Source organism: Phyllobates terribilis, unplaced genomic scaffold (genome assembly GCF_046119375.1).
Source record: "Phyllobates terribilis strain yellow unplaced genomic scaffold, ASM4611937v1 Scaffold_120__1_contigs__length_5212024, whole genome shotgun sequence".
Lineage (NCBI taxonomy): Eukaryota > Metazoa > Chordata > Amphibia > Anura > Dendrobatidae > Phyllobates > Phyllobates terribilis.
Genome location: NW_027362880.1, coordinates 656,823 through 728,911, shown reverse-complemented (window position 1 = coordinate 728,911; position 72,089 = coordinate 656,823). Strand labels below are relative to the sequence as shown.

The 72,089-nt window shown below is 45.8% G+C and overlaps 1 protein-coding gene across 1 annotated transcript; it reads left to right on the top strand.

The window, feature by feature from the left end:
- Nucleotides 1-18,308: 18,308 nt before the first annotated feature.
- On the top strand, nucleotides 18,309-48,715 carry LOC141201634 (uncharacterized). The gene is made up of 7 exons (XM_073663649.1): nucleotides 18,309-18,361; nucleotides 38,511-38,660; nucleotides 38,790-38,969; nucleotides 39,053-39,176; nucleotides 39,260-39,357; nucleotides 39,556-39,646; nucleotides 46,282-48,715. Exons 2-7 carry the CDS (start codon nucleotides 38,568-38,570, stop codon nucleotides 47,469-47,471), a joined length of 1,776 nt encoding a protein of 591 aa, XP_073519750.1. The 5' UTR covers nucleotides 18,309-18,361; nucleotides 38,511-38,567; the 3' UTR covers nucleotides 47,472-48,715.
- Nucleotides 48,716-72,089: the final 23,374 nt, after the last annotated feature.

Sequence of the window (72,089 nt, the reverse complement as noted above, 5' to 3'; positions counted from 1 at the left end):
GTGGTCAAATTCAGGTTGTACGCACAGTCAAACCTATATATATTTTTGGTTGGCAGGCAGAGTCCACCAAAGCTTTTTTACTGTGGCAAAGTTGATCCAGTCTGCTAAAAGGCAGATCCTATTTTAGTGGCATTGAACTTGTCCTGGTTTCACAGTAAAAAAAAAAAAAAAAACTCTCTTACCTGGCTCAGTCCAAAAAATATTTTTTCCTGTGACATAAGTCATACAGTGCTATAAGCCAGCTACTATGTCAGTGGCGGTCAAAGTAAGCTGGACGCAGAGCTTATGCAGAGTAACCCAAAAATATTTTTCCTGTGCCTAAAGTCATACAGTGCTATAAGCCAGCTACTACGTCAGTGGGGGTCAAAGTCAGCTGGACGCAGAGCTTATGCAGCGTAACCCAAAAATATTTTTTTGCTCTGAGTAAGGTGATGCAGCTGGCTAGATCTGAGTTTGAAATATTTTGCAGCATATATTCTATGTCATACTGGCCTCATCCACATTAAAAAAAAAATCTTCTGTTCCTAAAGTAATACAGTAGGGGACATCTCAGTTTGAAATTGTTTGGGGACTATCTCGTAGGTTTTATCAGCCTCATGCACACTAACAAATTTATTTTGTCTGTTAGTAATATTATATGGCAGGCCATATCTTACCTTGTCATTTAGTGTCGCTGAAATTTAGGTGTGTGCTGAGCTATTGCACAGGAAAAAAAACATACTCCTACTACTGTATCTGACCAACATGAGTGGGAAAAAGAAAGGGCGTGGTAGAAGGGGGAATAGGCTTGGTGTTCAAGGTGTACGTGGGGTACGTGGTAATGTTAGTGAAAGCACTAGTGAACCAACACAAACAGGTCCTATCCAAAGACAACTGACAACTGTTAGTGGACTGCCTACTGCACTCCCTTTCATTGGCAGCTGCACAGTGATACGCCTTGTTGATAAGGCCCAGAAAGATCAGGTGCTCCAGTGGATGGCAAGCTCTGCTTCCAGTGCCCTCTCCTGTTCTTCCTCCATCTCAACATCACACGCACTACAGTCCACAGAGGTGGGACCCCAATTACCCATGCTTCCCCCCCGTGTCACAACTGACCAACTTACTGTAGCGAACCACAGATGGGCGAGTCTGTAGAACTATTCACCCATTCTACACCATGGGAATCAGGAGTGTACTCCAAACAGTCACAGAGTCAAGGGGAGGAAAGCATCTGCACCGATGCCCAAACTTTTTTTAGCTTCGATTCGGGGCAGGAAGAAGTAGGGTCCGAGCAGGTTCCTGAACCTAGTCACCAGACGTTAACCACAGGGGAGGGAGTTGATCCCGATGGGACTCCGATACCTGAATCTCATGCGGACTGTACTGTGCTGTCAGGGCAGCAAGAGGAGAGGGGTCACTCTGAGGGCGAGGAATGGGATAACACATTGGATGATGACGAGGTTGAAGATCCTACTTGGTGTGAACCCAGAGTCGCTCATCAGAAGAGGTGGAGGAGGAAGACGAGGAGGTTACATTTCACCCTACGGCGCAGACATGGAGTGATGCAAGCACGAGGAGCACTGCATCCTCAGCCACAACTGTGGCTTTGGCCAGCAGCGGTCACGGTCTGCAGCTCGCAGGGGCAGCAAGGGTTGCCTTGCATGGGCCTTTTTTGTCACTGCAAAGGATGAGCCAACTCACGTTATCTGCAAACATTGCGATAAAAAACCCAGTAGAGGGAAAAACTGCAATAATTTGACTATTACATGCATGAACGTTCACATGCTCAAACAACATTCTTTACGCTGGGAATCTTACTGCGCTGAAATGCGGAATAGCGCACCTCAACAACCATCAGCTGCCCCATCAAACACATCCACTGCTTCTTCCTCCTCCCTCTGTTACTGTGCCAAGTACTGTCACGCAGATCTCCCATCGCAGAAACTCCGGTTCTTTACCCGCTCCAGTCAGGCTGAGTGACAGCTTGTCAGCTGTAACGGAAGCTGACACGCCTGCTGTGTTTGTTTCACCGAGCACACTGCATGTTTCTCAATCCACCGTAACATCTGCATCTCACTCACGCTCCACCAATTTTTCCGGTTCACCATACTCCACCCTCTCTCAGCACCTTATCCAGCCCTCAGTCCCGCAGTTGTGGTCACGTAAAAGATTGTTTCATCCTACTCATGACAAAGCTAAGAGGTTGAACTCCACCATCTCTAATCTGTTGGCCACAGAAATGCTGCCTCTCCGTCTGGTAGATACAGACGGTTTCCGAAAACTATTGGCCGTCGCAGTCCCCAAGTACCAGTTGCCCAGTCTCCATTACTTCTCTAAGAAAGCTGTGCCTGCGCTACACCAGCATGTCACAGACAACATCACCCGTTCCTTGTCTAAATCTACGTGTGCCAGGGTGCATTTCACCACAGACACCTGGACGAGTAAGCATAGCCAAGGGCGTTACATCTCGCTGACTGGGCACTGGGTGACTTTGGTGGCTGTGGGGGCAGGCGGGGAAGGGTCTGCTCCACAAATCTTGGAATCCTCAAGGATTGCAGAAGAAACCTCTGTATTTCCCACTTCCTCCGCTGCTTCTGTGTCCTCCACCTCCTCTAGGGCCTCCACCTGCGCACTCAACCTCTGCCTTAACGAGACACGCGTTTCAAGGGTGCGGAGCGAATACACACCACCTCCGTAATGCGCAGTCAGGGCTCACCATAATCAGGCAGTCTTCAAATTAATATGCCTTGGAAATTGCAGTCATACAGGTGAAGAGTTGTGGGCAGCTCTCCAGGCTCAGTTTGAGCAATGGCTGTCTCCGCTGAACCTAGAGCCAGGGAAGGCCATGTGCAATAATGGTGCGAACCTGTTAGCTGCCCAAGGCCGAGGCAAGCTCGCACACGTGCCTTGCATGGCTGACGTCCTCAACTTGGTGGTACAGCGATTTCTCGCCACTATCCTGGCCTGGATGAGCTGCTTCACAAAGTACAGAAACTGTGTGCTCACTTCCACCGTTCGCACCCCTCATGTCATCGACTTGCATCGATACAGAGGTCTTTGTCTGTGCCAGTTAACAGGTTGATCTGCGATGTGCCGACACAGTGGAATTCCACTCTGCACATGTTCCAGCGACTGTGCCAGCAGCAACGAGCTCTAACGCAGTATGTCATGACGTATAGCTTGAAGCAACGCAGTACGGACTTGGGGCATATCACGTTTGCGGAGTGGGAACAGATTAAGGATCTATGCACCCTTCTGCATGGTTTTGAAATGGCTACTAAACTGGTTAGCGCTGACGATGCCATCATCAGCATCACTATTCCGGTCATATACATGCTGGAGCAAACTTTGAATAACCTGCGGCAGGAGGTGGTGGCCCCAGAAGAAGAGGAGGGTGCGGAAGGGATACCAATGTCTCAAATTTCCAGTCTGTCGTCACACAGGTGGATGCCAAGTGATGGTGGATTACAGCTATCAAGGGGGTTTGGTGATACCATGCAAACTGTTAGTGAAGGTGCAAAAGCCGAGGAACTAATGGAGGAGGAAGAGGTGATGGGTGAGCACCTGTCAGAGGATGAAGAGGATAATCATCCCCTCTCGTTTGAATGTGGTTGGCAGGAGGGGGTGGAGGAAACAAGCATCAGTGTTACGCAGCCCACAATACAGACTGGCTTTGGACTTTCTGGAAGAGCCCGACATATGAGTGCCTTTTTGATGCTCTATCTGCAACATGATCCCCGTATAGTTAGGATTCGAAATAATGCTGACTACTTGGTTGCCACTCTGTTAGATCCACGTTGCCAGATGCTTCCCGCTCTGGAAAGGGACCCGCTTATTTTGTAGTATCGAAACAAGCTTTTAAGCAGCCTTAATAGAGGTTTTCTCCAAGATAACAGTGAGGAACACAGTGTGCATCGCAGCTGTAGTCTTTCAACCTCCAGCACGTCAGTTCGTCAACGCCAAAACATTAGCAGCAGCAGAGTAAATGAAAGAAGCAATTTCTGTGAATCCTTTCACATATTTTTTTTGCACCAGCTGGTGCACCAGCACAACAGAGTACAAGTCTGACACGTGGTGAACGACTGGAGAGGATGGTGCAGGAGTATCTAGAGTTCAATATCAATACCATCAAGGAGGGTTTGGACCCTTTTACATTTTGGTCTTCAAAAATGGATGAATGGCCTGAGCTCGCCTCTCACACCTTGGAGGTTTTATCATGCCTGGCAGCCAGCGTTCTCTCTGAACGTGTCTTTAGCGCTGCTAGTAGTGTCTTGATGGATAAGCACACCCGGCTGTCCCCTGAAAGTGTAGATCGCCTAACTTTCATCACGATGAACAAGTCATGGATCTCCAAGGACTTTTGCACCCCAATTGCAGATTGTACAGAGTAGGCGATGTTGTTGTTTTGAGTGTGCTGCATTGATCTCTTGAAATTGCAGTCTGTGATATGACTTCTGTGCCTGCTCTTGCTGCTGCTGCAGGTTTTAGGCCCTAATTTTGGGAAATGTGTAGAATTCTGATTGTGTCTTCATCCATTGGGTTGGCTGTAGTAGGACATGTTTGGGTCTGATGTTAAACTACATGTTGCAGCGACTGTGCCAGCAGCATGTAGTCTGATGACATTGATGCCACTTCGGTGGTGTTAGGCCCTCATTTAGGGCAATGTGAACACTCCTGGTGGGTCTTATTTACACTATTTGTACAGTAGTGAAATTGATGACACTTTGCTGGCGTCTGCCACAATTTTTTTTAAATGTGGGGAATCCTGATTGGGTCTCCATCTATTGGGTTGGCTGTAGTGGAACTGGTTTAGGCCTCCTTTGCAATACTTGTACTCTAGTGAAATTGATGCCACTTCGGTGGTGTTAGGCCCTCATTTAGGGCAATGTTAATACTCCTGGTTAGGTCTCCATCTCCTGGATTGGCTGTACTGGAACAGGTGTGGGTCTTATTTACACTATTTCTACTGTAGTGGAATTGATTAGACATTGCTAGTGTATGCCACTAATTTTTTGAAATGTGGAGAATCATGATTGGGTCTCCATCTATTGGGTTGGCTGTAGAGGAACTGGTTTTGGCCTCCTTTGCAATACTTATACTCTAGTGAAATTGATGCCACTTCGGTGGTGTTTCTTAGGCCCTCATTTAGGGCTATGTGAATACTCCTGGTTAAGTCTCCATCTCTTGGGTTGTCTGTACTGGAAGAGATCTGGGTCTCATTTACACTGTTTCTACTGTAGTGAAATTGATTACACTTTGCTGGCATCTGCCGCTAATTTTTGGAAATGTGGGGAATCCTGAATGGGTCTCCATCCATTGGGTTGACTGTAGTGGAAGAGGTTTTGATCTCCATGCATTTCTATAGTTATACTGTAGTGAAATTGAGCATTTGGTGCAGATATTACTCTCCTCAAACTGGTACACAAACATGATAAACTCTAAATTGATTTTCAATAAACAACCATCAAACACCTCTGCTGCTTCTTCCTCCTCCTCTGTTACCGTGCCAAGTTGTGTCCGACACAACCAGCTGTATACCCGCTGCAGTTAGGCTGAGTAACAGCCCGTCAGCTGTAAGTGAAACGGACATGCCTGCTGTGTTTGTTTCTCTGAGCACACCACACGTTTCTCAATCCACCGTAACATCTCCGCATGCACCTCACTCACGGTCTATTGGTTTGTCCGTTTCACCGTACTCTGCCATCTCTCAGCACTGCAGCCAGCCCTCAATCCCGCTGTTGTGGTCACGTAAGAGATTGTTTCATTGTACACATGACAAAGCTAAGAGGTTGAACTCCACCATCTCCAATCTGTTGGCCACGGAAATGTTGGTCTTAGACCCTATTTTTTAGATGTAAATACTTCCGATTGAGTCTGCATCTCCTGGGTTGGCTGTAGTGGGACAAGTATGGGTCTGTGTTAAACTACTTGTAGTCTGATGACATTATTGCCACTTCGGTGGTGTTAGGCCCTTAGTTAGGGCAATGCGAACACTCCTGGTTAGGTCTTCATCTCCGTGGTTGGCTGTACTGGAAGAGGTGTGGGTCTTATTTACACTATTTCTACAGTAGTGAAATTGATGCCACTTTCCAGGCGTCTGCCACTAATTTATTTAAATGTGGGGAATCCTGATTGGGTCTCCATCTATTGGGTTGGCTGTAGTGGAACCTTCCTGTTCTGTAGTGTAAGTTGTGTAAGGTTGCGTACCAGTCCTTGCTGCACTCCTGATACAGACTCTGCCTGCTGCACTCCTGATACAGACTCTGCCTGCTGCACTCCTGATACAGACTCTGCCTGCTGCACCCCTGATACAGACTCTGCCTGCTGCACTCCTGATACAGACTCTGCCTGCTGCACTCCTGATACAGACTCTGCCTGCTGCACCCGATACAGACTCTGCCTGCTGCACTCCTGATACAGACTCTGCTTGCTGCTCTCCTGATACAGACTCTGCCTGCTGCACTCCTGATACAGACTCTGCCTGCTGCACTCCTGATACAGACTCTGCTTGCTGCTCTCCTGATACAGACTCTGCCTGCTGCACTCCTGATACAGACTCTGCCTGCTGCACTCCTGATACAGACTCTGCCTGCTGCACTCTTGATATAGACTCTGCCTGCTGCACTCCTGATCCAGACTCTGCCTGCTCCACCCCTGATACAGACTCTGCCTGCTGCACCCCTGATACAGACTCTGCCTGCTGCACCATCAAGTCTGTCCTATTGGGTCCAGCTGCTGCGTGTCCGTTGGTCTTTCCTTGGAGTGGCACCTGGCGTTCATCGGGAGCCAAGTCTAACCTCACCATCAGATGCTCTAGTGAACAGTCCGGCGCTCGCTTAGTCACGCCCCTCCAGGCTCTCCGGGTCCGTGGCACAGTGGTTCCACAAACCACGTCCGTGACAGTGCGCCCTCGCAGGCAGGGTCCTCTCTCCTGTTGTACCAGTCGGTGACCCGTTTTAACATGTAAAGTGCAACTGAATAAATGTCGCTGTCACAGTAATAATAATTGTAGTACTTGTACTCTGGGTCAATTGATGGCACTTCCCTGGTGTCTACACCTAATTTGATGTGTTTTGGCAGCTTTTGGTCCCTTTTCTAGGTGTTGTATATGCATTTTTTTGGTCCCCCCCCATTGACTCCTATGGGATTCGGAAATATTCGACAAACATTCGGTGAATACATTCGGTGAATATCAATGTGTTCAGGGAACTTTTCTGAACCAAACATTGAAATGTTCGCTCATGCCTACTGTTGATGTGGCGGATAATTTAACAATTTTTGGCCTTCTTCTCAATATGGGTCTGATAAAAAACCCCACCATCAGATGATATTGGTCAACTGATGTCCTGTACAACACCCATATGTACAGAGAGGTAATGGCCCGGCGATGACTTGAGAACATTCTGTGATTTCTACATTTCGCAGAAAACGCAAATTGCCCCCCTCCCAATGACCCCAGCTATGACCGACTTTACAAAATCAGGCCCCTGATGAATTATGTTAACAATAAATTTTCCCAGACATATACCCCTGAAAAAAATATCTTTATGGACGAGTCTCTGGTCCTTTTCAAGGGCAGGCTGCATTTCAAGAAGTACTTGCCGAATAAAAGGTCCCAATTCAGACTGATAATATAAAAGCTGTGTGAAAGCGACAATGGCTACACATACAAATTCTGGGTGTATGAGGGAAAAGACACCCAGATTGTTCCTCTCGAATGCCTTCCCCCCTAAACGTAGCTGGGAAAATTGTCTGGGACCTGGTCCATCCCCTTTTAGATAAGGGCTACAACTTGTACGTAGATAACTACTATACAAGTGTACCCCTGTTCAGGTGCCGGTCTGCCAAAAAAAGTGGCTTGTGGAACCTTACGCCGGAACCAAAGAGCGTTGCCCAAGACTCTTGTCACCCAAAAATTAAAGGCAAATGAAATTAAGGCACTCTGTAATGAGGACATGCTGCTTGTCAAATTTCATGTTAAAAAAAGATGTCCTCATGCTGTTATCAATACATGCTGACAGAAGCAGGCCTGTCTCTGTACGCGGGGTAAGTTATACTATCCGGAAGCCCGTCTGCATACAGGACTACAATAAGTTCATGGGTGGTGTGGACCTTGTGGCCCTGATGCAGCAGCTCTACAGGGCTGTTCGCAAATCTCCCTTATGGTAAAAAAAAACTTGTGGTACGCCTTGTCCAAGTGGCTCTATATACTGTAATTCTTTTGTACTATACCGAAAAACTGGGAACCAAGGATCTTACCTTGAGTTCCAGGAAAAAGTGAGAAAACATTTGATAGTTCGAGACCAAGGGAGGCTGGGGGGAGAAACATCTAGCGAGGCCAGCAGAATAATTCCCAGTCAGCATTTTCCCTCACAAGTGCCACCAACAACCAAATAAGGCCGACTTAAAAAGAGATGCAGGGTGTGTTTATAAAGATGGAGTTAAAAGGGAAACCATTTACCAGTGTGACACTTGTCCTGATAAGCCTGACCTCTGCATTAGGGAATATTTCCTTCGCTATCAAACATCCCTAGAATAAGTGGATTTATTTTTTTGTTTTTACCCTTGCCACCTTCTGTCATTTTCCCTCAATTCACTTTTTATTTCTTCATCGCCCATTAATAAATTGGAGTACAAAAAAAAAAAAAAAAAAAATGAAAAAGTTAATGAGCCAAAAAAAGAGAATGGACAGCACCTCCAAAAACATACGTTGATCTAATGCCTCTCGGCAAAAATATATGAAACTGAATATGAGGTTCTTAGTTTAACATTCTGATCAGACTGTATGAAGCCCACTGCCACGTCACGGCAAACCGCGCAGTGGGTCCTAACATTTCCTGCCTGAACGGGAGTGGAGCCGTGTGCCAACCACCGCCACAGCGACCATGCACCAGCAGGGCGGGCGGCCTGGTGCCTCACAGCACCCATACTGCAAGACCGAGTCCCCATGACTCCAGGCCGCGCCGCCCCACGAGCACAAAGCCACAGCAACAATGGACGACACACTGCACCAACACCACATGAAAGGAGCATTGTGACTCACCTTCCACAAGCTCTCAAGTGAGAGCAAAAATAGGCTAGACCCTCTTTGCAGTCTCCTGCTAATTAAAATCGCCTGTGCCAAATGGGAGGAGTGCACATCCGAAAAAAAAGGACAGATCATGCACTGAGCCAAAAAAAAGAGAATGGACAGCACCTCCAAAAACATACAGTTATATGAAAAAGTTTGGGCACCCCTATTAATCTTAAGCTTAATGTTTTATAAAAATTGGTGTTTTTGCAACAGCTATTTCAGTTTCATATATGTAATAACTGTTGGACACAGTAATGTTTCTGCCTTGAAATGAGGTTTATTGTACTAACCGAAAATGTGCAATCTGCATTCAAACAAAATTTAACAGGTGCATAAGTATGGGCACCTCACCAGAAAAGTGACATTAATATTTAGTAGATCCTCCTTTTGCAAAAATAACAGCCTCTAGTCGCTTCCTGTAGCTTTTAATGATTTCCTGGATCCTGGATGAAGGTATTTTTGACCATTCCTCTTTACAAAACAATTCCAGTTTAGTTAAGTTTGATGGTCGCCGAGCATAGACAGCCCTCTTCAAATGATCCCACAGATGTTCAATGATATTCAGGTCTGGGGACTGGGATGGCCATTCCAGAACATTGTAATTGTTCCTCTGCATGAATGCCTGAGTAGATTTGGAGCGGTGTTTTGGATCATTGTCTTGCTGAAAGATCCATCCACTGCGTAACTTCAACTTTGTCACTGACTCTTGAATATTATTGTCAAGAATCTGCTGATACTGAGTGGAATCCATGCGTCCCTCAACTTTAACAAGATTCCCGGTGCCGGCATTGGCCACACAGCCCCAAAGCATGATGGAACCTCCACCTAATTTTACTGTGGGTAGCAAGTGTTTTTCTTGGAATGCTGTGTTATTTTGCCGCCATGCATAACGCCTTTTTGCATGACCAAACAACTCAATCTTGGTTTCATCAGTACACAGGACCTTCTTCCAAAAAGAAATTGGCTTCTCCAAATGAGCTTTTGCATACCTCAGCCGACTCTGTTTGTGGCATGCTTGCAGAAACGGCTTCTTTCGCATCACTCTCCCATACAGCTTCTCCTTGTGCAAAGTGCGTTATATAGTTGACCGATGCACAGTGACACCATCTGCAGCAAGTTGATGCTACAGCTCTCTGGAGGTGGTGTGAGGATTGTCCTTGACTGATCTCACCATTCTTCTTCTCTGCCTTTGTGATGTTTTTCTTGGCCTGCCACTTCTGGCCTTAACAAGAACTGTCCCTGTGTTCTTCCATTTCCTTACTATGTTCCTCACAGTGGAAACTGACATGTTAAATCTCTGAGACAGCTTTTTGTATCCTTCCCCTGAACAACTATGTTGAATAATCTTTGTTTTCAGATCATTTGACAGTTGTTTTGAGGAGCCCATGATGCCACTCTTCAGAGGAGATTCAAACAGGAGAACAACTTGCAAGTGGCCACTTTAAGTAGCTTTTCTCATGATTGCATACAAATGGCTATGAAGTTCAAAGCTCAATGAGGTTACAAAACCAAAAAAACTGCTTTAGTAAGTCAGTAAAAAGTAGGTAGGAGTATTTAAAACAAGAAAATGATAAGGGTGCCCATACTTATGCACCTGTCAAATTTTGTTTGAATGCAGATTGCACATTTTCTGTAAGTACAATAAACCTCATTTCAAGGCAGAAACATTACTGTGTCAAACAGTTATTACATACATCAAACTGAAATAGCTGTTGCAAAAACACCAATTTTTATAAAACATTAAGCTTAAGATTAATAGGGGTGCCCAAACTTTTTCATATAACTGTACGTTGATCTAATGCCTCTCGGCAAAAATATATAAAGCTGAACATTAGGTTCTTAGTTTAACATTCTGATCAGACTGTATGAAGCCCACTGCCACGTCACGTCAAACCTCGTAGTGGGTCCTAACATTTCCTGCCTGAACGGGAGCGGAGCCGAGTGCCAACAACCGCCACAGCGACCATGCACCAGCAGGGCGGACGGCCTGGTGCCTCACAGCACCCATACTGCAAGACCAAGTCCCCATGACGCCAGGCCACGCCGCCCCACAAGCACAAAACCACAGCAACAATGGCCGACACACTGCACCAACACCACAAGAAACTGAGTACTGTACACTGATGAAGGTCATATGCGACCGACACGTTTGTGTTTTGTACTATATTACTTCATTAAAATCAAGAAAAAATATTTGAGTCTTCGAGTGCCGGGCTTTGTTATATATTGATATTTGGCTTGGTACCTTACCCGTGCACCAACCTATACCAGGGGTGCGATAGTTTATTTACTTCTACAGCAGTGACATCAGCAATCACTGATGTCACTGCTGTAGAAGACAGCAATGTATACTGACAGGGGTGTAAAATCACTCCTGTCAGTGTACATTGCTGCTGCAGGAGGTCACTGGGGTTCATTAGCTGAAGATCAGCTGATCAGCCCCAGTGAGCTCACCACCATGGGAACATTCTAGAGAATGTTCCCACGGTGAAGTCACATGAGCGATCAGCTGATCGCTCACGAGACCACAGATCCTGGCAGCGCAGTACACTACTGGGAGCGAGCGCGCTCCCTGCAGTGTACCACCAGCCGCCGGGAGGAGAACGTCGCTGGGGGACATTGGGAGGACATCGGGGGCGCGGGACAGGGGAGTATAGTGTTTTTTTTTAACTGCTGGTGGTTCCCCGCTCGGCTGAGAACTACTGCTCTCCTCAGCTGCACCGCTGACAGTTATGAGCGTGAACGGCGGTCGGATGAGAGGAGTAGTAGTCCTCCCCAGCCAACCTGGGTACCACTCGCAGCGCGTTTCCGGAGCGTTTTCCGCCCATTGGCTTTAATTGAAATGCAGCAAATCTGCAAGTATAAATAGCATACGTGCGGATTTGCTGCGTTTCAATTAAAGTCAATGGGCGCGAAATGATTCAGAAACTCCGGGCATAATGGTCATGCTGTGTTTTTTTACGCAATGGTAATCCTGAGCGGATATTTCCGCATCATGTGCACAGCATATCAGGATTACCATTGCAATTGCTGGCAGAGCGTTTTTGATGCGTTTTCGCACTAAAAAAACGCCGCAAAAACGCATTAAAATGCTACGTGTGCACTTAACCTTAGTGTATCAGCGTCACATGGCACATCCGTCCCTCATATAGGGATTGATGTACAACTAGTCCCTTTTGTTACGAGAGTGGCAGTAGCCCTGGATGTTCTTTTATCCAGTGAATGTGCTCACGTGTAACATTGTTACACTCCATTTTGAAACATGTTGCCTTTCATTTCAATGCAATTTTTTCCAGCACCAATGAAATAACTGTGGTATGCTCTGTGAGTATAGTCGTATTTACTGGCAAATGTGATGCTGGGGATATTGTACCCCATATATATGAATTTATGACCTTAAAAGACTGGGTGCTCCATCCCTTTTGGGTCCGATCATTCAGTCAATCTATGCTAATGGGGTTACGTTTGAGCACAAGAGGAATATGAATTTTGGGGTCCACTTTCTCACCTCTGACTACTATGTATTGAAAATTTGTCCTAAAAAATTACACTTTGTGAAAAAAAATATATATTTTTTTTCACAGTTTTTGAAGTAAATCCTTTAACAAAACGTGGGCTCAAAACACTTATTACATCCAATGAATTCATAAGGTGGTGCAGTTCAGAAAATGGGGTCAATTGTGGAGTCTTTGCATGTAAAAACCTCTATTTCAGCCAAATTTGTGTTCTAAAATTCAAATAGTGCTTCTTCCGTTCGCAGCCCTGCCGTTTGTCCAAACAGTGTGTTTTGACCACATGTGGAGTATTGCCACACTCAGAAGAAAGATGGGTAACAAACTAAGTGGTCTATTTTTTTCATGTTACCTCTTGCAAAAGTGAAAAAACTGGGGCTAACAAAACATTTTTGTGAAAAAATTGAAATATTTCTATATGATGATCTAATATCACATTGTGTGCAGTACCTGTGGATTTAAAATCCTCCCTATACCCCTGGATAAAAATGGTATCACTTATGGGGAGTTTCCACTATTTAGGCACATAAGGGGCTCTCCAAATATGACATGGCGTCTGCTCACGATTCCAGACAATTTTGCATTGCAAAATTCAAATGGGGCTCCTTTCCTTCGAAGCCCTGCCTGCCCCCAAACACTAGTTTTACACCACATATGGGTGGTGTATTCAGGAGAAATTGCACAACAAATGGTATGGTGAATTTTCTCTTTTTACTATTCTAAAAATGCTAAATTTGGGCATAAAACAGAAGTTTTGTGGTAAAAATATGATTTTTTTATTTTCTCGACTCAACGTTATAAACTTCTGTGAAGCACCTTGGGGTTCAAGGTGCTCACCACACATCTAGATAAATTCTTTGAGGTGTCTAGTTTCCAAAATGGGGTCAATTGTAAGGGAGTTTCCACTGCTAAGGCACATCAGGGTCTCTTCAAACGCAACATGGCATCTGCTACCGATTCCAACCAATTCTGTGTTGCAAAAGTCGAATGGTGTTTCTTTCCTTCCGAGCCCTGCCGTGCCCCAAACACTAGTTTTCCACCACATGTGGGATACCAGCGTATTCAGGAGAAATTGCACAACAAATTGTATGGTCCATTTTCTCAAGTTATCTTTGCGAAAATGCAAAATTTTGGACAAAAGTAAAATTTTTGTGGGAAAAAGTAAAATGGTCATTTTTTTCCTTTCACATTCCATTAGTTCCTGTGAAGCCCCTGAAGGGCTAATAAATTTCATGAATGTGGTTTTGTGCACCTTGAGGGGTGCAGTTTTTAGAATGGTTTCACTTTTGGGTATTTTCTGTCATATAGACCCCTCAAAGTCACTTCAAATGTGATGTGGTCCCTAAAAAAATGTTTTTTTTAACTTTAGTTGGAAAAATGAGAAATCAATGGTCAACTTTTAACCCTTATAGCTCCCTAATTAAAATAAAATTGGTTCCGAAATTGTGCTGATGTAAAGTAGACATGTGGGAAATGTTATTTATTAACTATTTTGTGTAAAATCTCTCTCTGATTTAAAGGCATAGGAGTTCAAAGTATGAAAATTGTGACATTTTCAAAATTTTCACCAAATTTAAATTTTTTTCCACAAATAAACGCAAGTCATGTCAAAGAAATGTTACCAATGTCATGAAGTAGAATATGTCACAAAAAAAATCTCAGAATCAGGGGGATCCGTTGAAGCGTTCAAGAGTTACCTCATAAAGTGACAGATGTCAGAATTGAAAAAAATTGGCCTGGTCACTAACCTACAAAGTGGCTCAGTCCCTAAGGGGTTAAATGGAGTATAATTATTATTATTATTATTATAGTACCACTAATTCCATGGCGCTTTACATGTGAAAAGGATATACATAGCAAACAACGAGTACAATAATTGGAACAAAAATGAGTCACCGACTGGTACAGGAGGAGAGAGAACCCTGCCGGCGAGGGCTCACAATCTACAAGGGATGGGTGATTACAGTAGGTGAGGGAATATTTGACACTTTCCCTAAAAATTTCTGGATTAGTACCGCAGTAATATCTGATACATATGACGACCACGGTTTTAGATACTGGCCTTGTAGTATGGTATTGGTACGCGACCAAGTGTGAATAGTTTGGAACAAGACACAACTGCCAGACTTTAAATGGAGTATAAAGAATGCCTTGTAAACACAACACACGGCTCCGCTTTGTACACCTCGTACACGTAAAGCTCTACTACGTACGCCTTGTACACGAACGGCTATGCACACCTCGTACACGCAGGGCTCCGCGCCGTACACATCATACACACCTCGTACACGCAAGGCTCTGCTATGTATGTCTTGTACACGCACGGCGACGCACACCTTGTACACATGGGGCTCAGCTCCGTACACCTCGGGCTCCGCTCCGTACGCCTCGTACACGCGTGGCTCCGCTCCGTACGCCTCGTACACACGCGGCTCCGCTCCGTACGCCTCGTACACACGCGGCTCCGCTCCGTACGCCTCGTACACATGCGGCTCCGCTCCCTACGCCTCGTAAAAACGCAGCTCCGCTCCGTACGCCTCGTACACTCTTGGCTCCGCTCCGTACGCCTCGTACACACGCGGCTCCGCTCCGTACGCCTCGTACACACGCGGCTCCGCTCCGTACGCCTCGTACACACGCTTCTCCGCTCCGTACGCCTCGTACACACGCGGCTCCGCTCCGTACACACGCGGCTCCGCTCCGTACACCTCGCACACACGCGGTTCCGCTCCGTACACCTCTCACACACGCGGCTCCGCTCCGTACAGCTCGTACACAGGCGGCTCCGCTCCGTACACCTCGTACACACGCGTCTCTGCTAAGTAAGCCTCGTACACTCTTGGCTCCGCTCCGTACACCTCGTACACGCGCGGCTCCGCTCCGTACACCTCGTACACGCGTGAATCCGCTCCGTACACCTCGTACACGCGTGAATCCGCTCCGTACACCTCGTACACTCTTGGCTCCGCTCCGTACGCCTCGTACACTCTTGGCTCTGCTCCGTACGCCTCGTACACTCTTGGCTCCGCTCCGTACGCCTCGTACACGCGCGGCTCCGCTGCGTACGCCTCGTACACGCGCGGCTCCGCTCCGTACGCCTCGTACACGCGCGGCTCCGCACGCCTCGTACATGCGAGAATCCGCTCCGTACGCCTCGTACACGCGAGAATCCGCTCCGTACGCCTCGTACACTCTTGGCTCCGCTCTGTACGCCTAGTACACACGCGGCTCTGCTCCGTACACCTCGTACACACGCGGCTCTGCTCCGTACACCTCGTACACACGCGGCTCTGCTCCGTACACCTCGTACACACGCGGCTCTGCTCCGTACACACACCGCTCTGCTCCGTACACCTCGTACACACGCGGCTCCGCTCCATACACCTCGTACACACGCGGCTCTGCTCCGTACACACACCGCTCTGCTCCGTACACCTCGTACACACGCGGCTCCGCTCCGTACACCTCGTACACACGCGGCTCTGCTCTGTACACCTCGTACACATGCGGCTCTGCTCCGTACACCTCGTACACACGCGGCTCCGCTCCGTACACCTCGTACACACGCGGCTCCGCTCCGTACACCTCGTACACACGCTGCTCTGCTCCGTACACCTCGTACACACGCGGCTCTGCTCCGTACACCTCGTACACACGCGGCTCTGCTCCGTACATCTCGTACACACGCGGCTCTGCTCCGTACACCTCGTACACACGCGGCTCTGCTCCGTACACCTCGTACACACGCGGCTCTGCTCCGTACACCTCGTACACACGCGGCTCTGCTCCGTACACCTCGTACACACGCGGCTCTGCTCCGTACACCTCGTACACACGCGGCTCCGCTCCGTACACCTCGTACACACGCGGCTCTGCTCCGTACACCTCGTACACACGCGGCTCTGCTCCGTACACCTCGTACACACGCGGCTCCGCTCCGTACACCTCGTACACACGCGGCTCCGCTCCGTACGCCTCGTACACACGCGGCTCCGCTCCGTACGCCTCGTACACACGCGGCTCCGCTCCCTACGCCTCGTAAAAACGCAGCTCCGCTCCGTACGCCTCGTACACTCTTGGCTCCGCTCCGTACGCCTCGTACACACACGGCTCCGCTCCGTACGCCTCGTACACACGCGGCTCCGCTCCCTACGCCTCGTAAAAACGCAGCTCCGCTCCGTACGCCTCGTACACTCTTGGCTCCGCTCCGTACGCCTCGTACACACGCGGCTCCGCTCCGTACGCCTCGTACACACGCTTCTCCGCTCCGTACGCCTCGTACACACGCGGCTCCGCTCCGTACACCTCGTACACACGCGGCTCCGCTCCGTACACCTCGCACACACGCGGTTCCGCTCCGTACACCTCTCACACACGCGGCTCCGCTCCGTACAGCTCGTACACAGGCGGCTCCGCTCCGTACACCTCGTACACACGCGTCTCTGCTAAGTAAGCCTCGTACACACTTGGCTCCGCTCCGTACACCTCGTACACGCGCGGCTCCGCTCCGTACACCTCGTACACGCGTGAATCTGCTCCGTACACCTCGTACACGCGTGAATCCGCTCCGTACACCTCGTACACTCTTGGCTCCGCTCCGTACGCCTCGTACACTCTTGGCTCCGCTCCGTACGCCTCGTACACTCTTGGCTCCGCTCCGTACGCCTCGTACACGCGCGGCTCCGCTGCGTACGCCTCGTACACGCGCGGCTCCGCTCCGTACGCCTCGTACACGCGCGGCTCCGCTCCGTACGCCTCGTACACGCGAGAATCCGCTCCGTACGCCTCGTACACGCGAGAATCCGCTCCGTACGCCTCGTACACTCTTGGCTCCGCTCTGTACGCCTAGTACACACGCGGCTCTGCTCCGTACACCTCGTACACACGCGGCTCTGCTCCGTACACCTCGTACACACGCGGCTCTGCTCCGTACACCTCGTACACACGCGGCTCTGCTCCGTACACACACCGCTCTGCTCCGTACACCTCGTACACACGCGGCTCCGCTCCATACACCTCGTACACACGCGGCTCTGCTCCGTACACACACCGCTCTGCTCCGTACACCTCGTACACACGCGGCTCCGCTCCGTACACCTCGTACACACGCGGCTCTGCTCTGTACACCTCGTACACATGCGGCTCTGCTCCGTACACCTCGTACACACGCGGCTCTGCTCCGTACACCTCGTACACACGCGGCTCCGCTCCGTACACCTCGTACACACGCGGCTCCGCTCCGTACACCTCGTACACACGCTGCTCTGCTCCGTACACCTCGTACACACACGGCTCTGCTCCGTACACCTCGTACACACGCGGCTCTGCTCCGTACATCTCGTACACACGCGGCTCTGCTCCGTACACCTCGTACACACGCGGCTCTGCTCCGTACACCTCGTACACACGCGGCTCTGCTCCGTACACCTCGTACACACGCGGCTCCGCTCCGTACACCTCGTACACACGCGGCTCTGCTCCGTACACCTCGTACACACGCGGCTCTGCTCCGTACACCTCGTACACACGCGGCTCTGCTCCGTACACCTCGTACACACGCGGCTCTGCTCCGTACACCTCGTACACACGCGGCTCTGCTACATCCACACTGTAAACCCCTCCTGACCCCACACATAAACTTCAGCTCATCCAGCACCATGACAACCAGCACAGCAGAGTCCTGCATCCACTGAGGCCCCTGATCATGTGACCCCTGACTCCTCCCCTCCTGTGACCTCATCACAGCTCCTGTGCGCACAGAGCAGCAATATATGTGGTGGCGGCTCTGCAGGTGGAGGTATGTGGAGATCCCATTACTGGGCGCAGGGGGCATTAACCCCTTCAGCACGGAGACTCTTTTGGGGTCTTGTGTTGCCCCTTTATAAGAATCATAAGGTTTTTGTTCTGTTTCCTGTAATAGATACATACGACCCAACTATGGAGACAGGAAGGGAGGAAACGTATTGTTCTCATAGTATAGGACCCCTTTACTGCCCCCACAGTGTAATGCCCCCATTATGCCCCTTATGCAGGATGTATGATGCCCCCACACAGTGTAATGCCCCCATTATGCCCCTTATGCAGGATGTATGATGCCCCCACAGTGTAATGCCCCCATTATGCCCCTTATGCAGGATGTATGATGCCCCCACACAGTGTAATGCCCCCATTATGCCCCTTATGCAGAATGTATGATGCCCCCACACAGTGTAATGCCCCTTATGTAGGATATATGATGCCCCCACACAGTGTAATGCCCCCATTATGCCCCTTATGCAGAATGTATGATGCCCCCACACAGTGTAATGCCCCTTATGTAGGATATATGATGCCCCCACACAGTGTAATGCCCCCATTATTCCCCTTATGCAGGATGTATGATGCCCCCCACAGTGTAATGCCCCCATTATGCCCCTTATGCAGGATGTATGATGCCCCCACACAATGTAATGCCCCCATTATGCCCCTTATACAGGATGTATGATGCCCCCACACAGTGTAATGCCCCCATTATGCCCCTTATGCAGGATGTATGATGCCCCCACACAGTGTAATGCCCCCATTATGCCCCTTATGCAGAATGTATGATGCCCCCACAGTGTAATGCCCCCATTATGCCCCTTATGCAGGATATATGATGCCCCCACACAGTGTAATGCCCTCATTATGCCCCTTATGCAGTATGTATGATGCCCCACACAGTGTAATGCCCCCATTATACCCCTTATGCAGTATGTATGATGCCCCCACACAGTGTAATCCCCCCATTATGCCCCTTATGCAGTATGTATGATGCCCCACACAGTGTAATGCCCCCATTATGCCCCTTATGCAGGAGGTATGATGCCCCCCCACAGAGTATAATGCTCCCCCAGTACCGCCTGAGGTTTTACAGTTGTAATAATCCCTCTGGAGTTGGTTTCCCTTTCCCTGCTCCCCTACATGTATACCCTCGAGCATGTATACAGGCATGTAGGGGAGCAGGCCTTACTAGATATCGAGGCTTTGTCCAGTAATATACCACATGAGGAAGGTATCAGAGGAGTAAGACATTTCTTGAAATCGAGATCAATAGAGTGTAGCAGACATAATGACTTCATGGAGGATCTTCTAAAATTCACTCTTACTCATAACTTCTTTCTTTTTGACAGTAAGTACTTACCCGAGCTCAGGGGTACTGCGTTGGGGAGCTCCTGTGACCCTCGTCTGCTAACCTATTCCTAGGCTCGTGGGAGGAAACCACAATACTCGGGGATGATGGTGGCAACCATATATTAGGGTATAGTATAGATATATTGACACTATTTTTATCATCAGGTCAGGGACGAGTGAATAATTTCTTGAATTTGTCAGGGAACTCAATATCCATAGAGTGGGCCTTAGATTTATATCAGAGTTTAATTATTACCAGTTGCCTTTCCTGGATGTACCAATCAAGAAAGTACGAGATGGGACTCTAGGGACACTCATCTACCATAAACCTACAAGCACTAATAAACTATTAAAGTGGGATAGCCACCACCCCATCCTTCTTAAAAATAAAAATAAAAAAAAAGCAATATCCAAGGGCCAATTTTTACAGTTTAGAAGAAACTGCTCTAATGTCACAGATATTAATATACAGGCAATAAACATCAACACCAAAAAGGTACCCACAGTACATTTTGGATTCTGCGCGATTGTTTGCAGAAAAACAGGAGAGACAGACACTCCTCCATACCTAACCAAGACACCAAGAAAAATATGGGGATAACACAAGTAATAGGAACTTGTGACAATCAGAGTGACCGTATCTTTAATATCCTCAGAAAACACTAGGATGTACTTGTGGTCGACCCGGACCTGAGGATGCTGTGGGATCTAATCCCACAATAACTTTCAGAAAGTGTTGGTCAATTAGGGACCGTTTACTGCATAGTTTCTACAAAAACCTGCACCCAAGGGGACTTGGCTAGATAGAAGAATCTGTGGTTTCTTTAGATGTGGAGAAAGTTGTACATGTAATTGGATGAGACCATGTAAATCTTTCTCGAGTTCCTCTACAGGTGAAACCTTTTTCCAGAGGGATTATTCCAACTGTAAAACTTCAGGACTTGTATTTGCGGCCACATGCACCTGCCTCCTAGATTATGTATGCACGACCAAGAGGGAGTCTATATGGCGGGTGGAGGAGCATTTGGGCGAAATACGCCTTGGTCAGGACACCCCATTAGTGAGACACGTGAACAGTGCACATTGAGGTGAAACCGGAGACCTCTCCTTTTGTATCATTGAGGTGGTTAAACCCAGTGTGAGAGGGGGTGATCTCAATAGATGTATCCTCAAAAAGGAAATTGAGTGGATTTCCAAACTGGATTCACGAACCCCTAAGGGACTGAATAAGCAAGTTTTCTATGCCTGTTTTGTATGAATACAGCCCCATTCTGGATTACATTTTTGGATTTTATACTCTACCCATTGCTACTCAGTTCCCTGTTAATGAGGTTCACATATTGTTTTACTTTATCAAGAGATCTGAGCTTCTATTATCAGAATTATTTATCAGTTATATCCCACATACTATTTAGTAATTAACAAGTGTGGTGATCCTTGTGTATTTCTAATTATGCAATAGGGGTCAAATATGACCATTTAGGAACATACTGTGGGCCACCATCCCATATTTTCTGTAGTGATAAAGTAGATCTACATGCCTATTGTATGATGGGAGGATGTGCAATACTTGTTTTTAGTCTCCCATGACGATGATCTCAGAGAGAGGATTTTTCATTTGATGGAATGCAATCCAATACCATGTGCGCTCCGGCGTGGAATGGAGACATCTGGGCATGCGCAATCGTGGACAATGATCCTAGATGCGCTCCTGCGTGGAATGATAACTATGGGCATTCGCAGTCACAGGTACGAGTGGCGCGGCAGCAATCAGTTTATCTGACGTTTCAGTGTAAAGCACGTCACTTCCCGACATGCACACTAGGGGATGGACATTATCGGACCTCTAACTCATGAGAAGTAGCGTAGGCGCAGTACATTATTGTAGAAAGACTCCATTCTGTATATCCTGTGACAATTCACCTCTAGGAATGGGAATTGGCCTCCTAGTCTGGGAGGGGTTTTGGATGAATTGGGCTATTTAAACATGGACACCTGGCTGTTAGGCACACTATGCTGAACATCATGAATTATCACCCTTGTATCAAGCCTCCTGATGAACCTATTGGGGAAACGCGTTGAGGCGGATTATTGAAACATTCTCTGAGTACCATACCCTTTCCTTTATACATATTGTAGGGGATTTACTCACTTGGGTGTGACGGGAGGAAAACATGAGGCATGTTCCTTTAAGGCTATGTGCACACGATGCAGAAATGAAGCAGAAAATTTCTGCATCATTTCTGCATCTCCCTGGCAGAAAAAACGCATGCAGATTGTGCATGTGACGCGCCCCCTGGGCCATGTTGTTAGGGATACCCGGAGCCGGATCAGATGGGGGTTGTAGTCTCCGAGTGGCTGTGACCCGGTCCGTGCCCAGGGTGTCAAACTCAGTGTGCGGCAGTCCTTGCAGATGTTCTTAGTGTCGACTACGCCACCCGTTGATTTGCGGTCAAAAGGCCGCCGCTGCAGGATGGTCCGCTGAGGCTGGTGGTGTGTGTGCAGCTGTGGTAGTATAACCCCCAACGGGAGGGGTATAGCCTCAGGGGGTCAGACGTGGAGGATGGTGGTTGTGAAGGTGCAGCAAGGAGACTCAGAGGCATGAAATGCAGTTTCAGGGTTTTTACTCACTGGTGTTGCTCGGGTCACTCTGTACAGCAGTGACCACCCAAGCCGTGCTGCGTCCACCAGGTGCGGGACTCGGTCAACTCCCGGGCAATTCCTGAGTATGGTCCTGAGCTCCCTTCTTCTCTCTCTCTCTCTGGCCGTTCCCACCAGGGATCCACCTATGTCCGGCTCCCTCGGGTCTCTTGGTGGTCAAGCCTCCTCTGGGCTCCCTGACCCTATGCTCGGTGTGCCTTTCTAGTGGATTTGGTGAGGGTCGTGGCAGATCCTGCCCACGACCTCCGGTTCCTGGCTAAGGTTTGCTTTGGCCTCCGCCAGCTTGGGATCCGGTACCCTTTTGCCGACCCTTCACCCTTTTGTCCTTATTCTGGGATCTTGGGGTCCCCTCTCGTCCTGCGCCTCTGGGTCGCTCTTCCTTCTCCTCTCCTGGAGTTACTGCTGACTCACTGACTGACTGACTGACTGACCCTGTCCTAAGATGGTGCCCACCTTATATACTCCCTCTATGTGTGAGCTCAGGTGACCAGCACCCAATGAGCTCCTACATTTACCCAGACTACTCCCCCTATCTGCCCCTACACTACTGGGATGTTCCACCCCCCTCCCACTCCAGCCAGGGACAGACGCTGTCGTACCTGCACATATACTGGTGGGAGTACCGTAGTTCTGTCCCCCGGAAATGGGATGTATGTAGTGCATGCAGCTAACTGAGCTCAGTACCACACTCCATCCTTACCCGGGAGTGGAATACCACACCTCTGGCTTGAGGTGTAATACCCCTGTAGCAGCCGAGTCCTCAGGGTGCTACATTCCCCCCTGGTAAATCACAGCACGTCCTCGGGCTGTAAAAGAATAAAAACATCCACAAACATACAATTTTTTTCAAAAACATCATAAACATATAAAACATTATATATATCATCAGCATAAAACTTTTCATATTAAACATTCTTGTTTCTCCGGCCACGGTGCAACTTGTGACCGGGTAAAGTGCAACAGTCTCTTGTAGTAAAAACAACAGTTTCCTACAAAACCGGTAGGGGGCGCCTTAGGAAGCGCAACTATATACAAGGGAAGGTATGGCCGCTCTCAGTCCTCGGCCAGTGGGATTAGGGATGGCTGCTCACAGTCCTCAGTGGGGAGATGGGACACACTGTAACAGTTCACTGGTCCCAACGGGGACTATACTTTTGTAGCAACAGTTTTTGTACCCACACGGGTAATTATTTACATGTTCTATTTACAGTTCATCAGTGGCGGTGTGCTCTTGGCTGAGGGTAATCTTTAGACCCGTCCGGGTCCTCTTGATCCTCCTCACCACGTAGCTCCTTCTCAGTAAGTCTATGCACGTGCAGGGCATATGGGCCCTTGGCGCACTGATGCCGGGTGAAGGTGACCTCATCACCCAGGTATAGGTCACGACCTCTGTGTCCCTCCGGCAGATGACTTTCAACGTCTCTGCGGGTGACAAAGACGTCGCCGGGGGTCTTGTGGTCCCGGATGAAACCCCACCCGTGCTCCAACTGGAATTTTATTACAGTCCCGCTGGCACGGGGACCGTGGGCAGCACGGGGGTTTCTGCGGGCTCGGCTCTTCTGCTCGGCGCTCTTCACTTGGAGCCGCTCCTCGCGGACCCGCCTCTCTCGTCGCTCTCTAGCAAAAACCTCCAATTGTTGCTGGCAGCACTCCGCACGCTGGGCTGCGGCTGCCCGGGTCTCCTCGGTGAACCCGATGAGGTCTTCTCCGGTGGGATCCCACGCAAACTGTGCTTCCTCCAACGAGAGTGGGGTGATCTTGGCGGGCGCCGGAGCCGGGATCAGGGGCTCATCCAGGGGTCTTTCCTTCCGGAGTCGGGGATGGTAATACTCCGGTGGCCACACAAAGGGCTGCCCATCCGGGCATGTGTGCTGGGCAAATAGGTCTTCACCCAGGTGTGGCGCTGTGGACGTTGAGGGCGCTGTTGTGGTGGCGGCGCCCGGGTTCACCAGGCCTTGCGACCAGGCCTGGGGCACCCTGAATGTAAAGGGCACCGTGAAGACGGCGGCGCCCGGGGTTACCTGGCCCAGTGACCAGGCCGGTGGCTCAGTGGAGGTAGAGGGCGCTGTTGGCACTGCGGCGCCCGGGGGCACTCGGCCTTGCGACCAGGCCGGTGGCGTCTCCTGCTTGGCCGTGCTCTGGATCGAGGCGCGTGACGTCACAGGGGGCGTGGCCGCGGCTCCGGCCGCTTGAGGCCTAGCTTGGAGCGATGACGCAGCGGCTACGGGAACGGTGAGTGGGGCTTCGGGCTCTGCGACGGGGAGCTGGGGCAGGTTTACGGCTTCTGGGCACGGGATATTGTCGTCCCCATTACCTGCCTTCATCTCTTCGGCTCCCTCCGCGGCGTCGTCTCCGGCCGTCGTCCCTCCTTCGCCGTCCTCAGAGGTGGACTTGCTCCTCGCTGCGGGTGGCATGCTTCGCTGGCAGGCTCCAGCCTGCAGGGCCATCTCTCGGGTCCACTCCGCCAGTGTTTCTCGCTGCACCCGGGCCATCCTTCGTGCGAGGCCCTCCAGCGCGGTCTGTGCACGCTCCCGATCTCCGGGGAGCTGCGCCAGGATCTCCAGCAGGCCTGCTGGAGTGGCGGCCTGCAACAGGCTCCTGACCACAGGGTCGGTGCTGCCTGACTCTCCCTCCATCTCCGGGTGTGTTCTCTCTGGACTCCTCTCCGGACTCCTCTCCAGACTCCTCTCCAGACTCCTCTCCAGACTCCTCTCCAGACTCCTCTCCAGACTCCTCTCCAGACTCCTCTCCAGACTCCTCTCCAGACTCCTCTCCAGACTCCTCCAGGCTGCACCCATCTTCGCTCTTTTGTTCTGTATCCGCCCACATTGAGGGTGGTCCCGGGGCAACTTTGTGATTGCCAGTTCCAGGGGCAGTTCCCTCACGCTGATGGACATATCAATCATCACAGTCTCTGCTGGTGGGGGCGGTTTCCACTTTTGGCGCCATTTCCGATCCTGGCCCACGATGGGAGGTGGCCTCTTGCCATCCTCTGGCACGCCCATAATGGCGTCCGCTCTGCCAAGGCGGGAAATCTTCTCAGATGGCGGGAACCGCTTCCCAGTGGCGGGAAACACTGCAGATGGCGGGAAAAGACTGCAGATGACGGGCAAATGGCGGGAACTGATCCGAGATGGCGTCCGATGGCGGGGACCCTCTGGAATTGGCGGGAGACTTCCTTTTGAGGTAAATGTGAACTTTTCTTCAGGCACGCAGTACCCGGTGGTTGCGGGCACGTGATCCTGCCGACTACGCCAAAGTTGACGCGCCCCCTGGGCCATGTTGTTAGGGATACCCGGAGCCGGATCAGATGGGGGTTGTAGTCTCCGAGTGGCTGTGACCCGGTCCGTGCCCAGGGTGTCAAACTCAGTGTGCGGCAGTCCTTGCAGATGTTCTTAGTGTCGACTACGCCACCCGTTGATTTGCGGTCAAAAGGCCGCCGCTGCAGGATGGTCCGCTGAGGCTGGTGGTGTGTGTGCAGCTGTGGTAGTATAACCCCCAACGGGAGGGGTATAGCCTCAGGGGGTCAGACGTGGAGGATGGTGGTTGTGAAGGTGCAGCAAGGAGACTCAGAGGCATGAAATGCAGTTTCAGGGTTTTTACTCACTGGTGTTGCTCGGGTCACTCTGTACAGCAGTGACCACCCAAGCCGTGCTGCGTCCACCAGGTGCGGGACTCGGTCAACTCCCGGGCAATTCCTGAGTATGGTCCTGAGCTCCCTTCTTCTCTCTCTCTCTCTGGCCGTTCCCACCAGGGATCCACCTATGTCCGGCTCCCTCGGGTCTCTTGGTGGTCAAGCCTCCTCTGGGCTCCCTGACCCTATGCTCGGTGTGCCTTTCTAGTGGATTTGGTGAGGGTCGTGGCAGATCCTGCCCACGACCTCCGTTTCCTGGCTAAGGTTTGCTTTGGCCTCCGCCAGCTTGGGATCCGGTACCCTTTTGCCGACCCTTCACCCTTTTGTCCTTATTCTGGGATCTTGGGGTCCCCTCTCGTCCTGCGCCTCTGGGTCCCTCTTCCTTCTCCTCTCCTGGAGTTACTGCTGACTCACTGACTGACTGACTGACTGACCCTGTCCTAAGATGGTGCCCACCTTATATACTCCCTCTATGTGTGAGCTCAGGTGACCAGCACCCAATGAGCTCCTACATTTACCCAGACTACTCCCCCTATCTGCCCCTACACTACTGGGATGTTCCACCCCCCTCCCACTCCAGCCAGGGACAGACGCTGTCGTACCTGCACATATACTGGTGGGAGTACCGTAGTTCTGTCCCCCGGAAATGGGATGTATGTAGTGCATGCAGCTAACTGAGCTCAGTACCACACTCCATCCTTACCCGGGAGTGGAATACCACACCTCTGGCTTGAGGTGTAATACCCCTGTAGCAGCGGAGTCCTCAGGGTGCTACACATGCGTTTTTCCTGCAGAATACATGCGGATCCACATGCAGATTCACATGCGTTTCCGCATGCAGATTGACAAGCGCTTTCCAGGCGATTTTAGCATCACCTGGAAAGTGCTTGACAACTAGGTCACACTATATAAATCCATGCAAACAGCATGGATTTATATAGTGTGACCCGAGAGAGTGTATATACTTACCTCCGATGGCCCGCGCTGTCCTGCTCACTCCGTTCTCCCGGCTGCCGGCAACTTTGAATTGAAAGACCTGCCGACGTCAGCGTCACGTGACCCGTCACATGACTCTGACGTCACCGCAGGTCCTACAACTCACTGCAAGTGCCGGGAAGCAAGCAGGAGTGCAGCGCGGGCCGACAGATGGTAAGTATATATATATATTTTATTTTATTCTTGTTTTTACAGCTTTTTTAATGGTACCTGGGTGTGGATGAGACTCTCCTCTCCTCCACACCCGGGTACCATCCGCACATTAGAACGCACCAATTACGCAAGTACAGATGCAGTCTTGCGGAATTGGCGCGTTCTAATGCAAGTCAATGGCGGCGAAAACGACGCGTTTCCGCAAAATTAAATGACATGCTGCGGATTTTTGAGCGCAGCGTTTACGCTGCGGAAAAATCCGCATCATGGGCACAGCACATGCGGATTTCAATTGGGGAACATTGCTTCCCTTCTACCATGCGTTTTTCATGCGTTTCCGCGGCATTTACGCAACTGCAAAAACGCCGCGGAAACGCATGAAATCGCATCGTGTGAACTCAGCCTAAAAGTTCATGTGGGTTTATTGCTTCATAAACCCAGAAGCCAAACAGAAAAGCAAATAGCTCAGGCAAACAAAGTAAATGTCCTTAGCAGGTCTCTGCTCAGCCAGGCCTGTGTGGCACACAAGCTGGGGTAGCGTCCAGTGTCCTGGCTTGGTCTGAAGACAAACATACACAGGAGGTCTTCTCCCTCCAAACACACAGACCATGTGCCAAAACACTGCCTCTGTTTTATAGGCTGTTAACCACACCCAGAGGTGAGGTATGTGGGTAGCTGGACCCGCCCATTCTCTTTTAGCTACCCGTACCCCGACTCCCAGGTGCACCAAACGATCCTCTTAGTGCTTACGTGCCGTAGAGAAACACTCTGGGTTACATCAGAGACCAGCCTTCTCTGTGATAACTCCCATCGACTACGCGACTATTAGCCACCACACATACAGTACAGACCAAAAGTTTGGACACACCTTCTCATTTAAAGATTTTTCTGTATTTTCATGACTTTGAAAATTGTACATTCACACTGAGGGCATCAAAACTATGAATTAACACATGTGGAATTATATACTTAACAAAAAAGTGTGAAACAACTGAAGATATGTCTTATATTCTAGGTTCTTCAAAGTAGCCACCTTTTGTTTTGATGACTGCTTTGCACACTCTTGGCATTCTCTTGATGAGCTTCAAGAGGTAGTCACCGGAAATGGTTTTCACTTCACAGGTGTGCCCTGTCAGGTTTAATAAGTGGGATTTCTTGCCTTATAAATGGGGTTGGGACCATCAGTTGTGTTGTGCAGAAGTCAGGTGAATACACAGCTGATAGTCCTACTGAATAAACTGTTAGGTTCTTTTTTCTTGCCATAATACAAATTCTAAGTAAAGAAAAACGAGTGGCCATCATTACTTTAAGAAATGAAGGTTAGTCAGTCCGAAAAATTGGGCAAACTTTGAATGTGTCCCCAAGTGCAGTTGCAAAAATCATCAAGCGCTACAAAGAAACTGGCTCACATGAGGACCGCCCCAGGAAAGGAAGACCAAGAGTCACCTCTGCTTCTGAGGATAAGTTTATCCGAGTCACCAGCCTCAGAAATTGCAGGTTAACAGTAGCTCAGATTAGAGACCAGGTCAATGCCACACAGAGTTCTAGCAGCAGACACATCTCTTCAACAACTGTTAAGAGGAGACTTTGTGCAGCAGGCCTTCATGGTAAAATAGCTGCTAGGAATCCGCTGCTAAGGACAGGCAACAAGCAGAAGAGACTTGTTTGGGCTAAAGAACACAAGGAATGGACATTAGACCAGTGGAAATCTGTGCTTTGGTCTGATGAGTCCAAATTTGAGAACTTTGGTTCCAACCACGGTGTCTTTGTGCAATGCAGAAAAGGTGAACGGATGGACTCTACATGCCTGGTTCCCACCGTGAAGCATGGAGAAGGAGGTGTGATGGTGTGGGGGTGCTTTGCTGGTGACAATGTTAGGGATTTATTCAAAATTGAAGGCATACTGAATCAGCATGGCTACCACAGCATCTTGCAGCGGCATGCTATTCCATCCGGTTTGCGTTTAGTTGGACCATCATTTATATTTCAACAGGACAGTGACCCCAAACACACCTCCAGGCTGTGTAAGGGCTATTTGACCAAGAAGGAGAGTGATGGGGTGCTACGCCAGATGACCTGGCCTCCACAGTCACCAGACCTGAACCCAATCGAGATGGTTTGGGGTGAGCTGGACCGCAGAGTGAAGGCAAAAGGGCCAACAAGTGCTAAGCATCTCTGGGAACTCCTTCAAGATTGTTGGAAGACCATTTCCGGTGTCTACCTCTTGAAGCTCATCAAGAGAATGCCAAGAGTGTGCAAAGCAGTCATCAAAGCAAAAGGTGGCTACTTTGAAGACCCTAGAATATAAGACATATTTTCAGTTGTTTCACACTTTTTTGTTAAGTATATAATTTCACATGTGTTAATTCACAGTTTTGATGCCTTCAGTGTGAATGTACTATTTTCATAGTCATGAAAATACAGAAAAATCTTTAAATGAGAAGGTGTGTCCAAACTTTTGGTCTGTACTGTACATACCCCCTCTGCTTTAAGCCGTGGGGCTTGGGACCTTCTACTACCAAACAAGGGATTCTGGAGAGGTCATCGGCTTTACCATGTAGCTTCCCTGCTCTATGTTCTACATGGAAGTGGAAGTCCTGTAGGCCTAAAAACCAGCGGGTGACCCGGGCATTTTTCCCTTTGTTTCCCTTCTCCATCTGAGTGGGGCATAGTTCGATACTAATTTAAATTTTCGACCTAACAAATAGTACCGTAAGGTGTGCACTGCCCACTTTATAGCCAAGCACTCCTCTATGACTGAATAATTTTTCTCGCAGGAGGACAGCTTTCTACTCAGGTAGAGGACAGGGTGCTCCTTCCTGTGTATCTCCTGGGAAAGGACTGCTCCTTAACCGACATCTGAGGCATCTGTCTGGACTATAAACTCTTTCTTGAAGTCCGGGGCAACCAGGACCGGTTGCCTACACAGAGCCAGTTTCATCTCTTGAAAGGCCGTCTCCGCCTCTGCAGTCTACTTGGCCATGGCTGATTTTGTCCCTTTAAAGGAGGTCAGTCAGGGGTGCGGCCATCATGGCGAAGTTTGGGATGAATTTTCTGTAGTATCCCACGATTCCCAGGAAGGCTCTGACTTGCTTTTTCTACAGCGGTCCACTTTAGTAATTTGGGGTTTTATCTTACCTCTACCCACTACATATCCGAGATACTTGGTTTCTTATTTCCCCATGGCACATTTCTTCGGGTTTATTGAAAACCCTGCCTTCCTCAGAGCATCAAACACAACCTGGACTTCTTCCAGTTGACTCTCCCAGTCTGGTCTAAAGATAATAATATCGTCCAGGTATGCTGCGGCATATTTCTTATGGGATGCAAGGATGCAATCCATGGCTCTCTGGAAGGTTGCAGTGGCCCCCTGCAGTCCAAACGGCATCCGAATATACTGGAAGCATCCGTCCGGCGTAGAAAACGCAGACTTCTCTTTGGCTCCCTGTGCCATGGCGATCTGCAAATATCCCTTCGTCAGATCCAAGGTGGTTATTTACCTTGCTGGCCCAAGCCTCTCGATCAGCTCATTGACTCATGGCATGGGATATGCATCAAATTTGGAGCCCTCTTTCAACTTCCGATAGTCGTTGCAGAATCTCCACTCACCATTGGGCTTTGGGACCAAGACGATCGGGCTCGACCAACCGCTCTTGGATTCTTCAATGACACCGAGCTTCAGCATACGAGCCACCTCTTTTGGAGATCAACTCTCGTTGCGCCTCAGGTATCCAATAGGGCTTCAAGTTCACCCGCACATGTGGCTCCGTCAGAATCTCGTGTTCCGTGACCCTTGTGCAGCCCGGCAATTCCGAGAACAGATCCTGGTTCTTCTGCAGCAACTCCCGACACTGCTGTTTCTCAGACTTCATTAGCGTTTCCGCTATTGCGACTCCTCCAACGTCACCTTCTGGCCTGCCCAGCAAGCATGGAGCTTCCACAGCTTCTCTGTCTTGCCACGGCTTGATGAGGTTGACGTGGTATATCTGGTATGGCTTACGTCGTCCCGGTTGATGAACCTTGTAGTTCACTTCACCCACTTTTTCCAACATCTCATATGGCCCTTGCCACTTAGCCAAGAACTTACTTTCCACCGTAGGAATTAGCACGAGTACCTGGTCTCCCAGATTGAGTTCCCTCACTCTGGCTTACCGGTTGTAGACTCTGGCATGAACTTCTTGTGCCTGGAGGAGATGTTCTTTTACGATGGGCATCACCTTCGCAATCATCTCCTACATCAGAGCGATGTGCTCGAAGATGCTCCTGTGGGGTGTGACCTCTGCTTCCCAGGTTTCCTTTGCGACATCCAGGAGATCCAGCGGATGTCAGCCATGCAGGAGTTCGAATGGCGAGAACCCCGTAAGGCCTGTGGAACCTCTTGGATGGAGAACAACAGATACGGTAGGAGACAGTCGCAGTTTCTACCATCCCTTTCTATGACCTTCCTCAGCATACTCTTCAGAGTCTTGTTAAATATTTCAACAAGGCCATCTGTCTGAGGATGGTATACTGAAATCCTCAGTTGGGAGATTTGCAGGACTTTGCATAACTCCCTCATCACCTTACTCATAAAGGGAGTTACCTGATCGGTGAGTATCTCCCTTTGGTAAGCCTGTTTGGGAAAACACGTGGACCAACTTGCGGGCTATACTCTTTGCGGAGGAGTTTCTCAGTGAAATCTCTTTAGGATAGCGTGTGGCATAGTCCAGGATAACCAATATATATTGATGCCCACGAGCAGATTCAACCAGGGGACCGACCAAGTCTATATCAATTCTCTCGAACGGCACTTCAATAATGGACAAATGGCACAATGGAACTTTGAAAGTAAGAGGTGGGGGTGGTTAACTGGTACGTAGGGCAAGACTTGCAATACTTAAATATTTCACGGGGACATCCGGGACAATAGAACTTCTGCACGATCCGTTCCTGCGTTTTTTTTCACTCCCAGCTGTTTCCCTCAAGACATGTTAATGGGCCATGTCCAACACCTTCCGTCTAAAGGGGCCCGGCACTATTAACTGCTCCACACGCTCCTCCCTCACTTTCTTGACCCGGTACAACAACTCCCCACTCATCATAAAATGGGGAAATCTTGTGTCAGCCCCCGGCTCCTCTGCAACCCAATTTATAACAGTGACATTATTAAAGGCTTCCTTCAGAGTTAGGTCCCTATGCTGGGCAGACCCCAAATTCTCGCTGGTCACTCCTAACTCTGGAATGGCAGACTGAGGGGGCACTACCTCCTTATCCTCCACAAGGACACAAAAGGGAAACCTGTCAGACTCTGGATGTGGTGATACCTCATCATGGTTAACTGGTTTCTTATCTGAGCCCCCAAACCCGGAACCCTTCCCCCACAGATCCCAAAACAAACAAAAGTCCCAGCCTATAATAATAGGGTGCAATAAATTCTGAACGACGCCAACCTTGTGGGACTCAGTACTGTGGGCCGTTTTAATGTCCACTCTGGCCATGGGGTAGTCCTTAGCCTCACCATGAATGCAGTGAACGCCAGCTTTTTTCCCCGGGATCATTTGGTGAGGAAGGGTGGTCCTCATAAGGGTCACCAGACTCTCGGAATCTAGCAGTGCCATTAACTCCCTTCTGTTCACCTTCACATGATATGCTTGTGGCCCCTCGTTGGGTGAACAGTTTACACTGCAGGCCAGATAAGCATAATATGAACAACGGCATCCTATGCTGCAATCCATCGGCTCAGGGGTCAGGGGACAACGGGCGGCTATATGGCCTAGGCCGCGGCACCTCCAGCAAACAACGTCACCCGTAGGGACCTTGGATCCGCAGTATGGAGTGGGCTGCCTTCCCAAGGAATCTTCAACTCCCTGGTATCTCTCGACCTGTCTGACCAGTTCATCCGCATTCTGGGAATCACCCTGGGAAACCCAAGTCTGTATGGGCCTCGGCAGGGAGTTCACAAACCGGTCCATCATCATCCGCTCTACCATCTGCGCAGGCGTAGAGGACTCCGGCTTTTGCCACTTCTGGACCAGGTGCAACAGTTCAAACATTTGGGAGCAAGGTGGTTTGTCCCGGTGATACGCCCAGCAGTGAACCCGCTGTGCCCTGATAGTCATTGTCAACCCCAAGTGCAAGAAAATCTCAGTTTTTAGCTTGCCATACTCTTTGGCATCCTGCAAAGCTAAATCATAGTACACCTTCTGGGGCTCTCCCGTCAAGTATGGCGCCAGTACCTCTGCCCACTGCTCTGGCAGAAGTTTCTCCCTCTCAACGACCTTCAATGTCATCCCCAGAGGTCATTTTCTGCAAAGCCCATCTTACTGCCTTCGGGACGTGGGAGTCATCAGCCGGACCTGGGGTTGGGCCATTCTTCCTGCCCTGGATGGCGGTTGCCAGAAGCTGCATCTGCTGCCATTGTTCCTGCTGGTGCTGCTGGATCTGCTGTAACAACAGCCTGTTGGTCTTCTGCTGTTGCTACGACTGTACCAGGTGTTTCAGCAGGTCCTCCATTTTGTCTGGCGATGCTTGCTGGCTTGCAACAGGCTTCACCCAGGACATGCAGTCTTTCCTGTAGCAGTCACACGTCTTTGCTGGGAACACTGCCCGCAGGTCTAACACCAATTGTAGAGGTTTTACTCACTTGGATGCGACAGGAGGAAAACGTGAGGCATGTTCCTTTAAAAGTTCATGTGGGTTTATTGCTTCGTAAACCCAGAAGCCAAACAGAAAAGCAAATAGTTTTTACATCAGGCAAACAAAGTAAGGCTATGCGCCCACGATGCAGAAATGAAGCAGAAATTTTCCTGACCATTTCTGCATCTCCTTGCCAGAAAAATGCATGCGAATTCTATGTGCGTTTTTGATGCGTTTTTTCATGCATTTTGTAAACGTTTTTGAAGCATTTTTGAAGCCAAATAAAGTTAGTGGGAAAAAAAAGAAGGGTCAATTTGATGTCATTTCCTAGTCAACCCCCCAATATCCAATTGAGGCTCTTTCACACATCAGAATCTCCGGTATTAGTGGTGATGACTTTTTCCACACATACCGGAGACACACACAGACCCATTTCAATGTATGCTTGGTCACGCATACGCTGTATAATAATCTTACATTTCAATGTATTTAAAAATAAAAAAAATAGGGTGGGCTCACACGTATTTTTAATAACCAGGAGAGGGAAAGCAGACGGATGAGGGCTGATGTTATAGTCTGGGAAGTAGCCAAGGATCATGGCCCCTCTCTAGGCTATTAATATCAGGCCGCAGCAGTTAGCTTAGCCTTTACTGCCCATTCTACAGGGGGACCCCCAAAAAAATATAGGGTCCCCCTATAAATTGGAGCCAGCAAAGGCTAGGCGGACAGCTGCGACCTGATATTAATACCCTAGAAAGGGGCCATGGTTATAGGCCCCCTCCCAGGCTATAATATCAGCCCTCAGCCGCCCCAGATTTGGCGCATCATATTTGTGGGCCAAATCTGGCACTTAGCCTCACTCTTACACGCTGCCCTGATGCGGTGGCAGGGGGTAATAGTGGTGGGGTTCATGTCAGCGCCAGCTGCCATGAAGCCCAGGTTAGTAATGAGGGGCGTCTATAAGACACCCCCATTACTAACCTACAAAGTGTTAGAAAGAAAAAACACACACTACACCCAGAAAAAAATAATTTATTTGAAATAAACGACACAATTTTATTTAATTATTAATTTACTAAAAAAAAATAATTACCTGTCCACGTTCCTGCAATGATCTCCCATGCACAGCTGTCACATCTGGAGATGTGACAGCTCTGAATGGCTGCTGTATGCTCACACTGCCGGGAACACGTCCGCTTCCGGCAGCGTGAGCCCCTGACTGAGGTCACCGGGAAGCATTCAGTCAGCGCAGCTCCGGTGACCTCCGTTATGGCCCTGCTGTACTGTGGGAATTTCTAACGGTCAGCGGGGACGTAAAGGAGCTCACCGGAGCAGCGCTAGCTGAACTCCGGTGAACTTGCTTATGCAAAGACAGGGACGCTTTATGGCTCCTTCATTTTATTGGCGGCGCTCTTTTAGAGCGGTCACATTTTATGTGGCTGCTCTAAACTGGAGATCTTCGTGCGTGGGACACTCGTGGACTACTACGGAGGGGTAAGGATAAGGTTGTGGTTTATTATTTTATATTTTATTACAGGAGATCGATGGCTTCGGGGAATTAGGTGTCTAGGTGAATATAGGTGTAGTTTTTTATATTTTACTTTATTTTAGGTGGCGATCGGCGGGGACAGGTAATGTATAAACTAAATTTCTTTTAGGCAACCACTGGCCACCAATGTATTTTTAAAATTTATTAGGGACAAAAAAAAATGGGGACTGTAAATTTAAAAAAATAAATAAGTAAAATCAAAAAAATATGGGGGCATAAAAAAAAATAAAAAAGGTATTGGGGCAAAATATAAACATATGGGGGCAGTTTAAAGGACACATTAGGGCAATTTTAACACCAGGATCAGGCTGATGGGAACTACTGCTCCCATCGAGCTGATCCTGCTGGCACTAGTGGACGGGGGACAGACATAGGCCGATGGGAGTAGTAGTGTCACATCGGCCTATGTCTGCCTGCACGCAGACACTTGCCACACTAATCATGACCGGGACATTCAGGTCCATCCTTTTGTACCACCCCAGATGCTCAGCCATGATCCAGGAAGACGGTAATGGTATGGGATTCTCGTCTTCCTGGATTTATGGGATGGTCTGGGATGGCTGGAACGCCCCCACATGAGGTCACTTCCCATTTGCTGCGGTCTTGTGTTCCAAAATCGCAGCAAATGCGCTTCAATTCCGCAAGTAGTTTTACGTATTTGCGGATTTGAAGCGGCTCAATGCAAGTCTATGGCGGCGAAAACGCAGCGCTTCCGCAAAATAATTGGTAGTGCTGCATTTTTTTCCGCAATGATAATCCACAGTGGAAATGTCCGCAGCATGGACACAGCACATGCGGATTATCATTCGGGAACATTGCAGCCCTTCTACCAAGCATTTTTAATGCGTTTCCACAGCGTTTTTGCCGCTGCGGAAACGCTTAAAAAACGCATCGTGGGCACACAGCCTAAATGTCCTTAGCAGGTCTCTGCTCAGTCAGGCCTGTGTGGCACACAAGCTGGGGTAGCGTCCAGTGTCCTGGCTTGGTCCGAAGACAAACATACACAGGAGGTCTGAGTTCAAGTAATGAGTTCAAGAGAGGCCTGGACGCCTTTCTTGAGAACAATAAAATTACATTTTATGCTTAGTGATAGTTAATTAATCCAGGGATTTAATCTGACTGCCAGATTGGAGTCGGGAAGTGAATTTTTCCTCAATGATGTAAATTGACCTATACCGCATGGGGTTTTTTTGCCTTCCCCTGGATCAAAGCTGCGGAATAGCTGCAGTGCACAAGAAATAGGCTGAACTGGATGGACGCTTGTCTGTTTTCAGCTTTATAAACTATGTAACTTCTCCCTCCAAACACACAGATCATGTGCCAAACAGCAGCCTCCATTTTATAGGCTGATAACCACACCCAGAGGTGAGGTATGTGGGTAGCTGGACCCACCCATTCTCTCCTAGCTACCTGTAACCCGGCTCCCAGGTGCACCAAACGATCCTCTTAGTGCTTATGTGCCCTAGAGAAACACTCCGGGTTACATCACAGAGACCAGCCATCTCTGTGACACATACCTCCCATCGACTATGCGACCATTAGCCACTTTACAATACCTTGATACATATCTGGTTTTATGACTTCTCCACGGCTGATTAAAGGGAATCTGTCACCCTCTCGGACTTATCTGACTTCTAATATGGACATACAGGTGATAGAAATGTGAATCTATACATACCTGTATGCCTCATATTAGAGATCTGTTTGCTGTGAAATGGCTTTTTATTCAGTGAAGATTCCAATGCTTGCTGGCTAGGGGACGGGAAGAAATCCCTGCCTACTGTGTTGATTAAAGTATTTTCCCCCTTCTCTGCATGTCACAGTGCCCTGTGATGTGCAGTCCCCATGTCCAGATCCCACGGCCTGCGCGCTTTTTACGGTAGTGACGCACTTGTACTGTGTACTATGCAGCCATAGTACTGAAGGGATCTTGTGCCCAGGCGCCGGGAAGTCACCGTGACTCATCGGCACCTGCGCACAAGATCCCTGCAGTACTATGACTGGATAGTACACAGTACAGCTGCGTCTTCCGTAAAAAGTGAAGTGCGCGGGACCTGGACATGGTAACTGCACGTCACAGGGCATTTCTTCCCGTCCACCGGCCCGCAAGCATCGGAATCTTCACTAAATAAAAAGTCATTTCACAGCAAACAGACCTCTAATATGAGGCATACAGGTAAGTATAGATTCACATTTCTATCACCTGTATCCCCATATTAGAGGTTAGATAAGTCCCAGCGGGTGACAGATTCCCTTTAATCAGCCGTGGGGTAGTTGGTGGAGTGGATTCCCTTTAATAAATACTCACTAAGCCCCATTCTTCGTGCAGATACTAATGAATCCCGGACCTATGAGATTTTTACCACATGATAGTTGGATAGTTAGGGTCGTACCATCCATAGTAGCAGCCCACACAGCCACTCTGGTGTCCATGAAAAAACACAGAATTTGAGCTTGGTTTTAGTTATTATCCATGCAGCACATAAATGTATGTTTACTAGGGCCGTTAATCAGAAAAAAACCTATAAGAAGAAAAATGGTCATAAACCCTGCTGTAAATAAATAAATTAGAAGCAAAAGTGCAACACTGTTTTTGATCAAAACTAGCATGAAAGCTATCCCACCATGGCAAGGTGAACCCATTTGGGATAGCCCTACTATGTATAACATTAAAAACCTTACCATGTGTCAGCCTCAAACTTCTGTGTGTGAATCAGACATGAGATCTAACGTGATAGAAAATTACAGTCCGGGGAAGACGGGAAACATTCATATAGACAACAGGCGGAGATGTAGTCAGTGAAGCACTCTGGCTAAATATGTTTCTAGAGCCGTAGTAGAAGATGAATATGTCGTCCTCATCATGAAGTAGTTATTTCTTATATTATTGTAATGAATATCTCCTGCAGTATTGCTAATGCCGATTCCAGTGTCGGTAAATGAGGCGATAATTAGCTTTATGGAAGATGAGTCTTTGAGAAACGTGTTCAGCTACAGACTCCAAGGAAGAAACTGCTTGTTGTCTGTGACCTAAAATATATAGGTTTTATTACTAGATGTAAAGAAGAAAACTAAATACTGTAAAATAATATATCTCCTCATATGTTTGCTTTTATTATCTCCAGTAATTGTATTATTACACAAGATTTTTATGATGTTACATAGGCTCATCATCTTCTCATTCAGGTCCCTAAAATATCAGATCCTTTCAGTGAAGATCTTCTATTTAAGAGAATTTTCCTTATGGACCCATCAAAGATGGATATGGACAGAGACAAGATGGCGGAGAGGATATTACACCTCACCCTAGAGATCCTCTTCCGGCTTACTGGAGAGGTAAGAGATTCTGATGATGTCACATTACATCATTCTTATCTATGGGAATAACAGATGGCCAGAACTGGTAAGGTGAGGACTCTGGAAATGTCTGTAGTGAGATTTAATAATGTGTCTCTCCATAACCAGGATTACATATTAATGAAGAAGACCTCTATTGTGCACTGTCAGGCCCCTGTGTCTGAGGGATGGGAAAGACCCCTGAGCCCAATCACAGGGACTCCATCTCACCCCTTGATACATGAGGACATCAATGACCAGAAGATCCTAGAACTCACCTACAAGATGATTGAGCTGCTGACTGGAGAGGTGACACTGCTGGGAATACTGGGACATTATACAGTAACACTATGAAAGGATCGGGGGGATGACGGTATCATTGTATGTGTCAGGTTCCTATAAGATGTCAGGATGTCGCTGTCTATTTCTCCATGGAGGAGTGGGAGTATTTAGAAGGACACAAAGATGTGTACAAAGACGGCATGATGGAGGTTCCCCAGTCCCTCACATCACCAGGTAATAGACAGGACTAAATACACACGGCCTATAATTATCTGTATGTAAAGAATGAATTCAGTCCCTGTATGTGTTTCCTCCAGATCTATCCAGTAAGAGGACAACACCAGACAGATGTCCCCGTCCTCTTCTTCCACAGGACTGTAAACAAGAAGATCCCAATGTTCCTCAGGCTCATCAGGTAGATGGAGAGAAGGAGTCATGAGATCTCCCCTATGATGTGTAGACGGCTGTGAAGGTCTTGTGTTCGGTGGTGATTTATCCACCAGTATTATATGTTTTATACTTGTGTAATGAGAACGGTGGAGATGGCAGGATTAGAGCTGATCATAGATGTGGCTTCTTCATCTGTCTGTGACTTTTATAATATTTGTTTCAGGGTGAAGATCTGACCCATATTAATACTACAGAGGCATATGTGAGGAGTGATGAGCGGTGTAAAGAGGAGATTCCTACATATGACTACCCAGGTGAGTAGTAACCACTAAATAAGGAGAAGTCACAGATTCTTCTCAGTCAGCGGCTGTGGCTTCTTTATCAGTGGTGTAGTCCGGCTATATCACAATCGTGTGATCACCATTTTGCCACTAGACCAAAACATTCTCCACCCAAAACTGTTCAAATGATTTTGGACCTTGAAAGCCCTTTTCCATAGAACTTACAACCTGGAGGATCCACCTACCCCCTGGGATTAGGAGATGCTGACCGTTACCTGCCCAGATCTGTAAACCACAAAGCCTAATGACAGCGTACATAGAAAGTGCTGACAAGTTACAAAATCCCTTGAAGAAAAATATTGTGTCTGTAAGAGAAAGCGGAGGGTAATGATGCTGTTGGCTTCCTAGAACCCTGATATCTTATTGGATGAATCCACCTTCTCTCCCCTCTGTGCTGCTGAATGTGCTCATATGGTCCTTACAAGACCAGGTCCAGTCTTTCTAACTTTACTTTTATGATCTACATTAACCATTTCGCGCCAGAGCCTGTTTTTGCCTTCGTGACCAGGCCAATTTTTTCAATTCTGACCACTGTCACTTTATGAAGTAATTATTCTGGAACGCTTCAACGGATTCCCCTGATTCTGAGACTGTTTTTTCGTGACATATTGTACTTCATGATATTGGTAAAATTTCTTCGCTATCACTTGCGTTTATTTGTGAAAAAATCGGAAATTTGGCAAAAAATTTTCAATTTTCAAACTTTGAATTTTCATGCCCTTAAATCAGAGAGATATGTCACACAAAATAGTTAATAAATAACATTTCCCACATGTCTACTTTACATCAGCACAATTTTGGAACCAAAATTTTTTTTTGTTAAGAAGCTATAAGGGTTAAAAGTTGACCAGCGATTTCTCATTTTTCCAACAAAATTTACAAAAACATTTTTTTAGGGACCACATCTTATTTGAAGTGACTTTGAGGGGCCTATATGACAGAAAATACCCAAAAGTGACACCATTCTAAAAACTGCACCCCTCAAGGTGCTCAAAACCACATTCAAGAAGTTTATTAACCCTTCAGGTGTTTCACGGGAATTTTTGGAATGTGGAAGAAAACAATGAACATTTAACTTTTTTTCACAAAAATGTTACTTTAGACCCAATTTTTTTATTTTCACAAGGGTAACAGGAAAAAATGGACTACACAATTTGTAGTGCAATTTCTCATGAGCGCGCTGATACCCCATATGTGAGGAAAAACCACTGTTTGGACTCACGGCAGGGTTCGGAAGGGAAGGAGCGCCATTAGACTTTTTGAATGTAAAATTTGCTTGAATAATTAGCGGACGCCATGTTACGTTTGGAGAGCTCCTGATGTGCCTAAACAGTGGAAAACCCCCACAAGTGACACCATTTTGGAAACTAGACCCCTTAGGGAACTTATCTAGATGTGTGGTGAGCACCTTGAACCCCAAGGTGCTTCACAGAAGTTTATAATATTGAGCTGCAAAAATAAAATGTTCACATTTTTTCCACAAAAACGTTTTTCATCCCTTAATTTTGCATTATCATAAAGGTAATAGGAGAAATTGCACCATGAAATTTGTTGTGCAATTTCTCCTGAGTACGCCGATACCACATATGTGGGGGAAAACCACTGCTTTGGTGTACGGCAGGGTTCGGAAGAGAAAGGAGCACTATGTTGGCTGGGATAGGTTGCAGACACCATGTCACATTTGAAGAGTCGCTGACATGCCGAAACAGCAGAAACCCCCACAAGTGACTCATTTTGTAAACTACACCTCTCAAGGAATTCATCTAGGGAAGTAGTGAGAATTTTTTAATTTATACCAAAATTATATTTTTATCACAAAAAAATGTTTTACCCTCAGATTTTACATTTTCACACAGGGCAATGAGTAAAAATGGTGCTGAAATGTGTCACAATTTCTTCTAATAGTGGCAATACCCCATATGTGGCTGTATCGTACTGCTTAGCCATACAGCGAGATCTGGGAGGGACGGAGCATTATTTGACAATTGGAGAACAAATTATTGTAGAATAGGCATTTGGATTTGGGAGCACAAAATTTTCTGAATTTGTTTTGGGGGGCAAGGGCCATTTCGCTTTTCCAGAGCCTTTCTGCTACCAGTAACTTGGAAGTCCCTTATATTTTTAACAGATAACTGACCTGAGTGGGGACTAGCTTTTTTTGAGGACTGAGTTGAAGCTTTTATTGGGAACATTTTACATATTGTTTATTCGGCGCTCTATGCTGAGCACTTACATCGGGGTTTCCATCTAAATTTCCAAGTGATGTAATTCAGATGAAACCCCTGCAGGATCCATTCACTGTAATGAGGCAGCAGAGTTACTCTGGACTCCGTCTGGCCTCTGTTTAGCGGTGTCCTTTTTTTCAGAAGTGCACAAAACTGTGGCCAACCGCACTTTTATGCACGCCTAAAAAAACTGACACCGTGGGATCACAGGCCAGACGGCATCCACAGTGGCCTATATCTGCCTCATTACAGGGAATATTCCGTCATGGGTTCTGTCTGAATCACGTATTTCAGAGATTTACATGGAAACTCTGGTGTAAGTGCTCAGCGCAGAGCGCAGGATAAATGTGGGCAGAGCCTTACTGCGATCTTTGGGAGACATAATAAACAAATCAGTAGCAGGTGAAGAATTGGTTTTATTTATTTTTTACGCCGTTCCTCGTGTGATATAACTGATTAGATTACTTTATTCTTCGGCTCGGTGCGATTACAGATACCAGATTTATATCAAGTTTTTATGACTGACAGCTGTCACACACTAAAAGACGCTTTTTTTGCAAAATCTAGTTTTTGCATCGCCATATTTTGAGAGCTATAATTTTTCCATATTTCGGCCGGCAGAGTCATTTGATGGCTTGTTTTTTGAGGGATGAGTTGACATTTTTATTGGTACCATTTTTGGGTACGTGACATTTTTTGATCGCTTTCTATTCCGTTTTTTGGGAGGTAAAATTAACAAAAACCAACAATTCAGGAATTATTTTTTCAGGTTTTTTTTTATGCCGTTCTGCGTGTGGTAAAAGTGATAAGGCAGCATTATTCTTCGGGTCAGTACATTTACAGCGATACTACACTTACCGTATATTTTTTTTATGTTTTGGCGCTTTTACACAATGAAACTTTTATAGAAAAAATATTTTTTTTGCAACGCTTTATTCTGAGAGCTATAACTTTTTTATTTTTTGGCTGATGGACCTGTATGGCGGCTTTTTTTTTGCAGAACAAGATGACGTTTTCAGCGGTACCATTTTTATTTCCATTTTGCTTTTTGATTGCATTTTTTTTCCACTTTTTGTTTGGCGATATGATGAAAAACCATAGTTTTTTGCTCCGTTTTTTATTTATTTTTATTACGGTGTACACAGAAGGAGTTAATTAGTGTGACAGTTTTATAGATTGGGTTGTTTCGGACGCGGCAATACCAAATATGTGTACTTTTTAGTTTTTTGCATAAATATACGGATTTATTGGTTTAATATTTTATTATTTATTTTTATTTATTTTGTGATTTTTTTAAACAGTTTGAAAGCATTTTTTAGACTTTGTTACATTTTTATTTAGTCCCTGTATGGGACATTAATTTTTAGTTTTCTAATCACTGTTCTCATGCAATGCAATAGACATGTATTGCATTGCATGAGAGCTTTGCTGACAGTATCACACTTGTCAGTGTCTCCTGCTAGACTTCAGCTGCAGGCTGAGTCTAGCAGGACACCGTACATGGCAGACCCGGAGGCGGTCATGTGACCAACGGCTGCAATGACAACGGCAGGTCCTCTCAGACATCAGGGGGCCGTCGGAGAGGTAAGTGGGCGACCCCCTCTCCTCTCACTATCTTCTAAATGCCGCGATCGCTATAGATTGCGGCATCTAGAAGATAGCAAAGGTTTAACATCATTGGGACCTGATCCAATCAGGTCCCGTTGATGTCCCGTCACTGCTACTCATCTGAACCGCAGCGCCTGCAGGACCCTGGGGGTCCTGAGCGCTGCGGGACCACCGACCGTTTATAAACGTCGGCGCTGCACAGAGCCCAGGCAGCGCCGACGTTTATATACAGTGGTCGGTCGGGAAGCGATTAAATGTGCAGTGAGGGCCAAGTGTGAATTTCTGTACAATAACAACAGAGTTTCCCTTTATCCTGAGTTTTCAATTTCTTTTAAAACTGATTAACTTCAAAGAGGATCGCGATAAACCATACAAAAAAACATTACACCTGTGCCATGATATATCTCTACGCTAAATTTAAGACACCTCAGCTCTTCACTATTATAAAAAGTTCTCTATGAATGTCTAATATTTTTTCTTCAAACTCATCTGATAGAAAATATTGTCCCTTAAGATTGTTTAGATTCCCAAGAGCCACCGAGCCCCATACTCTAATTACCCCAGAGAGGTTTCACCACTAGTTACTCACTACTTACTGATGGAGAATGTTGAGTTTGATCATTTCAGTAGATGTGTTATTGTCTATACTCACAGTTTTGGTGCCCAAAATACTCTGATTTAACCCCTTCCTGCAGACAGTTTGTGTTCCTATCAGGGCCCATTTTTCAAATCTGACGTGTGTCACTTTATGTGGTGATAGCTTTGGAATTCTTCACAAAGGATAATAGTAACAAATGGACCTTACAAATTATATTCAAACTTCTCTTGAATCCGACGATACCCCAAATATGGTTGTACACTACTGTCTGGGAACATGGCAGGTTAAGAAGGGGAGGAGCGACCCTTAGCTAATAGATTGCAGACACAATGTATTGGGGGCTCTGTTCGTTGTCACTTGGCAGCTGAAAAGATGGTTACCACGAACAGGCTTGGCGCTATCTACTCCATTTTCCAGATCCCAGGGTTTGCCTTGCTCATCACACTTTAACCCTCTACATGGATTTGGACTTACACAAGAGACCCCTAAGCTTGGGCCACAGTGTTACCTGCTGTTCTGTGGTGTGAGATGGCAAGAAGAATAGTCAGATAGCCGGGTTAGAACCATGAGGGCAGAGAAAATACAAAATCACACAAAAGTAGTCAGTAAACGGGCCGAGGTCACAACAGGAATCAAATACACAAGCCGGGAGCTGAGCACAGAGGACTGAACCAGAGGAGAACAAGGCTGGATCTGGCAGCTTCCGGCAATATGCTTCCAGCTTTAATAGGGTGTGGTGCTTTCCAATTGGCTGAAGCAGAGAGCAGATTACTCCAGCTGGACAGCACACACCCATACTGCCAGACTGGATGGTACTACTGGTCCCAGGCACTCTAATCTTAGTGGCTGGACAGAGCCTGCGCCGCCCAGAGCTTCTAGTTCCGACATCTCCTCCATCACCAGCACCGCCTGCAGGATGAATAAGGTGACAGAAGCCGACGTCGCAGGAGCAGATCCCAGAGGAGATGGGACACACCATTTGCACAAGCCCTAATGTGACCAAATTGCTGAAAACCAGAGCAGTAGAAATCACCATAAAGTGACACTATTTTGGAAATTATAACCCTCAGTGAAATAATCTATAGGAGTAGTGACTATTTTGACTCCACAGGCACTTTCCGGAAATGTTGGAGATTGAAAATTACAAATATATAATTTCATTACCCAACACATAGTGCCCAGATTGTGCTCCAGGAGACACACAACGTAAATTAAGTGGGTTCTTCTCACTATAGTAATGCCAAATTCATGGATGATAAATGTGGTTTGGGCGCACTGCAAGGCTCAGAAGTGAGGGGGAGATCTGACTTTGGGAGAGCGGATATTGCTGGATTGGTTTATGGAAGCCATGTTGATTCTCAAGAGCCTTTGAGCCACTAATAATGTGGAAACCTCTGTTTTTCCATTGACAGATGATGGACCTGAGTGGGGACTTGTTTTTTGTGAGATGAGTAGAAGTTTTTATTGGCATCATTTCACCTACATAACATTGTTTGATGGCTTTTTATTCCATATTTGGGAGGCAGAATTAACAAACAGTTGAACACCACGCTCCACTGGTTCATCTTATGAGGTTTTCTATTAGACTGTGAACTGTTATTGTCTTGGTGAATAATGACGACTAACATAAGGCAAACTTAAAAAAAAAAATCACAGAAAATAATACAGCCTTACTAACACCAAATCATGTAACAAATGCACTAGCAGGATGCCGCAGACCCCCATGATAAAGGGAGGGGGGGGCGCAGCGCAGGTGCAAAATACTGATGGAGCGACCACTCACAAACCTACAAATTCATGGAGGGGGTGGTTGCCTAGTATTAAAGATGCACACAGATGAAGCTTGCATAGGACGCCAGTCACACAGGTAGATGTGATGCACAGTGTCTGGCTAGCTGCCTATTGGTGATGCCCATACTATTACATCATATATTACTATGTAAGTGCACCCCACATGGACAGACACCCCAGTACACCCAACCAACATTAAAATGCTAGTGCATTTGTTATCTGATTTGGTGTTGGTAAGGCTGATTTTTTTCTGTGATGTTTTCTTGGTAAATAATGATACTTTTACATAAAGTACATTTTTACGGAGAGTTTAAGTAGAAATGTTCATCAATATAAATTTTAAGGATATGTTATTCATAAATAATAATTGGTTTTATTCTTGACAGATGACTGTACCAGGAGACCAGAGGGACAGCTGACGTCTTCAATTTTTAAATCAGATGATCTTGAGAATCCACAAGATACAATTGAAGTGAATGCCATTACTCCAGATATACCATCATCCCTTCACAGCAAAGATCTGTCATCTGATCCTTTGAAACACGTCCTGTCTTCTGATTTATTACCGACTACTAAGGAAAATCAAAGTCACAAAATAAGCATTAAAAAACGAATTACTCCTAAAGCAAAGAAGCCATTTTCATGTTCAGAATATGGAAATAGTTTTTCCTTCGAAAAGTCTTTTCTTAAACATCAAAGCATTCACACAGCAGAGAATAGATTTCCTTGTTCCAAGTGTGGGAAATGTTTTAATCAGAAATCAAATCTTGTTAATCACCAGAGAAGTCACACAGAGGACAAGCCATTTTCTTGTTCAGAATGTGGTAAATGTTTTACAGAAAAATCTATTTTAATCAGACATCAGAGAACTCACACAGGGGAGAAGCCATTTTCATGCTCAGAATGTGGGAAAGGTTTTACATTGAAATCAAGTTTTATCAGACATCAGAGAACTCATACAGGGGAGAAGCCTTTTTCCTGTACAGAATGTGGAAAATGTTTTAACCAGAAATCAACTTTGGTTAATCACCAGAGAAATCACACAGGGGAGAAGCCTTTTTCCTGTTCAGAATGTGGGAAATGTTTTAGCCAGAAATCAGTTTTGATTAATCACCAGAGAATTCACACAGGAGAGAAGCCTTTTTCCTGTTCAGAATGTGGGAAATATTTTAGCCAGAAATCAAATTTGGTTAATCACCAGAGAACTCACACAGGGGAAAAGCCTTTTTGCTGTTTAGAATGTGGGAAATGTTTTAACCAGAAATCAGATTTGGTTAATCACCAGAGAACTCACACAGGGGAGAAGCCTTTTTCCTGTTCAGAATGTGGGAAATGTTTCATCCAGAAATCAGATTTGGTTAAGCACAAGAGAACTCACACAGGGGAGAAGCCTTTTTCCTGTTCAGAATGTGGGAAATGTTTTAACGATAAATCAGATTTTATTAAGCACCAAAGAACTCACACAGGGGAGAAGCCTTTTTCCTGTTCAGAATGTGGGAAATGTTTTGTGAAGAAATTATCACTTCTTAGTCACCAAAGTATTCACACAGACGAGAAGACATTTTCATGTTCTTAATATGGGAAATGGTTTACACGGAAATCAACTCTTAATAAACTTTAGAGAAGTCACACAGGAGAAAAGCCTTTTTCATTTTTAACCGAAAATTGTATCTTCTTAAAGGGGTTGTCCACTACTAGGACAACTCCTTCTCATTCCTCATGTTTGGCCTTGTTAAAATAAAAACACTCATACGCACTTCCTGTTGTGGCGCCGTTCCATTGTCTCGTTTCCGTAAGGATGTTACATCACCCAAGGTTGTTACATCACACAATCCTGCTCCCAATCATCGCCACCTTCAGTTGTATTGTACATCAACAGGAAGGACATGGCCTGGACATAGCACCAAGAGAATGCACACACTGAAAGCACTCTCTACAGGGAATTATAAGCAATTTACAGCCTCAAACATGACTTTCGATATGGGAAAGAAAGAAGAGATCAGAGGTTAATCTGAGGTCCTCCACCTCTGTCAGCATGTCTGGTATGCAGTGTTTCTTATGGAAGGTCTTATCTTCTTGCTTCAGAGCTATTACTGCCTCACCTCAGTGTCGAAAAAGAAGCAGTCTTAACCCTCATGGTGCCAGACTGCTCCAGCCTGTAAGTCCTGCACCAAGTTCTCTCTTAATGTCGGCCTCACAAGAAAACAGCTCCACAAATCTCCCTGTACTCTCACCAAAGCCCCCATGCTGAGCAGTGCTTGCTTCACAGGGACATTTACCCCCCAGCCACAGGTTATTCTGATATGGGGAACAACATAACTTATTTGTATATCATATTGTGTCTATCCCTACTAAAGAAGATATGGAGCAATATATTCAGAGGCTGGAGACCACATACAAAACTGAAATACGTCCCCTCACTTCTATCCTGTCACAGCTTACTGACAAGGTACAAAGATTAGAGGATAATGTCATCCAAGTTAGAGGCCATCATAATGCTCAGAAACTAACACTGGATCTTCACAGCCAGTAAATAAACCACCTGGTTAATATGGTTGATGATCAAGAAAATCGCAATAATATCTGGATAAGGGGTGTACCTGAAAGCATAATATCTGGATAAGGGGTATACCTGAAAGCATCAGTTAACAAGCAATTATGCCAACACTGCGATAATTATTCAATAATATCCTTGGTGATCTTATTGATAAGGAGCTGGAGATTTATAAGGCGCACCGGACAATAGACAATCATGGCCCAGATCCCGAGCGTCCAAGGGACATTATCTGTCACATACAGTACAGACCAAAAGTTTAGACACACCTCATTTAAAGATTTTTCTGTATTTTCATGACTATGAAAATTGAACATTCACACTGAAGGCATCAAAACTATGAATTAACACGTGGAATTATATACTTAACAAAAAAGTGTGAAACAACTGAAAATATGTCTTATATTCTAGGTTCTTCAAAGTAGCCACCTTTTGCTTTGATGACTGCTTTGCATACTCTTGGCATTCTCTTGATGAGCTTCAAGAGGTAGTCACCGGAAATGGTTTTCACTTCACAGGTGTGCCTTGTCAGGTTTAATAAGTGGGATTTCTTGCCTTATAAATGGGGTTGGGACCATCAGTTGTGTTGTGCAGAAGTCTGGTGGATACACAGCTGATAGTCCTACTGAATAGACTGTTAGCTGCTTTTTTCTTGCCATAATACAAATTCTAAGTAAAGAAAAACGAGTGACCATCATTACTTTAAGAAATGAAGGTCAGTCAGTGCGAAAAATTGGGCAAACTTTGAAAGTGTCCCCAAGTGCAGTTGCAAAAACCATCAAGCGCTACAAAGAAACTGGCTCACATGAGGACCGCCCCAGGAAAGGAAGACCAAGAGTCACCTCTGCTTCTGAGGATAAGTTTATCCGAGTCACCAGCCTCAGAAATCGCAGGTTAACAGCAGCTCAGATTAGAGACCAGGTCAATGCCACACAGAGTTCTAGCAGCAGACACATCTCTTCAACAACTGTTAAGAGGAGACTTTGTGCAGCAGGCCTTCATAGTAAAATAGCTGCTAGGAAACCACTGCTAAGGACAGGCAACAAGCAGAAGAGACTTGTTTGGGCTAAAGAACACAAGGAATGGACATTAGACCAGTGGAAATCTGTGCTTTGGGCTGATGAGTCCAAATTTGAGATCTTTGGTTCCAACCACCGTGTCTTTGTGCGACGCAGAAAAGGTGAACGGATGGACTCTACATGCCTGGTTCCCACCGTGAAGCATGGAGGAGGAGGTGTGATGGTGTGGGGGTGCTTTGCTGGTGACACTGTTGGGGATTTATTCAAAATTGAAGGCATACTGAACCAGCATGGCTACCACAGCATCTTGCAGCGGCATGCTATTCCATCCGGTTTGCGTTTAGTTGCACCATCATTTATTTTTCAATAGGACAATGACCCCAAACACACCTCCAGGCTGTGTAAGGGCTATTTGACCCAGAAGTAGAGTGATGGGGTGCTACGCCAGATGACCTGGCCTCCACAGTCACCAGACCTAAACCCAATCGAGATGGTTTGGAGTGAGCTGGACCGCAGAGTGACGGCAAAAGGGCCAAGAAGTGCTAAGCATCTCTGGGAACTCCTTCAAAATTGTTGGAAGACCATTTCCGGTGACTACCTCTTGAAGCTCATCAAGAGAATGCCAAGAGTGTGCAAAGCAGTCATCAAAGCAAAAGGTGGCTACTTTGAAGAACCTAGAATATAAGACATATTTTCAGTTGTTTCACACTTTTTTGTTAAGTATATAATTCCACATGTGTTAATTCATAGTTTTGATGCCCTCAGTGTGAATGTACAATTTTCATAGTCATGAAAATACAGAAAAATCTTTAAATGAGAAGGTGTGTCCAAACTTTTGGTCTGTACTGTACATTTTTTCAATGTAAAAGAGGCCATTGTGAGGAAAGCAGAGGAGTTGGGTCCTGGTGATTTCAATGGAAAACGCATATAATTGCTCACATATCTATCCTGAATGACACTTGCTAAAAGAAGGGTATTGAAACCACTACTTGATGCCATCTGGGAAAATGGCCTGATGTACTCCTGGGGGTACCCATTACAGCTGTATATTTTCAAAGATCCAAGCAACATGAGACCTATTTGTGATGCCCTGGACATTCCATATATCTGACTGGCCACCTGCTCCACCATTGCCACAGAGAGGTCCAGCACGTCACAGAAGGCGTTCAATGGATCAGGAATTTGATGGTGATGCAGACAGATGGGAAAGGAACCTGCCAATCATATGAGCTCCTGAAATGAATCTGGTCTTCCCTGATGAGAGACAGTTTGCAGATGCTTACTTATTTCTTTAAGCATATAATTAGATATATCTAAATAGAGCATTAGGTGCCACTCTTCCACTATATAGAATGTCTAAGTTCATATAAGATCTTAGATCGGCATATAAGTTGAGTTCACATGATACTACTGTAATATCAGGCTGTATTACATTACTTGCTTTATATTCCATGGTTCCCCCTAATAGGAATCCTAGAACTGAAAGTTTGACTTACGCCTGTAAAGACAACCCCCAGTTAGGGACTTGCATTGGGATCTGCTTGTTTCGCAATTTCCTAGTGTTTTGATATATTCATAATCTATACTTCTTAGACACTGAGAGGTAGACGTTACTATCTACCGTCTATACTTCATCTTTTCTCTTAACCTTTCTCTCTTCCATTCCCCCTTTTTTCATATAATTTGGCACAACTCAAAACTTGTTCATTAAATGTCAGAGGACTTAATGTTCCAGAGAAAGGAGCTCAAGTGTTTTATCGTAGGCATAAATAGCACGTACATTTTCTCTTTCTTCAGGAGTCACACTTTAGAGGCGATCATATACTGTACCTCAGATTACTAATAGATATTCTTCATCTTGGCGTCCCAGAAAAATGCAGTTTTGAAGTCTATGGTGCTGAGTATAGGCCGCCACAGATCATTGCTGCATACTATTGTAGAAACACTGTCTGACACGGAGAGGAGGTATGTGTTTATTAAGATCTCCATCTACTCCAAAATTTTGACTTTGGCAAACTTCTATCTCCCTAATTGTGACCAAATTAAGGCATGCCGTCATTACTTAAACAAATTAAAATATTTTGCGGAGGACCTTATTATCATTGGAGGTAACTTTAATTTCGTCTTGGATCCTTCTTTAGATGCGTCCCTGGGCTGGTGTCATCAATCTAAAGCACAAACAAAAGCTTTTCTAATTGTGCTTTGGTCTCAACCGGGCGATGTATGGAGGATACTACATCCAGACGTAAAGGATTATACCTATTATTCTCCTTTACACAATATGCATAGCCGTATAGTCCTTTTCTTAATTAGCCGTCACTTGCCTACATGGCAACCTACATCTCGGGTAGGAACTGCTGTATGGTCAGATCATGCTCCTGTATATTGTAATCTGACTATGCCTGACTCCACCAAGGCTTCAGATGTTGGAACCTAAATGATAATCTGCTGAAAGACTCACTCTGTGTCTCAGACCTTCTTGAGACTATAGACTACTTCAAATATATGAGCATGATGAAACTGCCTTACCATTTAAATGGGAAGCACTCACATGCGTCTTCAGAGGGATAATAATAAAACATAGATAAATGCTAAAAAAAAAAAAAGGAGAGAACAGCTAAAGTCTCCCATTTGCTTGAGCGGATTGATCTTAAGAAACAACATAAACGATCTGCTTAATGCTAGAAGAGAGCTAAAGTAGTTTCATGGATGGGGTACTTGCAAATATTGTGTAATTTCAGGGCACCTACTTATGGACGGAACCAAGTGGAAGCTTCCATTCTCGGTACTAGATATGGGGCCTCCTCGAGAAAATTACTTAAAAAGTTGTACACTAAAGTTAATATATAAGGCGTGGGATAGGGGTAAAAATATTCTGGGAATTGGAAAGTACACAAACTATACTCCTTTATGGCACAACTATAACTTACCAGAGCTACATAAACTAAAAAATGTTATTGAGTGGGAGGATATGGGTATATGTTTGGTGTGACAACTCTTGAGGGATGGATTATTCAAGTTTGAACAAATAAAAGCAGATTTTAACCTTCCGCATAGGGTGTTTTATCAATATCTACAAATACGTCTTGCATATACAGTACAGACCAAAAGTTTGGACACACCTTCTCATTTAAAGATTTTTCTGTATTTTCATGGCTATGAAAATTGTACATTCACACTGAAGGCATAAAAACTATGAATTAACACATGTGGAATTATATACTTAACAAAAAAGTGTGAAACAACTGAAAATATGTCTTATATTCTAGGTTCTTCAAAGTAGCCACCTTTTGCTTTGATGACTGCTTTGCACACTCTTGGCATTCTCTTGATGAGCTTCAAGAGGTAGTCACCGGAAATAGTCTTCCAACAATCTTGAAGGAGTTCCCAGAGATGCTTAGCACTTGTTGGCCCTTTTGCCTTCACTCTGCGGTCCAGCTCACCCCAAACCATCTCGATTGGGTTCAGGTCTGGTGACTGTGGAGGCCAGGTCATCTGGCGTAGCACCCCATCGCTCTCTTTCTTGGTCATATATCCCTTACACAGCCTGGAGGTGTGTTTGGGGTCATTGTCTTGTTGAAAACTAAATGATGGTCTAACTAAACGCAAACCGGATGGAATAGCATGCCGCTGCAAGATGCTGTGGTAGCCATGCTGGTTCAGTATGCCTTCAATTTTGAATAAATCCCCAACAGTGTCACCAGCAAAGCACCCCCACACCATCACACCTCCTCCTCCATGCTTCACGGTGGGAACCAGGCATGTAGAGTCCATCTGTTCACCTTTTATGCGTCGCACAAAGACACGGTGGTTGGAACCAAAGATCTCAAATTTGGACTCATTAGACAAAAGCACCGATTTCCACTGGTCTAATGTCCATTCCTTGTGTTCTTTAACCCAAACAAGTCTCTTCTGCTTGTTGCCTGTCCTTAGCAGTGGTTTCCTAGCAGCTATTTTACCACGAAGGCTTGCTGCACAAAGTCTCCTCTTAACAGTTATTGTAGAGATGTGTCTGCTGCTAGAACTCTGTGTGGCATTGACCTGGTCTCTAATCTGAGCTGCTGCTAACCTGCGATTTCTGAGGCTGGTGACTCGGATAAACTTATCCTCAGAAGCAGAGGTGACTCTTGGTCTTCCTTTCCTGGGGCGGTCCTCATGTGAGCCAGTTTCTTTGTAGCGCTTGATGGTTTTTGCAACTGCACTTGGGGACACATTCAAAGTTTGCCCAATTTTTCGGACTGACTGACCTTCATTTCTTAAATTATTGATGGGCACTCGTTTTTCTTTACTTAGCTGCTTTTTTCTTGCCATAATACAAATTCTAACAGTCTATTCAGTAGGACTATCAGCTGTGTATCCACCTGACTTCTGCTCAACACAACTGATGGTCCCAACCCCATTTATAAGGCAAGAAATCCCACTTATTAAACCTGACAGGGCACACCTGTGAAGTGAAAACCATTTCCGGTGACTACCTCTTGAAGCTCATCAAGAGAATGCCAAGAGTGTGCAAAGCAGTCATCAAAGCAAAAGGTGGCTACTTTGAAGAACCTAGAATATAAGACATATTTTCAGTTGTTTCACACTTTTTTGTTAAGCATATAATTCCACATGTGTTAATTCATAGTTTTGATGCCTTCAGTGTGAATGTACAATTTTCATAGTCATGAAAATACAGAAAAATCTTCAAATGAGAAGGTGTGTCCAAACTTTTGGTCTGTACTGTAGTTCACAACTAGAATAAACGCCTTACTGATTGACATCACCCAATTGATACCATTACTATATCGTTGGATACAAAAGGTCTAATATCCCTTATTTTTAGGCAGTTACTGGCCCTACATTTGGATAAATATCCTTTGATAGTTAAGACAGAATGGGAGGAGGATGTGGGTCCCTTATCTGAGGAGCAATGGGGGAAATACTGGATTTGACACCGAAACTTTCGTTGTCAGAGTCACAAAGACTGTCCCGAATTCTTCTCATTCATAGGGTATATAGATCCCCAAGTATTTTATTTAAAATTGAAATACAAACAGATGACACATGTCCTAGATGTGGTCAAAATGACGCCCACTTGATGCATATGTCGTGGGAATGTGTAAATATTGGCAACTAATGGAACGTAGCGATCGCTCTTGTACTATCTGTATTTGGGATACAACTTCAGTTGGAACCTAAAATCTGTATCCTAGGACTCCTGGAAGAGGACGTAGACCCAGACTCCATATGATTCCAAGCCAGAAACTTGTTGGCACTACATTGGATAGACAATTCTCCCCCAACGATAACAGAACTGTAATCCAGGATAAATAACACTCTATGCTTGGAAAGTGGAGCTTATATAAAAAGGAACACTCTCAAGAAATCCATATACATATTGGAGCAATGGTTAATTACCCCAGGTATTGCTTCAGAAATACTATACTGGACCATTTGTACATATCCCTGCAGTAAACCAGGAATTTATATCCTTATACCTAAGGTGTCAGCAAATAATAATTGTCTCAGCCCACACAATTGCCCCTTCTTAGATATATTCTTTTTCTTTTGATGTCCCAATAGGGAAAAAAAGCCACCAGGAAGTATTCAGATATTTATGTACTGTAAGGCAGCGCTAGTCATCATACTGGGGGATACTCGCTGCACCGGGTCAATTAAAGCACACCAGCCACATTTTTCAGTTTTCACACTCCAGCAGTTTATTGCACTTCATAACTGCTTATCACACAGTCCATCTTAGTGGCTCACCGGCATATTACACACATAACATTCGGGAGCCTTTCCAGCGACAGACACGTCCACTTGGCTCCAGTTACAGCCCTCAGCTAGGCAACAACATAAAGGTCCATATAACGCAGTGTTTTTACCTTTGGCGGGTTCTTAGCTGCTTCAGGTTTATTCTGCCACCACTGTGGCTTTGTGGCTTCCCAGATGGGGGTCTCCAGCCCTCGTACCATCCAAGGCTACTGGTATGCTTACACAGTCAACATCCAGCCTTTGCCTTTCAGGCTCTTGTGATCAGACATTCTGTGTGCACAGGACCTGCACTATGTCACAGTCATGTGACCAGTCACCTGAGGGGGAAGGTACATGGTCAGCCCAAAACACATCCTGGATCATTACAGTAATGCCAAGCAAGCCGCTGCATTACAGTACAAATGTAAAATTACTATTCCAAAACCTTGTACTGTACAGGGATATTGGGATTTATATCATTGTAAACCGGTTCTTGTATTGTTTACTGGTTTTTCTTTCTTTTTATTTTTTTTGTCACAAAGTTTGTATAAGAAAAACAAAATGTTGGTTTTTCTTTTGTTAAATAAAAATGATCTGATTGAAAAAAAGAAAGGACGGAAGGTCTTTAATAGATCAAACGTATACAAAATATCAAGATCATATGTGAAGGTACTCGTATGAATTCACAGATAAATGTGGTTGCTCGTTGACAAGGAAGTTACATCCACGGATGCAAAGGACATACGGCTCAGGCAACAATTAAGAGACCACTGAACAGTTTTCTATTGGAAAGCATGGAAAGACTGGTGGAAAGCATGGCAAGAGGAATGAAAGCTGTGATTAAAAATCATGGTTAGTCCACCAAATATTGATTTCACATTTAAAACATGAGTAATTTGAGGTCTGAAAGCACTGTGTTTCTTTTTTTAGTATTTTGACACTTTATTATTTGCTGCAAATAAATTCAAAATTTTTAGCTTTGAATTTCGGAGACCTGTTGTCAGTAGTTTATAGACTAAAACAACAATGTACATTTTACTCAAAAATATACCTACAGTTAGGTCCATATATATTTGGACAGAGACAATATTTTTCTAATTTTGGTTCTAGACATTACCACAATGAATTTTAAACAAAACAATTCAGATGCAGTTGAAGTTCAGACTTTCAGCTTTCATTTGAGGGTATCCACATTCAAATTGGATGAAGGGTTTAGGAGTTTCAGCTCCTTAACATGTGCCACCCTGTTTTTAAAGGGACCAAAAGTAATTGGACAATTGACTCCAAGGCTATTTCTTGGACAGGTGTGGGCAATCCCTTCGTTATGTCATTCTCAATTAAGCAGATAAAAGGCCTGGAGTTGATTTGCGGTGTGGTGCTTGCATTTGGAAAGTTTTGCTGTGAAGTAAACATGTGGTCAAAGGAGCTCTCCATGCAGGTGAAACAAGCCATCCTTAAGCTGCAAAAACAGAAAAAACCCATCCGAGAAATTTCTACAATATTAGGAGTGGCAAAATCTACAGTTTGGTACATCCTGAGAAAGAAAGAAAGCACTGGTGAACTCATCAATGCAAAAAGACCTGGGCGCCCACGGAAGACAACAGTGGTGGATGATCGCAGAATAATCTCCATGGTGAAGAGAAAACCCTTCACAACAGCCAACCAAGTGAACAACACTCTCCAGGAGGTAGGCGTATCAATAACCAAATCTACCATAAAGAGAAGACTGCATGAAAGTAAATACAGAGGGTTCACTGCACGGTGCAAGCCACTCATAAGCATCAAGAATAAAAAGGCTAGACTGGACTTTGCTAAAAAAACATCTAAGAAAGCCAGCTCAGTTCTGGAAGAACATTCTTTGGACAGATGAAACCAAGATCAACCTCTACCAGAATGATGGAAAGAGAAAAGTATGGCGAAGGCATGGTACAGCTCATGATCCAAAGCATACCACATCATCTGTAAAACACGGCGGAGGCAGTGTGATGGCTTGGGCATGCATGGCTGCCAGTGGCACTGGGTCACTAGTGTTTATTGATGATGTGACACAGGACAGAAGCAGCCGAATGAATTCTGATATATTCAGAGCCATACTGTGTGCTCAGATCCAGCCAAATGCAGCCAAACTGATTGGTCGTCGTTTCATACTACAGATGGACAATGACCCAAAACATAAAGCCAAAGCAACCCAGGAGTTTATTAAAGCAAAGAAGTGGAATATTCTTGAATGGCCAAGTCAGTCACCTGATCTCAACCCAATTGATCATGCATTTCACTTGTTAAAGACTAAACTTCAGACAGAAAGGCCCACAAACAAACAGCAACTGAAAACCACCTCAGTGAAGGCCTGGCAGAGCATCAAAAAGGAGGAAACACAGCGTCTGGTGATGTCCATGAGTTCAAGACTTTAGGCAGTCATTGCCAAAAAGGGTTTTCAACCAAGTACTAGAAATGAACATTTTATTTACAATTATTTAATCTGTCCAATTACTTTTTGTCCCTTTAAAAACAGGGTGGCACATGTTAAGGAGCTGAAACTCCTAAACCCTTCATCCAATTTGAATGTGGATACCCTCAAATGAAAGCTGAAAGTCTGAACTTCAACTGCATCTGAATTGTTTTGTTTAAAATTCATTGTGGTAATTCCTAGAACCAAAATTAGAAAAATGTTGTCTCTGCCCAAATATATATGGACCTAACTGTATAAAGAGAAAAATCAGAGAAACTGAAAATTTTGCAGTGGTCTCTTAATTTTTGCCAGAGCTGTATGTATCCAAAACAAAAGGAGCCCCACTGCTATAAATTCATAACCCCACTGATATAGCTGACGCATTTCATTGCTGTTATAGCTCACTTCATAATATTCATGGAAAATATATACATTTTCTTGAAACAAAAATTGACAAGTATATTAAGGGCACTGCCCTTCCTTCCTTACAGACACCTGAGCAGGAGATACTAGACAAAGATTTCACTGAACAACAGATAGGAGAGGCCAATAAATCATTCCCTATCAGGAAGAGCCCTGGGCCAGATGGATTCAATAATAGATTTTATAACATGTTTACACCTCTGTTATTACCATTAGTGTTCAATAATATCTTAGCAGACTCCGCCTTTGCCCCCAATCACTTGAGGCTCACATAACAGTTTTATCAAAGCCTGGAAAAGAACTAAATGCCTGCCCTAATGTTCATCCAATTTCATTAATTAATGTAGACATCAAAATATTCTCTAATATAATTGCACCATGGCTCTCCCACTACCTACCCTCAATTGTTAGCAACGATCAGGTTGGCTTCGTTAAGGGTAGAGAAGTGCGTGATATTACAAATAAAACATTGTTAGTTTCACGTGCAAAAAAACAGGGGATCCCAATGTGCCTTGTTTCTGTGGACGCTGAAAAAGTGTTTAACACAATGCACTGGACTTTCTTGAAGAGCACCTTACGAAAAATTGGGTTAGGCTCTTTCTTGTTATCTAAAATTCTATCCTTCTACACTGACCCTAAAGCTATAGGGTAAACGGCCTTCTATCTGACACATTTTCTATTAAAAATGAGACAAAGCAAGAGTGTCCCTTATCACCTCTCCTATACACATTGGTGATGGAACATTTCTCGGTAGTATTACAAAAAAATCCAGATATTAGTGGGGTTACTATAGGTTCACATCACTATAAACTAGCTCTATACGCAGATGACTTGTTGCTCTATTTTCAAACCCAATTATCTAATTTCCTTCTATACTAAAGGAATTTAAAGAATTTGGCCAAGTAAACGATTTTAAAGTCAACTACTCTAAATCAGAAGCAATAATATAAGACAACAGCTAATTTTTAACTTTCCCTTTAAGTGGCAGAAAGACACACCTAAGTACCTTGGTACACAAATTCCAGGGAACCTGGATGATCTGTATAGTTTAAATTATATCACTGTCCTTGAACAAACTCTTCAAAATTTAATGAATTATAACTTCAAACCCTTGTCCTGGTTTGGTTGTATTTATGTGATAAAATGGACATTTTGCCAAAACTTCTTTATATATTCCAGATCGTTCCTGTCTGCGTTCCTCAGACCTTTTTCTCCCATTTCGACAACGCTATTAGGTAGTATGGGGAACGTCGAGGTCTAGAATACGTTTTAAAATATTGTGATGTTACAAAAATAAAGTGGGGTACTAGTATTCCTGATCTAAAAAAATTACCATCAATCTTTGATTCTTATGAGAGCAGTGGACTGGTTCATGTCTGTGGAACATAAGCAATGAGTGAAACTGGAAGGGGACCTCTATCCCTGGATACTCACATCTCTACCTTGGATTGACTAAATACATGTACAAACTAAACAATTACCAATACCCATTCAACACATTTTGAAAACATGGGATCAAGTCTTAATCTCTTCATCTATGCCACGTAGGTTGGATCCATTAACGCCCTTGTTTGGCAACCCAGATTTTCCCTCTGCTTCAGGTACGGGCTCATTTCTAATCTGGGACTGATCTGATGGGGTTAGATTGAGACATGTTCTCATGGGATCAGGCTCTTTTCCTTCCTTTATAGAACTTCGTGTCTCCTTTCCAATTAGGAGTCTATCCTGCCTGGCTTATTTTCAGCTCAGGTCATTTATAAATTCTCACATGTTACTAGTATAAAGGATGAACTCACTCCGTTTGAACCCATAATCGCTCAAGTAGGTCCTTGTACTAAACTTCTATCTTGCGTATATACACAAAGCAAAACAAATGGACACCAGCAATGACCCTCTACCCTTTACTGGGTTTGGGAGAAGGAATTGGGTAGTCAAATTTCAGTGAAGGATAGGCAAAAAACATTCATACTCTCCCACAAATTATCTATTACTTGCCGTGCCCAGGAGAAAAACGATAATATTTTATCTAGATGGCACCATTGTCGCACTATGCTATGTAGCATCTTCGGACTTGTGCTGGCGGTGTGGTGCAGACGGGTCTGTGTTACATATATGGTGGGAATGCCCATCATCGTCGGATTCGGTGGACTACGTTGAACCTGCATGCTTTTTTTGGGGGGGGGGGGGTTAATAAATTTGTGAACCAGGAAAAGTGTCGGGGAGTGTTTATTCAAATTAAGCATTTTTTTCGTGGGTGTTTTTATTTTTGATTACTGGGTCAGTAATGGGTTTGTCTGATAGACGCCTCTCCATTACTATCACCGGGGTTTGATGCCAGCTGTGATTTTTGACAAACCACAGCTGACATTAACCCCAAGATACTTTACACCAATTGTCAATGCATCTGGGCAATTGGGAAGAGCAAAGGCAAAAAGCCATAATTGGTGCATCTCATGTAATGCGCCACTTCTGGGGCGGCTACAAGCTGGTATTTTTAGGCTGGGGAGGGCCCAATAACCAGGGACCTTCCCAACTTGATAACATCAGCTCTCAGCTGTCTGCTTTACCTTTGCTGGTTACAAAAAAATAGGGGGACCCAATGTCGTTTTTTTTGCATTATTTATTAGGATAAACAAGGCTCAACACCCTTTAGTTCCTCATGAAAGGCTCTAAAGGGCGCAAATTTATAATATATAGGGGGTTGTGAAATTATATACCTGCAGGACATCTATCATATCTCTAACTTCTTTCTATCGATATCTGTATATAAGATTGTTTTCTTCTTTTTGTAAACCAGCATTAAGTAACATAGAGGATTATAGTCAGTAAAAGACGATGTTAGTAACGCATTGTATATGGATGCAGGCGAGAAAAACATCGCACACTCGCATGACACTTGTCTAACTATTCGAGATGAACATTGGAGCGATTTATAATCCGCTGATGTGAACATGGTCGTAGCCGGACTCTGAATATAGTCTATCAAGGCCTCCCTCCATGGAAGGGGTTAAACATACGAGATTTCGGCCTTTTAGCTCCTGGTATGAAGTGGATAGCACAATCATATGCCGCCATATAGTAGACGTCTGGTAACTGGTGATAATCACCTCATGTGTCGTCTATTTGTCTCCAAGCAGAGAAAATCCCACATTACATTCACACATAAAACTGTAGAAAAGGCGGCGCGGGGTAATTGTGCCAGTAGTGAGGGGCAAATAATGCCGGAAATGTCACTGACTGCGGAGACGTCTCCATGTAGAGTCTTCACTCCGGATATCACTGTACAGGAGCCGCACTGTTCACACTGTGCATTCACTGAGGCCCCTGATCATGTGACCCCTGACTCCTCCCCTCCTGTGACCTCATCACAGCTCCTGTGCGCACAGAGCAGCCATATATGTGGTGGCGGCTCTGCAGGTGGAGGTATGTGGAGACCCCCATTACTGGGCGCAGGGGGCATTAACCCCTTCAGCACGGAGACTCTTTTGGGGTCTTTGTGTGGTGTGAACAGTGAGGTAACAGCTGTGGACAGAATGCGGCTTAGCTGGTTCCCGTCCACATTAGATCCATTCAGACGACTGCAGGATGAAGGACAGAAGCCCAGAGAAGTCCTCACACAGCGCCATTATTCCTCTCCTAGCTCCAGCACAGTAATGTAGATAGTAGTGATAACCGTCCACACATAGAGGACGATCCAGGACCTCAAATAACATAAAACTTTTATTCCTTCATTTTATAACCTTATGTCGCAATAATGATGGGACGTCATCAGAACATTGGAGGAAAGAATCCAGAGAGGATTAAGGTGGAGGTGACGCGTTTCGGAGTGATACTTCTTACCCAGAACCGAAGGTAAGAATGAAACCCGAGCAGGATATAAATGTCTCTGGAGCAGCCGCTCCTGTGCACAGGATGAATGGCGGCATTAATAGATGTAATAGATGTGATACAAAGAAAGACAAGAAACACAATCATCTTACAGTCATCACAATATGGCCCCTTCACCTGTCTGGTAATGTAAGATCAGATCATTCCTTCTCTTTATACCCTCCCGTACGATGGATTTACCCTCAGTGTCCACGAAGCTTCACGGTTCAGCAATGCTCCTCTGCCATCTTCCCTCCACCTGAACGATTTACCCTTTCACTGCCACAAAACTGAAAGTTCTCTAAGTCACCATTGTGTTCTCTTAGGAAATGTGTGGAAACAGCGCCGGACTGGAGTACCTGGGGCCCACCAGGAAAAAATCAATCTTGGGGCCCACCAGCACCATGCAGTTACAGTATATAGGAATAACATAAGTCCACAAACTGTTTCAAAATGAATCAACTTTATAAACCAATAAATAACCAATATAATGAATAAATAACAAACTAAAGAAACACTCCTGGCAAAAGAGGAACACTGTTATCTTATTCACACCAGTGTGTGATAAAGTGCCATAACAGAACAATAACAAGAAATACTTTCAAGGTACATTCTCTTAAAGTATAAGTGGCACAAATTGAACCTGCATCCATCTGGCATCCCAGCAGCCGGCATCATTGTAGCAGAACCAAACTTGGCCGCTGGGAAAAGTAAAAGAATTCTGTAAGCATTTTGGAAGTTTGTATTGCACGTTTTCCTCTCCTCTATAATACAATACCATTCAATTGTTAGCGAAAGGCCCAAAACAACAAATAAACACACACTAACAGTCAATCAGCAGCAAAATTACAAAAGTTTTTTTTTCAGAACAGAAGATGACATTGCATACTTATTAATAATGTCATCATAGTCTAAGTTCCTTGAAATGTCATACTCAATGTTCAACAGAAGGAGTGACTCTAAAAGCTCCTGTCCAATCGAAGCCCTCAGACGATTTTTTACAATTTTCAGCTTTGAGAACGCTCTTTCACATGAAACCTGGGTGCAAGCAAGTGTAAGAAGTGTCTTGTAAACTGCAAAAATGTTTGTGTAAGCAGCAGAATGTAAATTGTAGTCATATAAAAGTCTGTAGCAGCAGGAAAGAGTGTTTTTTTGCGGGACGAGTTGTACTTTCATATGCAATCATTTATTTTACCATATAGTGTACAGGGAAATGGCAACAAAAATTCCAAGTGCAGTAAAATTGAAAAAAAGTGCAATAACACGTTTGTTTATTGTTTTTTTTTTAGTCACCATGTTCACTATATGGTAAAACCTATGTGACAGTGTGATGCCTCGGGTCAGTACGAGTTCGTAGATACCAAACATGTATACCTTTACTGGTATCTAAGTGGTGAAAACAAATTCACAAGTTTGAAAAAAAAAATCACACTTTTTGCTCCATTTTCTGCGCACTGTAGTGTTCTCATTTTTTTGGATCTGGGGCTGTGTGACGGCTTATTTTTTGTGTCTTGAGCTGACATGCATCTCTGCTGCTGTGTAGTAGTCACAACACAGGGAGAGGTTAAACATCCAAGTATTTAATATGTATTGCAAATAAAGAATGTTCCCATTCTTAATATCCGAAAAAAACAAATGACTGACAACCATCCACTATACCTAGACTAATAATACCACATACAAGATAGAAATACCGCCACACCATGACCAGAACACATACCACCACATAGTGATCAAATACTACCAAGTGCAAGGTATATATACTGCCATACCATGAGAAGACCACATATTACCACCACATAGTGACTGTCTGAATAATACCACATACAAGGGACAAATATAGCTACGCCATGACCATGGCACATAATGGCACCAGATAGTGACTGATAATGAAAATGTAAAAAAGCTCTGTATATAGAGTCAGTGTACAGATAATGTAGAGATTATCAGTGACATTATACACAGGAGCTCTGTATATAGTGTCAGTGTAGAGGTAATACAGTGATCACCAGTGACATTATACACAGGAGCTCTGTATATAGTGTAAGTGTACAGGTAATACAGTGATCACCAGTGACATTATACACAGGAGCTCTGTATATAGTGTCAGTGTACAGGTAATACAGGGATCACCAGTGACATTATACACAGAAGCTCTGTATATAGTGTCAGTATACAGGTAATACAGGGATCACCAGTGACATTATACATAGGAGCTCTGTATATAGTATATAGTGTACAGGTAATACAGTAATCACCAGTGACATTATGGACAGGAGCTCTGTATATAGTGTCAGTGTGTGTGTATACAGTTGTGGCCAAAAGTATTGGCACCCCTGCAATTCTGTCAGATAATACTCAGTTTCTTCCTGAAAATGACTGCAATCACAAATTCTTTGGTATTATTATCTACATTTAATTTGTCTTCAATGAAAAAAACACAAAAAGAATTGTCCTAAAGCCAAATTGGATATAATTCCACACCAAACCTAAGAAAGGGGGTGGACAAAAGTATTGGCACTGTTTGAAAAATCATGTGATGCTTCTCTAATTCGTGTAATTAACAGCACCTGTAACTTACCTGTGGCACCTAACAGGTGTTGGCAATAACTAAATCACACTTGCAGCCAGTTAACATGGATTTAAGTTGACTCAACCTCTGTCCTGTGTCCTTGTGTGTACCACATTGAGCATGGAGAAAAGAAAGAAGACCAAAGAACTGTCTGAGGACTTGAGAAACCAAATTGTGAGGAAGCATGAGCAATCTCAAGGCTACAAGTCCATCTCCAAAGACCTGAATGTTTCTGTGTCTTCCGTGCGCAGTGTCATCAAGAAGTGTAAAGCCCATGGCACTGTGGCTAACCTCCCTAGATGTGGACGGAAAAGAAAAATTGACGAGAGATTTCAACGCAAGATTGTGCGGATAGTGGATAAAGAACCTCGACTAACATCCAAACAAGTTCAAGCTGCCCTGCAGTCCGAGGGTACAACAGTGTCAACCCGTACTATCCGTCGGCGTCTGAATGAAAAGGGACTGTATGGGAGGATACCCAGGAAGACCCCACTTCTTACCCCGAGACATAAAAAAGCCAGGCTGGAGTTTGCCAAAACGTACCTGAGAAAGCCTAAAACAGGAAGCAACCGGGCCGCCGCCCTAAGCACTCAGACCAGAGCATGAACACAGTAAGAACAGGAGCACGACTTACAAACTGGACTGAAGGTTAAGATTGCGATCTTGCATAGTGGGAGATGGTGCACTATGCAAGTACGCCGCCAGGTATGTTACAGTACCCCGCCCCTTAAGCCCCCTCTTCTTCAAGCCTGCAAGTGTCATCTGTAGAGAATTAGGAGGCCAATCCTTCTCTTCAAGAGGATTGCTTCTTCTGTCCACTAGAGGAAACGAAACTGGTCTCATCATCTTGGTGACCAGGATGCTTCCTCCCATCGAGCCATCCTCAGTAACAGATGAAGTGGGAGAAGTACCAGGAACAGCACACAGGAAAGTCTCTCTCCATTTGTTATCAGGAAGCACCCTGGTGGATTCAGGAGACAACTGGAGGTCCTCCGCCTGGTTGGAGGGGTGCAGAGACTCAGGGGTTGCCACCGCCATGACGTACACTTTGCCAAGCTTACTGGAAGAGGTGGGCGGCGTACCAGGTACCGGGTGTAGAGAAGTCTCTCTCCGTTTATCAGGTAGCACCCCGGGGAATTCAGGACACAACTGGAGGTCCTCCACCTGATTGGAGGGATGCAGAGACTCGGGGGTAATCACTGTTTCAGAGTTCACTTTGCCAGGCTTACTGGATGAAGTGGGCGAGGAACCAGGTACAGGGTGCAGAAAAGTCTCTCTCCATTTATTATCAAATAGCACCCCGGAGGATTCAGGAGGCAACTGGAGTTCCTCCGCCTGGTTGGAGGGCGGCAGAGACTTGGAGGTAGGTACCGCCTTTATGGACTTGAGACCAGATTTAATAGAGATGGAGGGTCCTGGCTTTGGGACGATCTTCAATCTGGTTTCAGGGATGACATGTCTGTGAGACGGGGTGGTACCTGAAGCCAGATCATTGGTACAATCGTCGAGACTGTGTGGGGACATCGCCTCCGCTTCTCTTCCTTCAGAGACTTCAGCGCACAGCGAGTCAGCGACTAGCAGATCTGGTGAAGAAGAAGAAGAAACTGCTGACTGTCCTGAAGATATGGGGACTGGACACCCCTTGTACCTTAGCAGTCCCCCAGGATACACCATGCAGGATCTCCAGACCCGAGCGGGTACTAGATGTCTCAGCTCCGGACGACCTGTGGGTAAGCCAGTCAGCACCTGGAATGTGAACTTCTTCATGAGTAATGCTCCAATCTGGAGCTTAATTTGTACAGACATATTTTGACTGTTTTTGAGTAGGGCTCGTCCTTCAACTGACAATGCCCAAACCGGCTTCTGAAGTTGTCGGACGGGAATCAGACACCGACTCTTCAAGGTTTTAAGCCCAAAACTTCCGGTTAATCCGAGGCCTTCACTTGCCACGGAGACAGTCATGGTCATCTGTGGAGAGGAAACACTAACGCCAAGGGCAGCCTCTCCTACAGGCCTAATGTCTTGGGATTCCTCAACCTTCGCTGGACAAAGACCATCAGGGGGTCCCAAACCACCGCAGCGGGACCGCAATCCGATTTTGTGACTGAGTTCTGGCTTCTGCTTTGCCTGACAAACGTAGTCATCCTTCATGGATTCTGTGCGGAAAGCTGCCTCTACAGGCTGGGAAACAGGAGGTCTTTGGGAGGACAGAACCTGGCATGACGGTTTACCTCTACGCATTGCATGTCTGGACTGCCTCTTGAGGTTGGGAAGAGAAGTATTCTGTGCAGCATAGTCATCCTGTGTGGATTCTGGGTGGGCAGCAGTCTTTTCGAGCAGGAGGACTGGTAGGCTGCCTACACACATTACCCATCGGGGCTGCTCCGGGATATTGGGAAGCTTTAGCAGAGGCTTCAGGGTTAGGGTCATCGAAGACCATTAGAAAGGCCACCAGGAAGGCCTGCAGGTCAAAGACGATAGGATCCCATGCTTCCCATAGGGGGGTGATCCATTTCAAGGCATCACCCGCTAGGTAGGACATCATAAATGCCACTTTAACCTGATCGGTAGGAAAATAGTGAGCATAGAACTTGAAATGCAGCATGCATTGCTCCACAAATGCATGGCTTCGTTTTGGATCCCCATAGTACCGTGGTGGATCTGCAGGAACGAGTGCTGATAGATCCATTTGGGCTGGTGCATAAATCGCCTGGGCCATAGCTAGAGAAATTTTTTTTTTTTTTCTTGATGCACGTATTCGCCAGACAAGGATTCAAAATGTCTCTGAGAGCGAAAGGCAGTGGGGCTCAACGGGAACTATGGCCTGAGCAAACTGTTATGCACACGCCCGGACAGACTGGCGTGTGCGTGATTAGTGATTCCACTGTACCATGAACCGGGGAGTACCTGGAGGGGCGTAACTAAGTATCTACCCGATCCGACCAAGGTCGCACGGCAGCTAACGACTCCGTGAACCAGGGAGGAACCGAGCAGAGGGACCAAGTGCGAATCCAGGTCAGACCCCGGTCACAGTTGTTGACCCACACCGGGGAATGCAGGAACAGGCAGGTAGGCTGGCACACAGGCAGGTGGGTATTGGCAAGTACGGCTGGTATGCTGGCAGGTGGGCACTGGCAAGCACGGCTGGTATGTAGGCAGGAGGGGGTACTGGCCGGCACGGCTGGAGTGCCAACAGGGAGGCACTAGCAGATTGGAGCGCAGACTGGATAGAGGCCAGTACAGACTGGGAGACAGGAACAAAGCCGCATTAGTGGTAGACAGGCAAAGCAGAAAGGAACCGCCGGAGCGGTGGACTAGACAGAGCAAAGGGGAACCGCCGAAGCGGTGAGCAAGCAGAGCAGAACTAAACCGCAGATGCGGCGAACAAGGCAGAGCAGAAAGGAACCGCCGGAGCGGTAACAAGCTGAGCAAAGCAAAATCCGCAGATGCGGTAGACAAACTTGAGCAAAGCAAAACCCGCAGATGCGGTAGACAAGCTGAGCAGAGCAAAACCCGCAGATGTGGTAGACAGGCTGAGCAGAGCAAAACCCGCAGATGAGGTAGACAAGCTGAGCAGAGCAAAACCGCAGACGCGGTAGACTAGCTGAGCAGAGCAAAACCGCAGGTGCGGAGAACAAGCAGAGCGAAGCAAAACCGCAAGCGCGGAGAACAAGCAGAGCAGAGCAAAACCACAGGCGCGGAGAACAAGCAGAGCGGAGCAAAACCACAGGTGTGGAGAACATGCAGAGCAGAGCAGAACAGCAAGCGCGGTGGACAAAATAGAGCAGAACGGGACTGACAGTACAAGCAGAAAGGATACACACAAGGTCCTTACAATGAAGTAGCGAGTGGACACAAAACTCACAAACAGAAGTACAGAGACAACGAATTGCAGCTAGGTGCAGGTTCAGACAATGCAGGAAGGGAGGGTACGGACATAGAAACAAAACAGGTAACAGGCTAAGGTACAGTTCAGACAGGAACTGCTACTGCAAGAAATACAGGAGCGAGTCTGGGTATACGGCCCCCAGAATGGCGGACTGACAGGCTAGGGTATAGTTCAGACAGGAACAGCTACTGCAAGAAATACAGGAGCGAGTCTGGGTATACGGCCCCAGAATGGCGGACTGACAGGCTAGGGTACAGTTCAGACAGGAACTGCTACTGCAAGAGATACATGAACCAGTCTGGGGATACAGTCCCCAGAGTGGCAAAAAGACTAGAAGACAGAGGTAACAGGGCAGGACCTGGCAATACAGAATTCAAAGACAAACTGAGTGAAGATGTTGCTCAGGCGCCTCCTACTGGGTGGAGGGGGTTTAAATATCCAGGGACTCACAGCAATAGGCTGGAGACGCATTAGGGGTGCGCCCACAGCAGCTATAAGAAGCAGGAAGTAACCGGGCCGCCGCCCTAAGCAGTCAGACCAGAGCATGAACACAGTAAGAACAGGAGCACGACTTACAAACTGGACTGAAGGCTAAGATTGCGATCTTGCATAGTGGGAGATGGTGCACTATGCAAGTACGCCGCCAGGTATGTTACACACATGCACATTTGTGGCCTGCTGGAGGTCATTTTGCAGGGCTCTGGCAGTGCTCCTCCTGTTCCTCCTTGCACAACGGCAGAGGTAGCAGTCCTGCAACTGGGTTGTTGCCCTCCTACGGCCCCCTCCACGTCTCCTGGTGTACTGGCCTGTCTCCCGGTAGCGCCTCCAGCCTCTGGACACTACGCTGACAGACACAGCAAACCTTCTTGCCACAGCTCGCATTGATGTGCCATCCTGGATGAGCTGCATTACCTGAGCAACTTCTGTGGGTTGTAGAGTCCATCTCATGCTACCACGAGTGTGAAAGCACAGCCAACATTCAAAAGTGACCAAAACATCAGCCAGAAAGCATTGGTACTGAGATGTGGTCTGTGGTCCCCACCTGCAGAACCACTCCTTTATTGAGTGTGTCTTGATAATTGCCAATAATTTCCATCTATTATCTATTCCATTTGCACAACAGCATGTGAAATTGATTGTCAATCAGTGTTGCTTCCTAAGTGGACAGTTTGATTTCACAGAAGTTTGATTTACTTGGAGTTACATTCTATTGTTTAAGTGTTCCCTTTATTTTTTTTGAGCAGTGTATATATATATAGGTAGCATATGGCTTGAGGGTTGTTGTTTCCAGAACAAGAGTGTCAGGGTATTCCACAGCGACGATACCGGGGGGGATCACGCAATATCTCGGTGTTGCCGTCACGCTGTCAGGATTTCGTCAGGGACCCGCGAGCATACGGTCCCCACTACTCGTAGCGTATGGCATCACACCTCTGGATTCCAACGCATGGAATATGTGTTTACGCCCTCTGTACCGTCACTGTCAGATTCACGATAGCCCGATTATAAATATTATTTGCTCTCACCACCGGCCGAGTTTGAAATATATTACAGGCCTAGCCGGACTCCTGCATTCTGATAGCGTATGGCTTCGGGGAAGGGAACGATTACAGGAAAAAAGAAACTATTAAATTTTATATTTAATCCAAAAGGGAGGCAGTGTTTAGAAAAATATACAAGGGTTTTACAAAGGGGACAATACAATACATAAGCAGTTACACAAAATAATAAGGATTAAAGCAGAAACTTACTATACGATCGCTGAGACGATTCAATATAGCTAGAGGGGAGCTCTCCTCTGATTTGACTGTTATCGAACAGGATCCGTTGCTTATAATAACTATATACTCCCGCAATGAATGCTATGCCAACCTCAGCAGACTATTTTATGCTGAAGGGAGAGACCTACCCACACCCCCCTGGGCCGACATCACAGGAGCAGGGCTCCACCAGTCAAGCTTTTATTAATAACGCTAATTTCAGCGATAACTTTTCGCTCATTGATCGCAGAAGCTTGCAAACGACGCCATATTTTCCGTTATGATATGATCTTCATTTAGAGACCACGCATGGCTGTTAATGTTGATGATTATGGCTTATAACCAATAAAAACACAAAAGTCATTATCTCAATAAATTAAAATAATTAACAAAAAACACCTGCAAAGGCTTCCTAAGCATTTAAAAAGGTCCCTTAGTCGGTTTCAGTAGGCTCCACAATCATGGGGAAGACTGCTGACTTGACAAATGTCCAGAATGCAGTCATGGACACACTCCACAAGGTTCAAGAATTTCAATTTTCATTTGGAAATCAAGGTCCCAGAGTCTGGAGGAAGAGTGGAGAGGCCACAATCCAAGCTGCTTGAGGTCTAGTGTGAAGTTTCCACAATCAATGATGGTTTGGGGAGCCATGTCATCTGCTGGTGTAGGTCCACTGTGTAAAAGTAAAGAGATAATTAGTAGCTTTATACAGTGGGTAAACCTACACCTTTATGGATATAATATTGTTTTGGACCCCAGGATATGTTAAAATCCAGCTTATTTTGACTTTGGGTAGATTGGCTAAAATATAAAAAAAAAGTATGGTAACTAGTTGGGTAATTTAATGTATATGTTATGGGCATGTCCATTCATGAACATCTTTTGGAAAGATATATTGGATATATGTGGACCAATTGTATATCATTAACCTCTTCCCAACATTTGAAGTACATGTATGTAATAATGTAATAATCAGGAAGGAATACACACACTGTGACTCACTTATCTCATGGTGAACATGTGGGCACAGGAGCAGTGCCCGCAAGATCACTGCTAGACGAATTCTGTTTGGGAGTTAGCATATTGCATACTTGACCGCCATTGCCAGCACAGACACTGGCGAATCCTCGCATCGCATTGTGTACTGCAAACTTGTCATTTTAGTCCAGACAACCTCTTTAAATAACATTCGAGCTTCTGTAGCATCAGCCAGGGTCGGTGCCCGCATCAATCGTGGTTGTTTAACCCTCTAAATGGCTCGTTCAATAGTGCCCATCACATGTACAGTGCTCAGTATAAATGAGTACACCCCTTTTAAAAAGTAAGATGTTAAGATGCCACACCAGTGGTTTTTCTATTTCACCGCTAGAGTGGCGTCACTAATGTAAATTTCCTTCCCTAGTAATTTACTAGGGCAGGCTCCATCTTCTTCTGTTATCAGCACCGCTCTGGTCGTCTTCTGCCGATTGGGACCTGCCGGATCGCTCCAGTGTTTTCCAGTGAGGTCACTACTCAATATAAGTCCATAAGAGTCAGAACGAGGGTCTCATAGACTTAAACTGAGAGCTTGTGATCGTTACCTCTGACTTCTGGTCAGTTGGGAGCTGCAGTCAAAAGAAGGCGGCGTGGGACTGGAGCGTCGCCAGAAGGAGCAGAAGACGGTGGCTGGTAAGGATATTACTAGGGTGAGGGAACTTACATTATCGATACCACTCTAGCACTGAAATAAAACAAAATTGCTGGCGTGGTGCTTTAGTCAATATCTCACTAAACGCAATAACAAAGACTTAGTTTCATAGAACATTTTTTTGACCCATAACATATAAGTATGGCTAGTAATATAACTTTCATTACAAAATCAGATTTACTCATATTAGTTGATGCAGAAATGAGTACACCCCACATCAAAAACTACTACATCT

Excerpts from the sequence above, each read along its gene's own strand:
- LOC141201634 (XM_073663649.1), top strand. The coding sequence starts at position 38,568 with ATGGACCCATCAAAGATGGATATGGACAGAGACAAGATGGCGGAGAGG. Across the intron at positions 38,661-38,789 it reads TCTTCCGGCTTACTGGAGAG|GATTACATATTAATGAAGAA; the intron begins GTAAGAGATTCT and ends CTCCATAACCAG. Across the intron at positions 39,358-39,555 it reads ATGTTCCTCAGGCTCATCAG|GGTGAAGATCTGACCCATAT; the intron begins GTAGATGGAGAG and ends TATTTGTTTCAG.